This window comes from Xiphophorus couchianus, chromosome 2 (genome assembly GCF_001444195.1).
Source record: "Xiphophorus couchianus chromosome 2, X_couchianus-1.0, whole genome shotgun sequence".
Taxonomy (NCBI): Eukaryota; Metazoa; Chordata; class Actinopteri; order Cyprinodontiformes; family Poeciliidae; genus Xiphophorus; species Xiphophorus couchianus.
The window spans coordinates 31539092-31595968 of NC_040229.1; the positions used below are offsets into that span (position 1 = coordinate 31539092).

A 56877-nucleotide genomic window follows, 5' to 3' on the forward strand; every position below is an offset into this window, starting at 1 on the left:
GGAGGCTCACAGTTGGCTGTTTGAGTCACACGAAGTTTCTGGATGCTTTAGGCCGTGATTTGTATGAAAGCCTGGGACACACAGTTTGACTCGTTAATCCTCGGAGTCATTCATTGCGCACCATTCACGCTAATCGCGGCCCATCTGGCCTGTCCGACCTCCGGTCCTCGATGACTTCAGCGTCGTTATTTACTCGCACCTGTAAAAAATGAATTTTGACATCGGCAGAAACCCATCTGCGTTGAGCAACCCTGTTTGTCCGTCTGCCATCTGTTTGCCACTGGCAGCCGGGAGAAGTGAAGGCGGCCCCGTCGTAGGGCGGCTCTTGCTGATTTTACGCATCATAAAGGCTGGACTCCCTCCCTCTTCCGTGCTGTTGCGCGCTGCTCCTCTCAGTATCTAGATCTATGTTGTAGCCTAGAACGAGCGGGCTGTGTGCGCTTCACATTACACGAGCATACGGGGTGCAAAGATTGAATTAGATTTTATTATTGTTATTTCGCCGTGGTCACTTTCCTCGGGGCTTTTTTTCTCCTCTGTTTGGATACCTCTGACTTAGGCATTGGATATGTGCACAAAGGATGATGAAAACCCCTTTCCTCATCGTAGAAGTAAAATAAAATAGGCTTTCGCGCACACTGGATTTACCTCTTGCCGTTCCATATGAAGAAGTCAAAAGTAAGTTGATTTGTACTTTTGTTTTGTTTGTTTTTTTTCATATGGAGGGAGTGTGTGTGGTTGCAAGAAGCTGCATGGAGGAAATAAGCAATTCACGTAGCGGCGGATATAAACGGCATACGATCCGGTTGCAAGAATGCCGTTCTCCGTTGAACACGTTTCCTTTCCGCTCACCGGATTCTGAAACAGTTCACTTCAATCAGAGTGAGCTGACTGGCTCGCTGAGTGGACGGGATAAAGCCGAGGAAGGGATCAAACCGCCTTGGTTGACTTTAACAGAAGTCTTATTAGGCTGCTGGGCTGTCATGTGGAGGCAAAGTGGCAAACCTCGTTTATTTACTTGGTTTTTCCTCTAAGCATGCAGACTAAACTCTCTTCCCGTTTCACTTGTAGACCGGAATGATCCCTGTCAGTTTATTTGCGCCAGTCGGAAACATCTAAGTACTATTTGCGCCCCGGGTCGCCACCCTGCCCAAGAGTCCTGCTCCTGAATTCACACGTCTGAAACATAATACGTTGTTGAGGCGTGTTTTTGTTTGTTTGTTTGTTTGTTTGTTTTTTCCAGTGCAAATTGATTCGTCACGTATCCCGCTCCCCAGGTTCAAAACACAGGGACGCGAAGACCTGAAACTAATATGCGTCTTTTCTCTCCTCCCGGGGTTGGTGCGCAGCGGCGCCTCCGCGTTTCCCTCAACCCGCTTCTGTTACCCCGGGGGGGTTGGAGGAGTTACGGGTTGACAGGCGACAGAAGCGGTGACACCTTCATGTTTGTGGCTGGACTCAAACATGCGCAAGCTTTGTATTTATTATTATTATTATTATTATTATTATTATTATTATTATTATTATTATGTCAAAGGCATTTTAAGAAAAGTAATAAATATATAACTTTTTTCAAGTGCAGGCAAAGAAGATAAATCGCCATGTTTAATGTAACTTGTATCTGTTTTCACGTTTTAGATCTATTTTTAAAAAAAAAAAAACTGCGTAAACTTTCCATCGTCAGCGCCTCGTGTTTACTGGAGTAATGCAGTTGAAAAATTCCCACTGGAAGCCAAACTAAAACCAGACTTTCGGCTGCCAGGCCGAGCGCACTAAATCCCATTAATCAGATTTTCTTCTTTTCTTTTCTTGTTTTTTTTTTTGTTTGTTTTGAAAAAAAACAAAAAAAAAACTATTTTAAAGGACGTCGAGCTCGTTGCTGCAGGCAGAGAGGAGCGTACTGTGTGAGTGCAGAAAGGGGATGAGGGAAAGTGTTGTGAAGGAATCCCTGCTGCTGGTGTTACGTTCCAGCTCTCACTTTATGATTTGCGTTGCGGGTCAGGCGTTATCTGTGTGAGAGCGGACGGACGGACACCTTTCATCCGGGATTTATGCGCCCATAAAGGCCTGGGGAAACAATCAATCAATCTCCATCAACCTTAGTATACAGTAAACACATTTACTAGACTTGTATGTCAAGTCTCTCATGAAATGATGCCCGGACTCCTACTGTTCTCAGGTCTGTGGATGGTAATCTAAGTCCAAATCCAAGTCCTGTTATTTATGTGCTTTGGGCCCGCGTTGCCACAGGTGCCTGGGACGGGACCACTTCACACCTTCACAGAACATTTGGCACCAGTAGGGAGCGCCAGTTTCCTGAAGCCTGCGGCCAGACTGGGATTTTTTAAAATTATTTATTTATTTAGTTATGTTTTTGGGTTGTGAACGGCTTGCAAAGACATATCACGTCTGTGGGGCCCGGAGCCGCCAGCAAAAGGTTTTCAGACAGATGGGTGGCTGGATTTGAAAAGATAAAATAAAATACGATAAATCTATCTCAGGAGTTTAATTATGTTGATGGGGGTGGAGGCAATGTGTGAATGAGAGGTCATGAATACGGCGCATATGAATGCTACAATTTTAAAATAGTAAAAAGTCTTAAAACCGTATTTTAATGAAGTTGCAGACGTTAATTTCTCCTCATCTACTTTTTTTTCTGGAAAAAAGAAAACCATCCTGTGTCTTAATGTAATTTTTCTTTTTAAAACATAAGCCAAATCACTTTCACTGTTTTGATTTCTGAGGAGAAAATCAAATTACTACAGCATGCATGGACCACTGTACTGATTGCTTCTATAGCGTCTGACATATTTCCTTCCCTTTCTTAGATTTTTATTTTATATTTTTTTAAAAAAGAGCTGCATTCTTGTGTATCAAAACAGACTTGACACATATTCAAACTATCTACGTAAATTTCAGGATTTGGAAAGTCTCGGGTAAATGATGTTCCTCAGTTTACATAGGACACCTGAAATTGTGAACCAGAATGAAATAGTAATCACTCAGTTCAGTGCTTTAAGTGATGCAGGCTGTTCAGCTTCACCCCTCGGCGTAATGAGACTGTTTTGTTTTTATGTCAGTCTTCGTTCCCCCATCAGTACGTGTTCTACAGCCCCTCGCCAACCACATTGAGGAAAAAACTAAATAAAATCGTACATCCTCATCGAACGCTCCACTCCCACGCAGGGCAACTCCTACGGCCGTGAAAACTCAAAACGTCCCGTTTGGGTGAATCCAGCCCACCTTTACTGTCCTCCAGCTCATGATCTGTCGTCAGAACAACTGACATATTTTCAGACGAGGGGTCTAGATAACGTCGGCTTGGTGCTGAGAAGAATAACATTTCACAAAAGGAAACCCTAACAGTAATGATCCTTAACTTATCACTGCGTTATGTGTTTAAGGAGCTTTTATTTTATTGCTTTCTTTCTTTTTGCTCACATTAACACCATGTGCTTTGATTTTACCGAAAGTGGCTCCATGACTCTTTGAATTTGTCTGGTGTGGATTTGTTTGAGAACTGACGCAATAAAACTATTGATCTATAAATCGATTTACAGATCATCCATGTTTCTGTCCCATATTTGTTTGACATTGGGGCCAGTATCACTTAACTAATATATTAACATTTTCTATATACATTTTTGTTACCATAAATCTTAACAGAAATGTCTAAGTTGTTGCTGTTGAAAAGGAAACATTTTCTCCATCAGAAAAAAACCCACATTGTGGCATAAAACACAGGGTCTTTCTGCTCGAATCCTGTCAAAGAACACCGTATAAATAAAATCTGAAACGTGTATCTATATCTTTCTATTATGGATGTGCATCTTCAGTTTCAGTTACGGCACGCCTTTAGACTCATGCCACCATTATCAGTGTTTTAGACAGGGACACCAGCTTTTGCATGGATCATAACAAAATGGGCTTACATATGAAATCAGTCAATTGTAGGTGTATGGATACTAGGAAACATTACCTAGCAGACAATAGGGATGGGTTAAAAACTTACACTTGTATTCAGATTCATTAAAAATGATTTTTGTGGATCAAATGTTTGACGTGCTCAGGCTATGTCGCTCATAGGTGGTAGAAATTGGATTGGCAGAGTGAGTTTACATACAAACAGAGTTTCTCAAAACTGTTTTTTTTTTTTTAGCAAAAAAATAAAAAACAGTAAAGCACAATAGAAATGTGTTTTGACGGTTTTCAATATCAGCCATTAGAATGACTAAAATTCAACTCAAGCATGTAGCAATCACGGTTACATTCCAACAACTTTAACTACTTTGTTTCAGTGTCAAATTCAACCAAATCATTTTGGTTTTTAATTTAAAACGGTGGTTAAAACAACTGTTATTGAAATGTGTCTAATAGAGAATGGTAATGCTAATAAAAAAATTAAAATCTTCATTTAGGTTGTCTTTTTTTATGTCCTACCTGGGCATTTGGATTCCTTTTTGTGTGCTTTACTGGGTAATTGTGAGATTGTTGCGAATTTTTTCCTAAAAATGGTCAAAAACAATGAGTTTATGTCGGTGCTACTCCTGTCTGCAGGTGACAGTAGCTCTTACTTTTACTAGACTGCTGACTCAGTCCGTGATCGATGTGGCGGGTAAGAAAAAGTTTGATGTCATACGCAAATCTGTATCATTCTGTTCTCCACGAGAGTGGAGGAGCATTCTTTTTTACACTTTGCTATATGGTACCTTTGGTATGGGTTATTGGGGGGGAAAAACATTGTAAAATCCCTTGCAGATATTGCTAATGTAGTGCCACAAAATCTGTGATTTTGTTTGCAAAGAAATCAGAAAACAATTACGAAACCCTGGAGGGACTGACTGGGCTTTAAGAAGCTTCAAAACGGCTTTGGTTTGGCGAGAGGCAAAAGAAAGTTCTGGAAATGACTTGATATTTCTCCAACATGTGTCTGGTTAGAAAGAGTGGCTTGCTTTTTTCCTCCTTAACAGAAAACCAAATTCAGCTGTTTGCGAAGTCAACGGTTTAAACACTAAATTTGTCACTCTTCCTAAAGCAGCGCTATGAGAGTACGAGCAGCTGACGTGTAAAAGCAGCTGACTGCAAGCTCTGCACTAGCAGATATCCTGACTTCTGAACAAGCTAATATTGCTTATTAGACTTATAGTATTACACAGCAGTGATTCAAAAGCACAAATGGCCAGACTCTTAAAAAACTGTAAATCGTCAAACTCTGCTGCTCACGCAATCCGGGGTTCAGTTTACCTCTTCTTTATTGTGGCGGCCCCCTGGCCTGCTAAGAAAAAAAAAACTCTTAACATCAGGATCTTTGAAGAAAACATCACTCTTATACTATGCAGTGGGAAATGTACATGCTTGCTTTGGACATGCAGATCAAAAGGGCCAAGGAGGGAAGAGAAGGAGAAACATGGAGCGCTGCGTCATTGGATCTATGCGGCCACACCTTTCTGGAAGCACGCAGACGGCTGGGCACCGCAGCAAATGCAGCAATGATGTGCTCGAGTCGCACCTACTGCTAATCATATGTGAGCGAATTTGCTACATCGCTAATCAGATTAGCATAACGGCACGAAACGGCACAGCGGGAGCTGGAGGGTCTCGGTGCCGTGGGTTTAAAAGTCTAGTCCCTTCAGCTGGATCCCCATGACTTTAAGCGTGTCCCATCCGAGTCAGGCTCCTTCCTTCCCCGTTGCTGGTTAATTATCTCAGTGAACATCAGAGATGATTTATGGTCCTGGAGCCAAGTCTGGAGCCAATAAATGACCCCAGGACACTGGCAATTCCTGTTGTTCTCTTGTTGTGAAGCAACAATAAAAGAGGGCATGCCAGGGAGGAGTGTTAATTAATCAGATTTTTCTCACTACTCCCGTCTCTAAACCAGCTAAAATATAACCCTCATGTTTTTTGTTTTGTGGTTTTTTTTTTCGCCCTGTGGATAATTAGATCCATCTCCGTTACTCGATCGAGTGTCATATGTCCTCGTACTGGAATCAAAACCTTAAGACTGGTTTTATTGTGCTGGAAAAACAACAGTTTGATTTTGAGGAGACTTTTGATTTCAGACAGCGAAACAACCAGAGACTTCTGCCGACACATCTGTAACTCCCATGGCTCTGTGTGAAATACTCAAGCTATGATAACCTTGAATACAAATAGTTTTAAGGTGTTTATGCAAAAATGTACAAGAAAAGTCTAAAATAATCGGATAGGTTTTATTCAAAACAGAACAGCAGCAATCATTATAGTTGGAACACATTTTTATGCGAGAGTTCTTTAGTTATATAATATGTAGAATTAAGCAAACATGCTGACTAAAAATACAATGCACTAAATATGAAGTACATTAGAGTACAGTATTTCACCTCTTTTGTTTAGTTCTATAAAAAGCAACAAAAAAAAACCCTGGAGGTGAACCAAGAGCCTGCAGCCAGCTGGTTAATTGACATACCACTCACAGTTTGCCAACTTCCGTCTGAAAACAGCATTACCTCAACAGGAATGATGGCTGGTGCTCCTTTCATTTGTTGCAACCAGAAATATCTGTAACCATGTGCAAGACGCAAAAGTATTTGAGACTTCCTCCAGTCAGTTCACCACAGTGCGCAGAGGTCTGGGAGGGGCAAATCAAAAGCCAAGCCACTTGGACCTCATGGGTAAGAAGGCCCCCCTGTTATTTTCAGTTCTGGTGAACGATCACACTTCAGTCAGTGACATTCAGCTGACACTGCAGCGACAATGGGATGATTTGTACTCTGGTTATTCTGAGAAAACTTAGAAGAAAAGAGACAACAAGAAAGGGTCAAGGGATTTCTCACCTGGATATCAATGCAGTTACATTGTCCTAATTGATTCAAAATGAAGCTCTTCACTCAATTCCTTCAAAATAAAGCTTTGTTGTTGTTAATCTCCTACTCATGGTCTGACCCATGACTTATAGTATCCGTTAAGTGATTGGCGTCACCCTCTGAATGAGGGTATCATCGTGCACACAGGTCGAAAATCTGTCCATGTGACCGTCCACAGAGAGTACCAACACATCGTAGTGCGAAGGGTACAGATGATAAAATCAGCGACGATGTAGTCGAGTGGACCACAGAGTAGACTGAAGGGTAAGGCTCAGGTCTTGCTCTGTCCCACATGCAACTGTACTCTGGCATCTCATTAAAAGAACTCCAAACCGGGCATGCCGTGGTGGCGTAGCGGTTAGCGCGACCCGCATTTGGAGGCCTTGAGTCCTCGACGCGGCCGTCGCGGGTTCAACTCCAGGACCTGAGGATATTTGCCGGATGTCTTCCCCGTTTCCTGTCAGCCCACTGTCATATGAGGGACACTAGAGCCCACAAAAGACCCCCTGGAGGGGTAAAAAAAAAAAAAAAAGAACTTCAAACCTTTGGGAGATTGAAAATGTTAGTGTTTGTGGAACCCTAAGTTTTTAAAACCTTGGTACACCTTGGTACCGGTAACTAAAACATGCCTCGCATAGTTATCGCAAAACTGGAAATTGCCAAGCCAGATCATTGACCTTCTACTAGGACTGTAGAAGAGTGACTGGACACGACAGGCTGCTTACAAACCTTAACACATCAATGCCACGCTAATGACCAGTCAATGCAAAAATGAATCCAATGGGGTGCTCCTGCAGAGCTGAGTTGCCATAAGATCTGATTGGTCGTCTCTCTCATCAGTCTCTTACATTGGCTGATCATTTGATCACTGATCAAGTATCAAGCTTGTTTCGACTCCATTACTCTAAAAAGAAGAGCAACACTGTAAAGCATGTTGAGTTAAAAGTCCTGCAGAAGTTTGATTGACTGAATCTTTTTCATTCTCATCCTCATCCAGTGTCTGGTTGTTTCAACTTCCTTTTCAATTTGTAACATAATTTTGAGCCCCAAAAAAAAAATCAAGCAGAAAATAAGAAAAATAAAATAATGAAATGTAAGGACGGCAAACAATTTTTTTCTAGATGTTGGGGAAGAGAAAGCCCACTGTCTGATGACAATAATAAACAGATGCAAGGAAAAAGTCAGACATCTCTGCTGTTTGCCAGCGATATCTGCGTGGTGTGAAGCTTTGTTGGGTTCTCTCCTGTCTGAAATGTAAAACCAGCGCGATCGCCTCTTGAACTCATGTACCAAAGTGTATCAGATGACCTGGTGGGTGTTTTCCTTTCACATATGAGACGAAGGAAGATGGTGTAGGGCTACATGTTAAAGTACTACTCTACTCATGTAAAGCTGTAGATTACTTGTTTAATAGTATTGGGAATTTACTATTACTAGATTTGAGTTATCGTCTTGGCAACAGGCACAGTCCTTTATGATCTGTGTGGATGGAAAGATTAGTGCCGGAAATCAGGGCAGTTATGGAGATTCAGAGCAGCACCAGACCCCAGATGACAGATCTGTTGTTAGAGTGAGAGTGGGAGGTTGATGGAAGGTCTGGGAGACGATTTTGAAGTCGTTGCCATTATTTTCTCAGGGCCAGCAACAATTTGACTTAAACAATTTAAAAACATTATTGCTTTGGAACACTCGGGAAGAAAAACTCTACAGAGTGTAGTTTCTCAGACAAGATGTTCTGGCTTCGTTCTGTTTTCTGTCACAGCGAGTGAAATATGTCTGGGTTGGGGGTGATGATCTACAAGTCACTGTGAGAACTTTGGAAGAGCTGCTGGCTCTTCACGCTGTTTTCTAATGTTTAATAGACTTAAATGGTTACGGATTGCTTTTGATTAATGAACAACAACTGTTGCTGCGCTAAAAGCGAATGCAGACTGTCATTATTAACGGAAGTGGTGATTTGTTTCCTCAACTTGTTAAGGAACAAAACTGCACTGATGCAAAGTGCAGAAAACATTGAAGTGTGTGTTTTTTTTTTTTTAGCCTGTTTTGATTGTTTACAGTTGGGGACATCAGATTCTTCAGAGCAGCTCCAACATCTGTCTTCACAGGGCATCGAGTTTAACCCAGTTACAGATTTTTATACAATGCTTGGCCTTTAGCCCAGGGCACTACTGTGTTAGTGGGTGGTCAAAACAAAGAAAAAAAAAATAATATCTGACAGTTCCTCCTCAAACAAGTTCTCTGTTACTTATTAGTACATCTAGTCAACAAGGAGTGCACCGCTTTCCATTTCAAGCGAGTGCAAAATGTGCAATTGCGGTGTTTCCATTAAATGAAGGCAATTAAAGTAATTTAAAAATCACGCCGCGTCATCGTCCTTCAACTACTTCCTGTAGTCTAATTCCCTGTAGTAAGAGCCAGTAACAGCTAGTTGTTGGTCATTTGGCTCATAAAGTGTTTCCTTTGCAATTTTGCTAATTATAACTATTTCAATATGGTCAAAAAAAAAATACCTCAACTCAACTTTTCAGCAGAAAACAAGTTTCCATTAAGCTAATTTACGTTCAAAATGTCAAACTGAGCAGTTATATGGTGGATGAAAACACAGCTGGTTGGAACGTGTTATTGTTATACATCATGGTTGTCTAATGATGTTATGTTATTTCACTTCGACTTAATGAACGTTGTTACTGTTACTTCAAGTTAAATCTAAAACATCAGCCTGATGAAGCCTAAACTGAATTACTTTAAACTGAACAATTGCAGCTTTGTAAAATCTTTACTCCATTTGAACATTTTATAAAAATATTTTTTCAATGCTTTTCTCTTTTTTTTTGGTGCAAAAAAATGTGCAAATATCTGAACCGAGTCTAAACTGCCGCAAATTGTAAACACAATTTGGATTTGGGAAACGACTGACACTTCAACTTTTTTTATTGCATGGATCAAATTAGAAATGCAAAAATCTCACTGCGCTGTGCAAAAGGAGGTTTCCGTGAAACCAGCGGCCTTATATCCATTTTGAGACATCCTGACAAATTCCAAAGCCGTGTCTAGTGAATAAAATTTGGAATCTGGACATAAAGAATAAAGAAAACCTCATGACTGACAAAACTGATGCTAACATCCCCATCGAGACCAAAATCTATCTACTTCAAACATCGTTTTATGAATTAGTAGGGAAGCTTTGGGGGGATTTAGACTGATGCTGATGATAGCTGTGGAAAGGAATGCATGATTTATCTCCTTGTTTCTCGAACGCTGAATAATCTTATTCAAACCAGACAGAGTGTGTACTGTGCTGGTCCGTTCAGGGAATCAGCTCTGTGAAACTGACAAGCTGCCTTAAGTGATGTGATTACCAGAAGCCTGGTGCCTGTCAGGCGTGAAGGACGGCTAAGACATTTTTACAAGCTAGGACTCATCCTGCGTACGTGCTCTCCACCTCTGTGAAGTCCGAGTGTGCGTCTGACTCTGAGCAGGCTGCCGGAGGCTGCAGTCCCCCCATGATCAGTTTTGCCTTCGAGACTGGAAAGGCAAAAATCCACTGGAGCCACAAGTCAGAATTTGTTAGCTGTTGCATGAAAGTCATTTCTGCTTTTAAATGAGTCTTGGGCAGTTTCTATTATCTCTTTTTACGGATACGTTCTTCTGCCTATTGAAAGTCTGGATGCTGCATGTCATCATCTACGCTTGTCTCAATCTAAAGTTGTCTTGATGTGAAAAGGTACGGTATGGTTTGGCTTCTGCGTTTTTATAAATTAAATTTTAAAAAGTAATGAATCCGAAACCGTTTGGTGTGGAACACCTCAATATAAATTTGAATTGTCCAGTTACTTTATAATTGAACAGGTTTGACTGAATGCCTTACAGATTCCTTAGAAAGCAGAGAAATAGTCATTTAAAGCTACAGCATGTAACTTTTATATAAAAAATATATTTTTTACATACTTGGTGAGACTATGTCGTTACAGTATGGTGTGAGACAGATGATCTGGGGGAAAAAAATTTGAAGTCCTCTGCTTCCTCCTATTTAGAAACAACCAATCAGATCCAGGAGGCGGGTCTTAGCGCTGTCAATCACTCTGGCATGCACCTTCTCATCCACTCAGGTCCCTCCACTTTTCACAGATTATCTGAGACAGTTTTGTCAAATATGTAACAAAGATGCATACTGTAACTTTAAATATTAGTTGCACCCTGGGTAAAAAGCCATGCAAAAAAAAAAATAAAAATTAAAATGCTACTGATTTGTGGGGCTCAGGAAACTTTTCTAAATAACACGCATGGTTTTTATTTGTCAGGTTGACACTGCTTTGAGCCTGACATGCAGTATAGCAAATTAAACCTGCTCTCTGTGGTTTCAGTGCCTGTCAATTGCAATTTATTTCTGGATTAATGAATCAGCATCACTTCCAAGCATCTTTCAGCAGCAGAGAAACTTTTTGCCGAAATGTATGTGAAAGAAAATATCACCTGAAGTTTGCCGACGACAGCTTTGTAACTTCACGCCCAAATTAACAGCCTCAGGCTCCATTCATAGGAGACTGTTGGCCGAGGACAAAAAGACCCCCCAAAAAACAAAACAGTCTTCTTCTCATTATCATAAGACAACAGGATTAAAAATCAAAACATTACATTTTTACCTCTGCAACAACAGCAGATTTAATACATCTTAAACTAACGACAAGTGCATCTCATTTACTTTATGACAAAATTTTTTTGCTCTCGCAATTTTCTGCCAGTTGAACCGATGGAGGCATAAAGGAATCTGTTTTGTCTGCTGGTTGGAACAAGCTGGAAATGTAACACCGGGGCCAGCTTGAAGGATTTAAAACACCACTAATTAGAAAAAAAAAAAAAAAAAAACAGATGAAATTCCAACTTTTTATGCAGTCAGATGTTAGGTGCGAAAATATTTATTCAATATTTACGCTTTTTTTCCCCACGTCACACGAGTCGTGTGATCAACAACCAGACGTCACGACAAAGAAGACGACAGGAAGTGGTCGAGGACGATGGCGCCTCTTTTAATGACTTATCGCGTGACCAAACTTATTCGCGCGAGATTTTAATTGCGCTCATTGGAAACACAAAAATTGAAGAATGTTTTTTTTTTTTTGACAGCGGAATGTCAAAGAAGTTTTGCTCACATTTGTAGTGGAAAGTAAGACCAGTTCATCAAGTCTCGACTTGCTAAAGATGGCGTAAACCAGAAACCAAAACGGTCCACCCCGTTTCTCATTCTGTGTGTTCTGCTCTCCCTGTGTGTTCCTTGACACAATTATAGCAGCAAGCCGTTGAATGAGTCAGGATGTAGATTCTTTGCCTCCACTTTACTTTGGTGACCCAAGTACACGTGTAACATGGAGTAAACTGTGGCACATAAATAAAAAATAAAAAAATGTGTTGAATTTATTAGCATTAGAAAAAAGTTAAACACAGAATATTATAAAGCTATGAACCAAAACGAATCAACATGAACCCAGAAGCGCTGTGCAGCTATCAAATTCCACGTTTGCTTCACGCATCCTTAACGAATAACATATTAAATGAAATCTACTCAAGAATATAGAATGAAAACTTACAGACGGTGATGCTGTTGGCACAAAAGAAAAGCTGATGCACCTCTTCGCTAAAACTAAACGAAGTGGCTGATTTCCTGTCCCGTCCCTGACATGACCTTCAAAAGAAAAGACTCAATGTATTGTCACAAAATTAACACTAAAAACCTATTTTACAACTAATTAAAGGGCAGAACACTGTGGGTGACACTTTCTCTTTCTGGCCCCCTTAAGCCCATTGCAGTCAGACATGTGTTGTTCAGTAGTGCTGCTTTTTTTCCTCTCTGAGTCAACAGAGTGGGCCACATGACAGTAAATTAGGTTTCAACTATGCTAATATTGAAAAAAAAAAACCCTGCAGATTGTGATCATAAACCAGCCGTGCGAGTCTGAGGATGAATCAGATGGTGTCAACGGTTTTCAGTTGCTATTTCGCTCCCCAAAGGGAACGTACCTTGGTGTCAAAAGGGGAAGTCTTAATGATCTCTCGGGTTAGACAAGAAAGGATTTCAGCTGAGCCGTCAGGTGAGAACTTGTCAAGGTGAAATCTTGGCAGGCGATCTGTGCGAGAGGGAATCTGATGGTGAGCAGTTTCACAACTCTCTCTCTTCCTCGTTGGCCAAGACAAATTCCCACTGCGGCAGTTCAGTGCATATTAACCAGATCGGTCCTGTCCCCCTGTTTGTTGACACAGTAACTATTGCGCCTATGTAAAGGGACTGTAAGAGGATCATAAAACACTAAGACACGTTTCCGTTCCAAGGAAAACAAGGCAGAGAGCGTGCTATCATCAAAAAGTTCATCGTAATCCTCCCTCTGTCATGTTTTGCTCCCTCAGCCTTGAGATGAGATTTCCTGCTGGAAGCCAGCGGGACAATAGCATCGCAGTCACGGCGTCCGTAGTTCAAGTCAACATGTACATCGAACATGCAGCCATTTATTTAAGTGAATTTATGGATGGCCTTACACAAAGGCTAGATTGTGAATCCAGATTTGTGTCACACAGTGTTTATGAAAAATGGCTTCTCTGTAGCAGAAATAAAAAAAATAACATAAGATAAAGAAGGAACTAAAGTTCTACCTCAACTGGGGAAAACTCAGATATATTGTTCTTCAGTATGTCAACCTGTAAACATGCTCAAAATTCTTTTAAAAGGAAAAAAAAATTAATAGCAGAGCGTCGTTCTGAATCAGGCTGTGAAAGATAACAAACAAAAAAATAAATAAATACATGGAACACATTTGGATTTTCTTTTCCACTTTGTTTTCTTAGTTGTGTTTCCATCATCAAACCAAGAATAGATGGAGGTTCAGTTTCATCAGACACTTGAGAGGTCTTTTTTTTTTTTTTTTGTCCCGTTCTTCTCGGCAACATGTGCTTTGAATTTTCAAGCAGTAAAACAAACCAAAAAAAAAAAGCTTCTTGTTTTCCGAACATACTTAGAGATGGCCTAGAGAGAGGTTACATGCCAAGGCTACATTAGAATATGTCAAATTTGACATGTATTCTATAATTTTGTTTTCTTATTTTTGATTTAATCAGCAGAAGCCAAAGTTCCTCATTGCACATCCAATAACTCATAACTGACTCTGTGTTTATATACTGCTGCCTTTCTAATGGCTGAATTAAAGAATTTATGCCACATGTCTTACGTTTGAATATGAGCTTTTATGTATGTTCTGCACTCTACAAATATAGTCCTTATGGAAAAAGGACTTAAAGAAAGTCATTGTTAATGCTGCAGAATATTACATTTATAAAATCAAATGTTTCTTACGTATTTTTGAATGAGGCACACAATCCATGAAAAGATCGACCTCCTACCAGTGCGTCTATTGGTGACCAGCTGCAACCAATCAGAGCCAGGAGGCGGGTCTTGGCACTGTCAGTCATCCTCGTGTATTCGATGCTAAATGTGCTAATGGTGGAGAAACAACGTGCCGTTACATGAAAACCATTTATCTGCTGTTATCAGTTGCTGTGCTAACTACAGTGCAGCAGAGAGAATTGGGGAAAGGAAATACAAGGGGATGAGCAGCACCACACGGAGAGTGACTGACAGCGCTAAGACCCTCCTCTGATTGGCTTTTTCTAGTTCGCACTGGGCAAAAGTAGAGGGGCTCTGTTTTCTTCACAGATTATAAACTGTCATAACATGGTGGAAGTTTCAACAAATAGAAAACAATATTTTTTTTTTCTATAAAAGTTACATGCTGCAGCTTTAAAAGAAATACTTCAAAAGCCCCATGCAGTGTTTGCCTTGGGGTCTTGCTGTCAGATGAAACCAAAATGAAACTTTTTTGGGCTTCATTCACAATGCTAACATGCACACCGCCCTGAACATGTGCTGGGAGCCTGGTGCTGACTCGCGTTCCCTCTGCTGCCATAGAGAATCTGGTAAAAGACGCCAGAGATAAGATCGTCTGACGACCTGAGAAGGGGCGGAGCCTCAACTTCCAGCAAGATAACGTCTCTGCACGCAGAGACAATAGAATGATTTTTGATAAAATCGTGTGTTAGAAAGTCCAGTTCTGAATCCAATGAAGTACGTGGCAAGACTTCAAAAAAAAAAGAAAAGAACTGCTGTTCACGGATTCTCTCCAACCCATCTGCAACAAAAGAACCGGGACAAACTGCAGTCAGAGCTTTCAATGCTGCAAGGCAGTAAATAGAACTGCTAGCTGCAGTACCTATGAAAAGGTACTGGTCCCTGTGCTGTTAAAGATATTTCTTCAAAAGTTGTTTAAAGGCGTTATTTCCATACGAGGCAGGTTTTGTGAGCTCCACAGAAGTTCCAGGCTTCTGAATCGTTTTTTTTTTTTTTTTTTTTTTGTCTTTTCCTGTTTGCTTAGCAGCACTCAAATGTGTCCTTTTGGCACTAAAAACGCTAATCACTAATCTACACCAGATCTCTGACACACGGACATCATTAAACTAAATGGACATGTTTAGTACATCCTGATCCTTGGAATAATTTGTTCAACACACTGCAGTCAATCTCCTAGCTACTCGTGATGAAACTTCGTCTCGTTACGCACCGTTCCCTGTTCTTCACTACAGTTTACGCTGAGCTACAAACGCAGCAAAGCAAATTATTTTCACGTTAGATTAGATGAGCCATATCTCTAAACGACGCCTCATTAGCTGGAGTTATGTGTGACAGCTTGCGCGTTGTTGCCGTGGTGAACTGATTGATCTCAGCAGCCTCGTTGTGTTCCTGTGGTGGTAATACATTTTTTCAGCAGGGTGGAAAGTGCGGGCGGCTTCCGGGATGCCAGCGGAAGGAATTTGTCTAATCAGTTTTTTTGTGTTTTTTTTTGTGTTTTTTTGTATTTTTCATCATATTGACTCATGCGTATGCTGTTCCTCAGCGGAGGAGAGCAGGCGGTAACTCTCTCCGTGTTAGGTTTGAACCCTGCGCACACTTTTTAATTTCTTTATTAGTCCATGTTTGTGTTAAATGATCCATTTTAGAAGTCAGCATCTTCCATGGCAGCCACAATGGTCATACTATCTCATTTTTATCTGATCAAAAATTAGATCAAACTTGATCAATCAGATCAAACTTCCCCCTCATCCCGAGCAAGGGGAAGTTTTATTGCTTCCCCCTCGATTCACAGCTTGTTAACTTTGTCGTGAAAGTTCATTGACTACAAGGTGGCTGTTAATCATTAGTGTGGAGAGCAAGAACTCTGCCAAAAAAGATGTGATTGGTATCTGAGCTTGGACTTGATTTTATACCTTTTTTTTGGTTCAGTCAAACTGATTAGGTAGTAAATATTTGTGTCGTATTATTACAGATAATGCGTTCCTCCAATTACCCTTTCATACTGGTATTTCCTTCCTGTTCAATGACCAGTAAAGTATGCTCACCTAGCGATGCATTCAACAGGGTAGAATGTGCAACTTTATCACCAGATGAACCAGGCTGACTCTTGGGACATGTGAAGAAAGTCCACCACATTAGCACAACACCTCCCGGGGTTACATGCGCACCATTGACAGAGCTCATGCGTCGCAGCAATGATTCACTAATCACATTATTTGATGTAACCTAGGGACGCACTGATCCAACTTTTACCACTTCCAACACCAGTACAGGCTGATACCGGGCCGATGCAGAGAAACAGAACTGAGTCGACTTAAATTGTTTCTTTTCTTAAACACAGATATAAATGTACTGAATTGCAGCATTCTATTTTTCGGTGTGCGCCTAAACACACCGACAGCTTCACAAGCTTGGTGAAACACGTGAAAACAACTCGTTTGTTCAGTCAGTGCAATTCAGAGTAGGATAGCCAATGTGAAATAAATAATAAAGAAACTGAAATTGACAAAAAACAATAAGTTGACTACGTTGGTCAAACGTAAAGAAAAAACCGCAACTAATCTTCTTACAAATGGTTGAAAAAGTGAAATTAGGAATTCTAAAGATAATGTAAAATGAATAATAAACACAATCATTATTGTGTTTATTATTCCCTGTGGATGCCTGGGTTCTCTCTGGGTACTCCATCTTCCCCCCAAAGACTTACTCATTTATGGATGGAGCACATGAAAAGATAAAGACAACGACCCAACAGAAAATTATGGGATTTGCCAAAGTATAGGTGCCCAAGCTTTGCTTGATTTTTGTCAAGCTTATAGAAGTACAACAATAGCGCCTGGTGTTTGTTGACTCATTTAAAGATTAGTTTTGATGCATTCAGTGAATAGATGAAACAATAAGGTTTTTTTTTCCAGTCAGGCCATATCAAAGAGAAATTTGCAAATTCTGACTTAAGTCTATCAGTCTCTAACTTTTGAAAGGTTCGTTATTTACCTCCCGAGGATATGACAAGATAACCTGACTAGTCCTGTTTCAGGTTGCCCCTGACATGCCTCAGGTCTCTGTCCTATCACCTAGCTGCTGATTGTGTTAATGTGGCTCCTCTAAGTGCACCTCATGCAGACAGCATTAGGACCAAAGTGAATTTTCTTGGCTGCTAACTCAATTTCTACACAAACTAAGTGATCTAGAGTCGCTAGGGTTTATTTTTTTTCTATCATTTTCTTTGACATGCCTTTGCAGTCTCTAGCATGCAAATAGAGACTGCATGCTTTTGCTGTTTAACCGCTGAAAGGATGTGTTAGATAAGAAGTTTTGTTCCATTGTGCGGCTTATTCAGTAACACGTTAAATATTGACTGTGATTCTGACAGATTCTGACAGTATTTTCCAAGGGAATCAACTTCTTAAGCATGTTATGTCAGAGAGAGAGGCAAGATGAAAGAAAAACATCACCTCCACTCAGAATCCCAGCTGCCCGGTGTCATAGCCAGGATCGGCTCCGGGACAGCTGGACAACAATGGCAGCTTGGTTTTTTTTGCGGCACTAATCCTCATTATGAAACATGGGAAGTGAGGTCTCGCAGCAAAATTCTCAATATTGATGTGAGCAGAAGATTAAGATAAAAAACATCCCTCTCTCTGACAAAGCGGTGGACTAAAGCCATGTGAGGGCCTGCGCCTCACATTTATCAGATTATGCGGAGAGGGCCGTGAGGCCGGCGGTCTGGAGAGCCTCGTTCAGCTCAATGGCACCTCAACTTCAAAGTGGCGGTGAAAAACGAGATGAGGACCCTCGTCCTCCGCATCGGAGATGTCGGGCGTCGCGCGGCAACGCCTCCACAACTCCAATTTGTCTCGCTATGATGGATGGGCGTTCTCACGGAGGGGTACATCTGGATCGGACAATATGTTGTTTGTGTGACAACAGAAGTTGCTGAATTGGCTTTATCCTCTTAAAGGGAACATCTTGGGCCAGTGTGAGCGTTCTGTTTGGGGATATAGGCGTGTTTTTGATTAACAGGAGTAACAGGATGTTGGGGAGATACCGGCAAAGCCAGTGACGACAAGTCAAAGCGATTTTCTCACCAAAGCCCCGCCTGTAGCTTGATGTGTTTGGCATGGGCTTTGTTTGCAGGCCACGAGTGTCTTTTGGAGCTTTTAGAAGGAAACGCTGTTTGTTTTAGGTGGTTATAATTTAACCAAGATGTTTTCCCATCTCCTTCCTTGTTGAGCCAAGCTAGAGCTCACAGTAAGACAAGGTTTTCTCAGTGTGCTGTCAGCACAGTAGACTGCATCGAGACATTACAAACTATCCAATTTAGCTGCGTGGGAGACAAACGGCTGATATTTTATCCAAACAACTCCAATTTCATAGTCACAGCAAGAACGGGGGAGATTAGATGTTGCAGTTGTTTGTCCTTTCAGAAGGACGTCCTTTAAACTCACGAAAGCAAAGTTGTGAGACTTTCGAGAAATGTCTTGCATATTTCAAAATATTCACAGGCCGTTAACTTCACAGACATGCTTAGAAAACATAACATCACATAAGTCCCTTAGGGGTTCCAACGCCGTCTGTAAAGTGTGGAATCAATTTTCAGAGATTAGAAGTCTGACAAAAAAAAAAAAATCTGGTATGGCAAACATGTTTGACTTTCCCCACTTTTCACAAAGTCTCAGTATTATTATGTAAAATTGACTTTTTTGAACTTTACGTCATGCTCTAATGTTATTCCCTCCACTTCAACCTACCTGGAATTTTGCTTTGATTCTGTCAAGGATGTTAGAGAAATCCTTTCATCTCCCGTGGCAACCATTCAGCTGTGCAAAACGCCTGGATGGATCTAGCTTCGCCTTCGAGGACGAGGCTCCTCCACGGAGCTGAAGTTTCCAAGCTTCTTACAGAGCAGCGATTCCCCGTTTCACTCCTCCACTCAGCTCCTTCAGACTAGCCAGCAGCAATAATCGACCACCGGGCAGAACTGCACATGTGCTCCTCATACAAACGACTTCTCACTGCAACGCTGGTGAAAACTTTATTTAAAGGTTAATAGAGAAGAAATGTTGTGATGACTTCCTGAAGGCAACGTTTCAGAAAGAGCAGGAGTTTCTTAAAGAGACAAAGGCCTGATTTCAAGGCATTAGATAACAAAGTAAAAATATTTGATGTATGTAGCATTTTTCTTAAACAACCAAAGATTTAATTAAATCTGGACATGAGGCAAACGGCTCAACAGTTGCATTTGGCTTGTCCTTCAAGAAATCTGAGTTGAGAAAAACGACTTGTGACAAATAGTCATGAGAATACTTTTGTTTTTTTTGACCTGGTAAATCTCATTATGTAGCCAAATATTACAGCTGTCCTGAAGAACTTACAGATTTTTCTGTCTGAACGAGCAGGACTAGGATGAATTAGGATTAGGAAATCCTAAATTAATGTCCAATTTCAAAGCATTAAAATACAGTCAAGATTCCTTTAAGTCCTATTTTATATGGGCAACATTTTTATAGCACTGCTAATGTCACCACTACTCTCTAAGATTAGGATTTTAAGATTGAGCTTTTCTTCGAGTGTAGATGAAAGACCCTGCATTAATGCTCAGAAGTAATTTTAACATCAGCAAAGAAAATAAATAAAGCTACCAAGGATGAAAAAGTGTAAATATTTGAATATCCGATAACTCACTCCGGCTTTATCAAGTTTTCGTTAAAGATATCGATATAATCGTCAGCGGCAGGCATTAAGTTTTTTGATGAGTAGATTTTATACTCAAATGATCAGGATGCTTTAAAATGTTCATATAAACTATTGGAATAAATCTTGAATTTGCAGGAACCCTGATTTGTGTTTTTGGTTTTGCTTTGTTTTGATTGTTAAGAACAAAGTACTTCAAAGCAATAGCAGAAGTTGAATGTTTGGTAGTTTTATGGCCACCGAACCACACATAGGAGGAGGTTTTATGGCTTCTTTTTATGTTTCTGTACCATGCGCAGTGAAAATGTATATTTTCTTTTAAATGTTGAGCTTTGCACAGAATCTAAGTCATGTATATGCCATGTTTTCCTGAGCAACTCCAAGCCCTGCATTGCTTGGCTGCGGCCCATCGTAAGCAAAGTTGCCCTTTGAACTGCTCTAACATCTAACAGACATTAGCTTTATCTGTTAGCCTAATGTGGCTTTTATGTTGCTGTAACAACTGCCGTCCCCAGAAGATTAAAAACAGTGACGGTGGTACATTTTCATACACTCATCATGGGCATCGATGCTAGCAGATATGGAGACTTTAATTTTTCAGGGTAATGTGACTACAACAGCAATGGTTTGAAAAAGAAATTTTGGGGCTCAGATTGGAATTTATTGTGGATTTTCTTTGATGCTCACAAGTTTCGAGTTCAGGCTCAAATACATGCAGCCCCACCAATGTTTGGCTAAAGGTTCCTCTGTGTTTTAGCCATAACACATTGAGGGTTTTGATTTTGCATCACATTTGACTCTTATTCTCTGCATAATTGCAATTCATTTAAATTAGTTGGTTTATCTGTTCCCAACATTTTCAAAATGGTTGAAATCAACGCTTTGGAAAGATCATGTTGTTCTGTTGGAACACCTGGTTATGTTTATATTTCAACCATTCAACTGTTCATTTTAGGTGAAGCTGAGTGGAATGTGTGGAGCAGTAATATTGATTCAAAGCATATATATGCTTTGAATCCACACGTGGGGATATATATATATATACAATGTATATATATATATAAAACATATATATATATATATATGTGTATATATATATATAAAACACTTTATTTGACTGGTTGTGAATAATTCTGTCATGACACCGTCATAAACATGTCATAACACCTGTCATGAACATGAGTAAGTCTTCATGAATATTTATGACTCTTGTCATAAAGTGTCATTCGGTAAATAATGACACTTTTAATACAAAGTTGACATTATTCAAAATGTCTTTGTTATGACAACTTGACATTAACCAAGAAATCTTGATCTGACATAAATTTGTTATAAAAGTATTACTGATTAAACTTTAGCTTTAATAACATAAAGCTACATAATTTTTAAAGTTTATTTTATATATATATATATATATATATATATATATATATATATATATATGTGCTTCTCCATGATGCCATTTACAACCGTTCTTAGGAGCGCAGCAGATGCGCAGTTACAGCGAGTGTTTGCTCATTGCTGCTGCCGCTAGTCTAGAGGAGCACTCTGCGGGGAGGGACTTCGGCCGGGGACAGAAGCTCCAAGGCAACGCTTTGGGTAAATAGGCGGAGCTTCACATGAGCAGCTGCTATGGCACCCCTGAATGGTTGCCATGGAAAATTCAAGGATTTCTCAAGCGTGCATGAATGAGTCAAAGCAACACTCTGTGTGTATTTGATGAGAGAATGACATTACAGCTTCATGCACAGCTCAAAAAAGTCAGATTTGCATAATATTATGTAAGATAAGATTTGCATGGAACATAATAACTCTGCTGTTAATGCTTATGTCGGAAAGATCAGCAGAAACCCTCAATGTTGGTGTTTTACTCAGAGCTAATTAGTTTTGATTTGGGTTTTTGTTTGATTTTTATATATATACTGGATAAATACTTGAGAAGCAAGAACTCTGGAAGTTTGAAGTGCAACAAAAACATGTGGCTGAATTGTCAAGACATAAGCATAATTGCAGCAAGATGTTCTTCTCTGTAACTTAGCAATAAAGGCTAAGCTCAAGATGTACATATGAATATTATTATGTTTTCTCCCTCTGGGATTAATAAAACATCATTCACTTGTGGTAAATTTGAATATATACTTTATTAAACATCTGTCCTTCATGACTCCAATGACTTCTGTCATCAGTTTCCTTTATCCGGAATCATTGACATCTGTTATATTTTGGACGAACACACACACACAAAAAAAAATGGTATAAATAAATATGCAACACTCTCAATCCAGTGTCATTTAATAAAACTGAATAAGATATGGATTTCAAATGTTCCATCAAAGTAAAGGAAGAAGTAGTTCAATGCAGCCCTTGTGACTCGAACATTCAGACCCCAAATGTTTTGGGATAACATTTGGGGTCTGATATGCTCAGTGAGCTGCTTTCAAATCTGAGCAACCTCTCTGTTGCCATGGCAACTGTTGGGAAAGTTATAGATGTGACTACGTAAATGTTAGAAGTGCTGCTATTAATGTCTTGGCAGCTTTATGGCCACCGAACCACACATAGGAGGAGGTTTAATGGCTTCTTTTTATGTTTCTGTACCATGCGCAGTGAAAATGTATATTTTCTTTTAAATGTTGAGCTTTGCACAGAATCTAAGTCATGTATATGCCATGTTTGCCTGAGCAACTCCAAGCCCTGCATTGCTTGGCTGCGGCCCATCGTAAGCAAAGTTGCCCTTTGAACTGCTCTAACATCTAACAGACATTAGCTTTATCTGTTAGCCTAATGTGGCTTTTATGTTGCTGTAACAACTGCCGTCCCCAGAAGATTAAAAACAGTGACGGTGGTACATTTTCATACACTCATCATGGGTGAGAGTTTTAGCTGACTTTGAGGCTTTTAAAATTTTAACTCAATGGCAATGATTCAAAAACACAAAACGTGGGGCTCAGAAAGGAGTTTAGTGGGGACTTTTTGTTTAATACCCACACGAGAAAAGCTATGATTTTCGGCTGAATATTATTTTTAATGCATACTGGTAGTAAAGTTATAGATATGAACTACATAAATGTTAGAAAAGCGCCCAAAGACAAGGAGACATTATGGTCGCACAGCATCTAGGCTAACCTGCATTGCTTTAAGCTGCGACGGTTCACAACACAAAAATAATCCAGAATCTATGTTCCTCTATTGACCAAAAAAAAAAAAGAAAATCAAGTGAAATTTTATTAAAAAACAAATCTGTGACAGTATGAATGGAGTAATTGATGTAGATACTATATAGAAAATGTAAATCCAGTCATTTTAGTCCTCTTGGTCTCAACATGGGAGAGGTGAATATATACACTGCTGGTTATGGGAAAGCATGGCTGTCTTCACAGAGAGTGAACTTACGGATTCTTCTTGTTGTGGTCAAATTGCTCTGATTGTCAGACTTCACCTCCAACACTAAACGGTATTAGAAATAGTGCCAAATGGAACCAAAATGATGCCGATGTCTTTGTTGGCACAATAGCGATATGAATATATATTTATAAGTACTTTTTAGAAAGTCAAATAGTGGAAGTCAAACAGTTACAGGCTGGAGCTGAGTGTTGAGTTTAAACAGTAGAAGTCAGATCCGGTTTCTTTTATTTGCTTTATCCCAACTCCAGTCTTTGAGTGCACAGCAAATAAAACCTTTTTTTTAATGCGTTGCATTGAAGTTTTACTTTGAAAGAGACCCTGTCGGCTGCTGCAACTCACAGTGCTTCATGTTCTGCCTAATGTATGAAGCAGGAAAAGCATTGAACTAAATTACAGCATTGTTTTGTCAAAACATTCCACTGGAGCGCCATTTAGACTACTAAAGAATTATCAACAGGTCATATCAAAATAGAGAATAAGCAAGAATTGACTCGTTATTGACTTGTCATTTAATTTAACTAGTAATCTTTCTCCCATTAGCAAGCAAGAATGTGCAGTAAGTTAAAGCATGTACTATGCTACAGTCTTTTAACTGTTCATACCAAACAGCTAACCGTATCCGGGGCATCATAACTACAATCACAGTGACACCTCACCAGCTGACCACTGTATTAAAGGGGAAGTATTAGGTCAAATCTGATTTTTTTTAGCTTTACATGATGCTATAATGTTATTCCCTCAACAAGAACACAACGTGTGGTGTTGCTTTCATTCTTTCGTGCATGTTTTAGAGACTCCTTTATCTCCATGGCAACCATTCAGCTGTGCAAAAACGCCTGGTTGCTCCCCCTCTGAGCTTCGGTTTCCAAGCGTCGGCCTCACAGAGCAGCCCTCTCTGCAACTCCCCCTCTCCGCTCCTTCAGACTAGCCAGCAGCAATTAGCAAACACCTGGTGAGACTGTGCATCTGATGAGCTCATTATAGGAGCTACTTGTCAGTGGAACGCTGCTAAAAACGTTACTACAGGGCTAATAGAGGAGCCATATTGTGATGACTTCCTGAACGCGACGTTTCAGAAAGAGCAGGAGTTTTATAAAGAGACAGAGGGCCAATTTCAAGGCGTTAAATTACAAAGTAAAAATATTTGATTTATGTAGCTTTTTTTTTTTTACAACTGTTGGTAACATAGTAAGGAAAACACCTAATACTGCCCTTATAAAGGAACTTATAGCACATTTTACATAATGAATATAATGTTAAAAGATATTAGTCAAATAGAGAACTTAAATTTCAGGCTTAAGGCTAAATTTGAATCCCCAACCTTTAGCAACACAGTGTTACAGACAGATATAATTTCACTTGGATGTGAGGCGTAAGGTTCAACTGTTCCCTTTGGCTTAATTGTCAAAGAATTTGAGATTTTGAGTTGAGAAAAATGGCTTAAGGCAAATAGTTATATTACTTTAGCTTCTTATCCTGATAAATCTCATTATGTAGCAGGATGTTACAGATGTACTTAAAGATAAAGTTTTTTTCTGTCAAACTAAATTTCAAGAGTGCGCTGTCATGAATATGACCAGTGAGTGAATGCAGGGTATTACTGATGAAATGTGCTGTTATCCTTCTGCCATTTCACTTACACTGAGCTTTCAGGCATACACACGTCAGTGATTTTAATGAAGTATCATGTATCGTAATGGAGACACTCTGTCAGCAAATGTTTCTTCCTAAATGGCCCGGATCAGTGTCAGGAACAAAAATAATATATAAATCCTGATTGTCGCAGCGGTGGGTCTGATGTTTATACAGAGTCGGGGAAAATCCAAGAACACGAACACTGTTGTAGCAGTATGTATCAACAAAGTGTTAAATCCTGTCAAGAATCTGTCAGCGACTCACGGACAGGAATGGATTTTCCCCGAGGACAGATCGACCTCAAAGCAAAGAAACAAATAATTACGCTTTATCCAAATCTGGGAACCCTGCCACTGGGGAATCCTTTCCTCTTTTTTTTTCTGCTCCAAGATTTATACCCCATTTACTATATAATCAGATTTTATTGGCTTTGACAGCAGAAGAACATGTTACATCTTCTAATGTTTATACCATGATGTAGGAAAGCATTGGCTAATGCCCTTTCCAGACTCTCACTAAGTGGGATCATCAAAACATTTACTTTCCTTCTGTTTCACTCGACCATCAGTAGTGCTTCACAGACAGATACGTTCTTCTTGGAAAGCGCGAGCCTGCGCTAAATAATTACGAAACATAATCCGGTGCTCTGCTCCTCGGGGCCTGTCAGCTCACCAAATTTTTACGAACATGTGTTTCTGACAGCCACTTCATGACTTGTCAGCACCAGGAGGTGTGAGGAGAATTGAACCTCGGGCTTGTAGTCAGCACAGCTCCTTTAATGCGACTGTTTGTTTCTTTTTCCTCCAGCCTGCTGCTGCGTTCGCATGCTGGGAATCTGTCTCTTAAAACCCCAAGGAGCGGCGGCGGCCGATACCGCTGTCATTCCTCACCTTTCATGTCAGATCCCGCTGCGAAGCCAGGTGATTTCGCTCGGCTTTATTTGCTCTTGCAAAAAAAAAAAAAGCCACGGGGATCACCATTAGCTCAAGAAGAATAATAAGAGATTCTCTGCTAACAACTCACATCTGACCTTCTTCCAGCGGTTTGAGCCTCAGGCTAACTGAGCCGATTGACTCGATTTGTGAAAGACACGCCACTGATATTTTGTAGATGTTGGAAGATCTATTCAGGTTGTCTTCGGATGGGTGATTGTGGTTCCAGTTGTACGATCAAATTGCTTCAAAACAGTTGCGCAATGTGATTTTAAGCGGTGTGTGTAGTCCTGTGAAGAAGTGTTGGCGTGCTAACAAACGTCTTCTGCTTCTGCCTTGGTTTTTGTCACGCTCACTGTACATGTTTCAGATCATCAAACATGTTTTAGTGTTGGGCAAAGGAAACATGAGTACAAATAAAATTCAACTTTCAAACAAACAATTGATTCAATCAATCAATCAAGTTTATTTGTATGGCACATTTCAGCTTTACATTATGAAAATATAAATCCACTGTACAGTCACCATTTGTTAAACCAGCAGCAGATTTTGCATGAATTTTGTCAAATGCAATCATCAAAACACATCAAATATGTTTGTCAGTGTTCTAGTTATTAGGGGTCTCAAGCAGCTCTTGAGACCCCTAATTCAGTTTAACAAGTTTGTTTTGTAGTCTTGATTTAGAGGAAGTCAGTGTTTCAGCTATTTTGCAGTTTTCTGAAAGTTTCCTTGAAGGGAAAAAAATAATAATTGTTTTCCTTAAACCCAGTAGTTGTGCCAATCTGTTCCTCGAGTTTTGGCAGTAAATGCCATATACCCTTCTCGAAAATTGTGGAACAACTCTGGTTCCCTTTGTTTCGCAGAACAGTTTGAAAGCAGTTCCACTGGTGGGTTTTTTTGAGCAGGAATTGTTTACTCCCATAATTTCTCCGAGTTTATTTTCCAGCTGTTTGGAATGAGCGTCTGCGCCCTTTGAAGTCAATTTTTTTTTTAAACAACCGTTGCAAATAAAACCTCCTGCGTTAGCTACTCATTCCAGTGTGGTGTGGCAGTGGCAGTCAGCCTCGGTGCTTTTTCTAAAACAAAGAGAAAATAGCAGAAATGAGGTTTTATTAGGACAAAACAATTTTGTGCATTCAGTCAGTTTGGAAATTATGTTTTTTCCCAGGGTTGTTGTTTTGATCATTATCTTTTTCTTTTTGCCATTTGTGAGCACACCAACTCACAAATGGCAGCTTTGCATAACTCAGACTGGAGGAGGAGGTTGATCATGTTTGGTCAAGTGACAGTTATGGCGATGCAGCAAAGGATTATGGGATGTTTATCTGAAACAAAGAAGCAGTGGTTGTCAAAAGAATACTGAAATATAAATAAAATATTTCAACATGAATGTAAATGTTGGTTATTTGCCATAACATCAATATATATTGGATATTTATATCAGCTCAAATTGTCATGTGGTTAAAATGATTTAGTTTCAAGCGATCTATTAAACACATTAAGTTAAGACACATAACAGCAAAGGATATCAATGGTCGCACCAACAACAATCTTAAACCATCCTCATATTTTGTCTGATATCATAAGTGTGAAAATGAGTGTTTAATCAAACTTTAATCTTGTTGTAATTGTTTGAGTCTCTTATTTTGAAGTAAGAAAGGAAGTAGTTCTTGTGTTTCCCTGTGTCGACAGACAGGAAACTGTGCTGTCCGTACTGGCAGCACAGTTTCCTATATTACTTTATTCTTTCCCCTGTGAAAACATAAAGCGGTCTCATTTCCAGTGCTTTTATTTTTTTTGGCGTAAGAAGAACGAAATGCACCGACTGCTGATTCTATAAAATCTTTGCTCCATTTTTGGAAAATACATGAATGAAGATTTAAAGTCTATTTTCCAAAACACCTGTAAAATCTCATCACTCAATGTAGAAAAACAATCCGTCATAAGGCGAGTTGGGATAATGAGTATCGGTTTAAGAGGGCAGGAAAATGTGGAATTGGTTATTTACATGGAACGTGTTCAGAAAGGGAAACATCTAAACAATGTAGGACATTGCAGCACTGGAGTCCCTCAAACCTGGATTGCCTGTGAAGCAGCTGCCAGTGTCCTAGTCGGTTAGAACAGTGAGTGAAGAGTCTCATGGGTGTACTAGTTAACTTTACTAGCACTTGAAGGACCTTGATGTGGGTCTCAGTGTGTGTTTGCATGTAGCAAGCTGCTTTTCTTGGGTTACTTCCCAGTACGTGTGGCATGTTTTTGACATATCTGTGTAGACGGACACCACATATATAAATGAAGCAAACGTTTCCAACATCGGACTAATGGGATTTCCGTCATCTTAAGCAGACTCCCAGTAGAACCCTCACTGAACTCTCTCTGATGGCATTGCTGTCTCATGAGGTGTTTTTTTAATCTGGAGACATTACACTGTCAAATACTTCATTAATTCTGGAGAACAAAAAGGTCTCCAGTGTTTGGTTTATAAGAGACTGAGTCGTTTTGTTGTAGCTGAAGGTTCGGTGTCAATCGATGAAAAAAATCAGTCATGGTTCCAAAAAAACCAGGACATAAGACGCCTCACTGAGAACATACCATTCTGTCAGGATATACAGAACAGACCAAAAGTTTGGACACACTTTCTAATTGAATTCAATGAGAAGGTGTGTCCAAACTTTTAGTCTGTACTGTACAAAAGAATATGTTGTTTGAATTTCATGTACTGAATTGTTTTTTGTAAAGTGCCTTGTGAATTGATGCTGTCAAATAAATTGAATTGAATTTAAGTTAAGTTGACTTCACCAGCAGGCATAAGTAACATTGGTTGGATTCAACCTGTGTTTTTCTTGAATGCGTTGCAAAGACTTCCCAGGTCTGCTTAATGTTGTCTTGCAATATTTTTTTTTTACTTATGTCATCAAATTCTTCCACTCTTATTTGCTAATGAAATGCCTCTAGTAAGTGATGTTGGATAATAGTTCAGTTTGGCCTGAACAATGCCTGGTCTCCCTGTGCACCAAACTCTGTACAATCAACTTGGCGGTGAACTTTTTTTTTTTCACCATAAAGAGCAAAATGACTTCGCCCATTTGTTTCCCAGGCTTCCCACCCATAACACTCACATCCACTCATCTCCGTCTGTCGATTTGAATGGATAAGCTGGAGCTGAGGTGAAAGCCTCTGCACCCCATCTGCCTTTTACATGATGCCTTTCCTTCAGCCTTTCCTGCTCTTGATGGAGCATTGTTTCTTTCCTTTCCTGTTTTGGTTGGGCCTGACAAACATATAGAAAGAGCCGCCAATCTGGGAGCCCCAGTTTGCGTGTAACATTCTAAAGCTTTTGTTCTCTTGGTTCTAGATTTTCCTCGTGAGAACCAAAGAGACAGCATGATCAGAAAATCTTTATGCAGATAAAGATAAACGGCGCTGCGCCTGTTGAAGCCTGGTTCTGTGGATAAGTCAGCAAGGAACTCTTAATTCCACTCTCTTTAGAACACCTTAAAGCTGTATTTGCCATGGAGCTGGTTGCCATTCAAGGTTGCCGAACTATCTCGGGCAAGGCGCTGACTGGCCCTGATCTATATTAAGAGGACAACTGCAGGTCCGTTGCATAATATTGTTGAATTGGCGCTGACATCAGAAAAGAGGTCAGCCAACGGCGGCTTTCTGCTGGTGAGGCCTTAAAGTATCAGCCGGTTGACCTGTTTACATTTCCTGGCCTTGCTAACGGGGAGTCGCTCCTTGAAACATCTTCAGAGCCTTTCCTTCCACAAAACAATATCAAATCCTAAAAATATAGCTCTGTTTAAATATATCCGTGCTATCTGTAGTCTTTTGTCGCTCTGTGCCTCCCATTCATTGTCATTCGGAACGTCAGCCTACAACCAAAGCAGAAATCTCACAATGAGAACGTCATTGATTGTTAAAGGCTCCACAGGATGGCTTTAAATAGACCCTCTGTAAGATTTATTTTTTTGTTTCTTTTGTCGTCTGAGGAATCCACAAGCAGCTATTTGAGAATAATTTCTCACATGTCAGTCAAGGTAACAAGCAAAAGCAGGTCAATTAAAATGACAGATTGTGTTAGAAGTGAACAAAGATTTTCCAATTCGATCGAAGTTATACCGAATAAATTTACACTTCTGAGTTGTTGTTGTTTTTTTTTTTAGTGTTTTATTGTTTTGTTTTGTTTTAAATTGTCACAATTTCCCAATTTGGACGTGTTATTTCTGTTATCTAATCCCAAAGAGGAAGCCAGTAGATATTTGAGCGATTTCAAATATGACACTTGTTTTCGTGAGGAGATGAAGGACTCCTCTCTGACCCTGGTTACACAGAGGAAAACCTGCTGATACGCTTGTTTGGTTTAAAAAAAAAGTAGTGCAAAAGTTTGGGGGGAACGAGGAGTTAGCTAATGTTGTGTTGATAAGAACAAAGTAATATTTTTAGTAGAATTTTTTTAATTATTTATTTATTGTGGAAGCACTAGTTGTCCTGCAACTAATGATTGTTAATAAAGATAATTATATTTGAGTAGACAGGTGTGCCCTAATTTCAAATGAAAAAATTGCTTGTGTTTTCAAAAAAATAAAAAAAAGTCTCTGAAACACCGACGTCATCACAGTGTGTGACAGATGGAAGAATAATTTTTAAAAATTAACAAAGGTCCTCAAGAATAACCTGCAGATGTTGCTCAATTATTAACTGTTATCTGGTCATAATGACACTGGATGTGGTTCAACTGATTGCCAATTGTTATCTCTCTTGATTCAGAGTTGGATAGACGTCTGTGTCCATTTCCTGCTGTTCATGACGCTTGGGGTACATTCAGCTGCAACTGGAAAAGTGGTCAATGATATTGACAGAAGAGTCCCTGATTTGGTAAGATTTTGAAATGAAGCCGTTTAGGCAACATTTCTAATGATGAATTAGATACTGTGGGTGTTTTCGGTACATAAAGTCACACTAACCATGTCCTGCTTTAGATCAGTCAAGACATTATGTCCATTTAGTAAATACCAGAATAATGAAGAATAGAAGTTTAAGTAGATGTCCTTGGTGTTAGGTAGAATGGTCTGTAGTTATTGCCTCAGACTCTTCATAATAGTTTGTTGGAATTCTTTTTGGCAGAACTAGTACAACTGAGTCATTCTGCAGTCTGCTCTACTGGCTACTGCAAAGCATTAACGTTGTTGTCTGCTTTCTATCTGATTTAGAAGACCAGGTTGTACATTTTCTATTTGGGAGAGACATTGGTGCCCAAGTTTTAATTTTCTGGCAGAAATCTGGAAATGTTGCTTTAATATTTCCATGTAAACGTCTTCCTTCATGATGCTCTTTGTTTTGTTAAACATCTTTTGCTTGTCCAACAATGTCTGACGAGGAAGCAGTGTGTTTGGTACTAACCCTAAAACATAACTAACCCTAAAACAGGAAATGTTTAGTTTTATTTTATGCCAGTCAGCGGAAAATAAGTGTCAATGTAAACCTTTGGATTATGGATGTCTTCAATAAAGCACAAAAATGTTTTTACTTTTGCTACTTTTGTTTCAACAGAGACAAAATATTCCAAAAGATTACAAAATCCCCATCAAGTTCATTCCCAAAGAAACGGTAAGTCGTCTTCCTCTCTCCCTGTGTTAATTTTTAATAAATAAATAAATAAAAAATTACTGACAATATGGCTTATCAATAAATCAATCAATCAATCAAGTTTATTTGTATAGCACATTTCAGCAACAAGGCAGTTCAAAGTGCTTTGAATCATAAAAACACAAAAGTGAAAAGTTAAAAAAAAAAAAAACGTCAATTGAGGAACCAGGAACAAACTTTACATTATGATGAGTGTCGTCATTAAAATGATCAATTTACATCAAATATATTGATAAATGATCCATTTATTACAGTTCAAAAGTAACAGGTGGATTTTTAAGATGAAAGAAACTCAGTGTTTTGGCTGTTTCGCAGTTCTCCAGATGTTTATTCCAGATTTGTGGTGCATAGAAGCTGAATGCTGCTTCCCCATATTTGGTTCTGGTTCTGGGGATGCAGAGCAGAACCAGAAGATCTGAGCTTTCTGGAAAGTTGATACAATGCCAATCTTTGTTGTAGCAATGTACGTAACACTTTATTTGACTGGTTGTGAATAATTCTGTCATGACACCGTCATAAACATGTCACAACAGCTGTCATCAACATGAGTAAGTCTTCATGAATTTTTATGACTCTTGTCATAAAGTGTCATTCGGTAAATCATGACACTTTTAATACAAAGTTGACATTATTCAAAATGTCTTTGTTATGACAACTTGACATTAACCAAGAAATCATGATCTGACATAAATTTGTTATAAAAGTATTACTGATTAAACTTAAAAAAATTATGTAGCTTTGTTATTAAAGCTAAAGTTTAATAACCCAGGTCATACTGTTATGCCTGAATGTGTCCATTTCTTTAAGTGATACCAGCTGCCCTGAGATGACTTTTATCACTAAAACTGTTGCATATTTTTCACAGACTTTCTGTTTTTTTCTTTTTTGTTGTTGTTTCTGTGTTTCTCCATCCAGGGCGACATGTGTTGGGCAAAGTTAAACCTTTACTACTTGGAGGAGAGCTTGAAGGATTTATCTGAAAAGTTTGGAAACATTTCATCTAATAAGCTCAACATACAAATACTCATCCAATTCATTGAAGAGAAGCGGATAGGAATCAGTAATATGGCGAGTTCCCAAAATTCATTATAATGGCTTTGCTGATGATCTAGAAGACTTTACAGTAGAGTGTGATTGTATCTGCTTATCACTTATGACTAATTGCTGGCGCCTCCGTTCTCATCCTTACAGAATCCACAAATGTTAGAGTTTGAGTGCCACTACAGAGTGGATAAGTGGGAAACAGGCAAATACTTTAACTTTGTCGAGGAGGTGTGTAACACCGCAGACAGAGAAAGACCTGAAGAGGAATGTGATCCACCTCCCTGTCCCACCACACCGATACCAACAGGTACCGTCGGCTTAATTCTTCTTGTCTTTAGAGGAAAGAAAATGTGACTTAGATGTGAACCTTAGTAAGAACCAATCAACAAATATTCTGCAGGAAAAACTTAGTGAAGTCTTTAAAGTTATGTGTGATGAACTACAGCATGTGGGTTTAGGTTTGGAGACAGTTCGACTAACATACAGAACGTTGAACTTTATTTATGATTTGCTGAGAAAGACAGAAAGAAGGAAAGGAAGAAAGAAAGATTTACATTTTCAAAAACCTGTTTATTCACTCAGTAGTGATCTATATAACATATTCATGACAACTCATTCATAAATGAAAGTTCAGAATTATGAACAATTCTAAAATTAACAGAACACCTTGGTAGTCCCAGATATTTTGAAAAACATCCGGCTCAGTCATTTTGAACTAATATTGCGCTGGTCACACTCCTGAAGAGCTGTGCACAATCAGCATTTCGTTCCAAATTAAGTTTATATTTTCTACTCAAATAAAACGAAAACTGTGGAAAAAGAATTCAACAACTGTCAGGTTTTTCTTTTACTTCTTCTTTCTTCTGTCACATGAAAAACCATAAATGAAGCTGTTCTGTGAAACGTTCTCCGAGTCCCTGAGTGGTGTAAATAAACCCACTGTCCTAAAAACCAGAAAGAAAGAAGCTGCCTTTCTAGTGAGCATAAACAGAAGTTTCAGTTTGTTTTCCCAAAAGTGAGATTTTCATAGCCATATGACATGTTTCTGCTGGATTTTGTGCAATGCGTGTAAACTACAATGCTTGAATCGAACTGCTTGTTTGTGAACCTCAGAGGGTTATCTTGATTCAGACTGTTGCCGAATTTAAACTCTCTCCTACGTGGCCAATGCTTTAGTGTGTGGCTGATCCTCTTCAATAGCTGAATGGTGGCCTAAATTCTTGTACAACAAAGAGCAGACTGTTTTCTTTTTGGCCTGAGGGGGTCCCAGCACATGTAAATCCTTTATCCTATGGACTGAGGAAAAAAACAGAGAAGACGATCTCATGTACAGATATAAGTTTCAAAAGTTCACAAAAGTTTTTTTGTTTTTTTAAAATCTATCCACAATGGCTCTAGTACGCCGCTGTACACCTCCTTACTGCAGACTATGAGCAGATCATAACAATTTCATTTAAATCTGAATTTGTCAGCGACTAGCATGCATTCAGTTCCAAGACAAGAAGGTGCAACATATTAGAGGTCAAGACAAAACACATTTTTCACAATATTGTGGGAAAAATGACAAATCCAAAAATTATTTAGAGAAAGGAATCTGTGAAAGTTGCAAAATACCCCTGTTCATATCGACTTCTCCATCTGTTTTGGTTTTTATATTTGTTTAATTGTGAGACAGTCCTAAGGGAATATATCCTTTTCAGGTTAGACCACCCAAAACTTTCAATTGACTACCTCAACATATTTCCACTTAACTGAAATAAAAAGTAGCCATCCCATTAGTTACTTAGGTTTAATTAAGTAGGAGCAGAAAATAATATTTGGTGAAAATGCTACTGAAGTACTGAGTAACTGACCAAATTACCTGATTTAATATTTTAAAATAATGTCAGCTTATAGACTTATATATCAGCAAATTCTGATACTAAAATGAAGGAAAAAAAGTTACTCAAATAAATGTTACTACTAGAAACTAGTTACTACATGCATAAAGCTTGAGCAACTTATTAAATTGAATGGTATGAAACTACAGCTGTTAACTCATTAATGGGCTTTATCGCCACCTATTGTTTGGGTGGGTTCACAAAAGTAAACTCTGTGTGAATTTCTTTTTTGTACACGCCTTTGGGTTGCTTGCTGCACAAAGACCAACAACCCACCCAAAACGGACCCCTTTTGGGTCCTGGCCCGCCGATTGAGAGAACCTGCCGTACAAAATGCTTTCATATCAAAAACGGTTCACAACAAATTGACAAAGTGTACACACTGGCTGAAAATCTTTGAGATCTCGCCGGAACCACTGAAGGAAACGCTCCGTTTCCACCGTCTCCGAAGCTAATCTCCAAATCCTGACCAGCAGCAAACCATGCTCCTGCTCTGCTTCCGATTGTGAAACTGCTGCCACCTGGTATGGACCATTGTGAGCGAGCTGTATTTAGGGCAGATCTCTTGTGGCTTTTTAGGAGAAGCTTTTAATCTGCCACCATTATTTCCACACAAGAACTCAGCAAGATAAAAACTCAGGACTGGCCTCAGTGCTCAGAATGCCCATTGAGACACGGCTGAGTCACAGGACTAAGGGAAGATGTCCCAAGGTAGCGCGGTGTTTAAAAGGAAGAAAAGGGCTGAAACCTGATTGTATACGTGTTGATTACAGAGCAATCTTCCAATCTTTCCAAAGCACTTTTCTTTTTTTTTTTTTTGCCGCCAGATCAGATGTTTTTGTGTGTTGTTTGGGAAGGGAAGGAGGGGTAAAAAGAGTACCTCTGAAGTGACTATTTAGCGCCTAACAATGAATGTTTTCATCATCAGACAGCTATGCTTCACTCCATCGGTCTTTTGTCTTCAGTTTTTGTCACTGTCTCCTAACTCCCTTTTTTTATCTTCTTGTTTTCAGTTCAGTCCACGTCAGGCCATGACATGTCATACAATATCGCTACTAAAGACATAACACGCTCATCAGGTAAAGTCTCTTAACAACCTTTTGATAGACCAACGTTTTCTTCATGAACTTACTCTTGGCCCATGATTTTGTCCAACTGTAGGAACAAAAATGACTCAAGGTTTTATCTCAGAAAACAGCCCAGATTGGGATTAAGTGCTTTTGGGATAGTTTGGTAGGTCATTTAGGTTAGCTTTTAGCTTTTAGCTTTTAGAAAGGTGCTCAAAGTTCCTCAGTGGTTGGGTATATGTTCCATATTTTAGTAACATCTGTGTTACGCAAAATTTTTTCAGTTTTTTTTTCACATCATCAGCAGCAATTCTCCTATTCAAACATCTCCTCCACACATTCCAGTCATGCTTGCAGACTGAGCTTATTAAGACTCTTTTAATGGTGAGCATTTGCTCTGAATTGGGAGGGATTTTGCTCACATATCAGAATGTAACCACTGTGAGGGAGTTGATTTGACATGTATTTGTTGTGTAAATATTGCCTTGTTTTCTTCACACGATCCCCCTTTAGCCTTTCTTCTGGCTGTGGGTGAATAGAAAGTCTGTGGTAGCTAAGTTCAGTTCAAGTTGTTTCCGTGGCACTTGGAGGGATTTTGTAATGTCACAAAGGTATGGCTGGTTTCTGTGGTCATCAGAAAATGTAAGAATCTGGAAGAGATAAAGATTTGAGAGAGATATTGTCAATTTGGGAAAATCTAAGAAACTAGTTAAGTCCCATTGGAGGTGAATTCATCTTCGTCACTGCAGACAAAGCATTTGCATAACATAGCATGAGATTAAGCAACATAATCGTTGGGTTACTGCTATAACTTTTGATTGTCGCTTGCTAAAAATCAAATGCAGTGTTGTCTTTATATTCTATAAACTGCATGGCATCTTTTTCACCTACATACAAACAAAATGCATAGCAGCCTGGATTAGCAAGAGATCAAATTAAATTTGGTTTCATGACTATGGAACCTCTGGAGATGATGATGCAAAGAAGGATTCTTCATAAAATCAAGGAAAATTATAGACAACCCTGACTTATCCTCTTCATGAGACTGTCTTGGGAAGGCAGAGTATCTTCAGTCAGAGGCTTCTACAGGTTTACTGCAATACAGAGGGCTACGAGAGACCTTTGATGCCAGCAGCCATCACCATGTACAATAACTCTTAAAAAAATTAATGAGTTACAACAACATTTAACTTCCCTTTGGGGTTAATACAGTACTTTTGAATTTGAGTATCAGATGCCTTGATCTATGCCTTATAATAAAACCCAAGGCCGAAATGCAATAGTATGTTGGATGAATAGCATGATACATACATGCACAGTTTCAACTTCTTATGTTTGTCTGTTGGGAGTTTTGTTACGTCCTACATTTTTGCTCAGAAAAGATGTTTGTGGAAACCTGTAAAAAAAAACACAAAATAAACAAGATAAATTAATGTTGTTTATAAGAAGTTAAATGAAAACCAAAGACTCGTCTTTACCTCTATTGTCAGGTGAACTGTACATGTTGGACTACTGAAAATATCCCTTAGTCATCCACGAGTGTTTTAGTTGAACATCAACAAAAAACCCTGTTGCTTACAATAAAGCTTACAGCGGTAGTTAGCTTGAAAAATCTGCTCTACCAGGCCGCAAGAACGAGACCAAAACCGATGACGAAACGACATGATAAAACAACAGCGCCTCAGTTAACTCCTTCGTAGGCCAAGGTGTTAACTTGGCCTACGAAGTTAACACCTTGGCTAAACAAGAAAGTACCATTCAGGTTCCAGCTACTTACTTACGTAAGTTATGGATCTGCTGCAGACTGGTTGGTTCCAGATACCACATCACACCAGATGTCTAACGGTGGTCCTACATCAACAGTTTGAGCTGATTTTTGCTGGAACAGAAGGAACTTTTTGACAATTTCACACAGGGCGATTGTACAATAAAAAAAGGCACTACTTGATTTCTTTTACCTACTGTATGTCAAATCCAGTATTGGCTAGAGGCAAAAGATTTAACAATGCTTTAAAGAATTACGACCTGTTATTAAGAATTTTATGAGTTTTCTTTTCTTTCTGTTTTTCCATCCCAGGTTCTTCGCCAAGTCCCCTTCGCCAGGTGGTAGAGAAAAGCCTTTTCTCCTTACTGTTTGTCCCACTGCTGGCCCTAATCTTCCTGCTTGTGTGGAAGGTGAGCTAACGTTTAACCCCTGACACGAGGTCATAAAACTTCACGAGTTGTTCCAGAGACAATATCTGTCTCTCAGAGGGTTTTATGGTGATGTCGGAAGATACTCACTCCTTTTTTCCACAGCATTTATTATAACCGTCAGCAGCCTTTCAACTTTCTGCCGACACTGAAGAGTCTAGTGAGCGTTTGGCACATTATTATTATTATAATTCTTTTAACCCTTTGCAGGTCAGGTCAAGAAGGAACGTAGAGCATCCTCGGTCAAATCGTGGAGAAGAAGAAGGCTTTACAGAACCACATCTGATGGCACCTCGGCAGGACGGTGAAACGTCAGAAAAGTAAGCTGCTTCTGTTGCTGCTTCTAGCCGTTTTCCACAGCTTGTGCATCTTGCAAATGGATGCAATTAGCAACATAATTGTTATTTGTGTTCTTTTTGTATTTTGCCTAATCTCTTGTCATCAATGATGTGAGGTCTGGACTCAGTTATTCTAACTTCTGAGGATAGAAAAATCTGCAGTGAACAAGAAAGAAGTGGAAACACAAACCACAAAGTCATATAACTTGATAAGTGGCAGGTGTGCTCTTAAATGAGCGACACGCAGTGTAAAAACTGTGAAGTGGTAGTGTTTTTGAAAGAATTGGGACTTTGTCCAAAGGCAGGGTTACTATACAGTTACACTGTGAAAGGTCATGGAATTTCAAATCATAAAAACAACAATTCATCTGGACCGCAGTGCCTCAGCTGTTTGAGCTTTGAAAATTTGTATTGAGTCAAGTAAAGGTGGGGAAGTCACCTTTACCTGACTTCCCCACCTGAATCCCCACAGTAAGCAGCGTAATATACTGTCAGTATAAAATGGTAAGATATGTCAGAGGTATGTAGGGTACCAAAACTGAGTAGTTTTTATATTGTGTTTTCTTCCATTTAATTAAATAATACACTAGCTTTAGAATTTCCTATTCATTTTAAACAGAAAAACAGTATGTCAATAACATTAAAAATGCAAATGCAAATGCTTGACCTGTCAGGTTGAACTACAGTCTTCAATAAACTCATATCTTGCTTCTGCCGTCAATGTTTAATCCAGCAGGAAAACACTTTTGCCGAAGCGGGAAGCTAGCGTTAGCTTGTCTGAACTTTGTTTTTATATGACTTGTTCATGATTCAGCTCATAGCATCGTTCAGTGCAGTTGCAGTTAAGGGTGTGCCAAACAAAACTTTCAGAAAGACACTCAACACTCGATTTTGGATGTTGTAGAACTAAATAGGATGGAGCTGCACTAAGGGAAGCGCTCCATAGCGGCTCCTACAGACTAGTGCCAGCAGCCATTAGCAAACAACTGGTGGGAATGCAGGACTGCTGAGCTTATTATGCAAACTGCAGCACCGCTAAGAACTGTTGGAAGTGACATGGAGGAACTCTGTTGTGGTGGCGTGTTGGAAAGGGTTGGAGGTTTTCAAAGAGACTGAGGCCTATTTCAAGGCATCAGATTCAGCCATGATGTGAAGTCAACATTTTTAAAATGTATTTTTGGTATATACAGCATTTTCATACCATCTGAAGGTAACATAGTTATTAGGTTAGATCCCCTAAAGAAGAAATCTCAGGTGAGGACCATATTTGTGGTTACTTTTCAAGTCTTAAATGAATTAAAAGATTAATTAAATCGTGAGTTAGCAGCAGTGTAAGGAAGGATGAAATCAAATGTCTTAAAAGACACGTTGAGGATATTAAGGTAGAATAGAATAGATTCTCTGTATTCTGCACCAATTCCCATTCCTACCAGGCGTTTCTCTCCATTTAACAGAAGCATATGTTAAACCCCAATTTTTGTCACTTTAATTACAAAACAAATATTCCTACTAGATTTCACACTATGGTAACGGTCTGATGGAAAACTGTTACTGGTTTTAAAACAAAAACCTTTTTTAATCAGTGATAAACGCCAATCCCTGTTTCTGGTCCACTCTGCTGCTCACTTTGTACCTCTTAAATACAGCTCTGGAAAAAAATAAGAGACCACTTAAACTGATTGGTTCTCTGATTTTACTTTTTATATTTATATGTTTGAGCCAAGTGAACATTGTTCTTTTATTATGTGAACTACTGACAGCACGTCTCCAAAATTACAAACATTTAGTACTTATTAACAGAAAAAGAGTGATGGTCTAAATAACGAAAAGAACACAGCGCTTGCTTTGAGACTCCAAATGATGCAAAGAAAACAAGTTCACATTCGTTTAGAAAGAACAATATTAATGTTTTAACTCAGGAAGAGTTCAGAAACCAATATTTGGTGGAACAACTCTGAGGCTTTCAATGAGGCTCAGTGCAGTGGACGCTTTATTTTTTTTCCAGAGCTGTACAATAATCTCTTCTTTTCCTTACCCTCAATACTAGCACCAGTTAAGTAGTACTACTCTTTGAAACAATGTAATTAATGATAAATTGCGAACATTCAAACACCAGACTCGCCGTTGCTCAGTCTGTGGGTTCAGAATTGTGGCAGATTTCCTTTCTCACACCGTGCTGTGCATGGCTTGGCTCTGTATGCAAGCCAAACTCTTCCAGCAGGGAAATGAAAACAGTGTCATTTGAAATTCAAGGCTGCGGCTTCTCCAGTAAATCTGCCATGGACAGTCACAAGGAAGCATCGCTCGCAGACCGCAAGCGAATGTGAATCACTAGAGACCAGCGCGTGACGCACAGAACGGTGAAATTACAATATGTCTAATTTTCAAAGAGGAAATGGGCCGCGTTTAGATGAAGTTAGCAATTTATCCATTTACATTATGGCACATTAAAGTCTTCTTTGTTGTTTTACGTACAGTGGTCACACCGCTTTCACACGATGAGGGTTAAAGCATTCAATGGAGCAGTGGACACTCTGCCCACTGCCATCACCATCTGCAGAAACACTTTAATGAAAGTTGCGTAAGCTGAATACAGTGGAGCAAATGATTTTTAAACGGAGTTTCATGCACAGTGCCTGGCTAACGCATGCACAACTCTTAAGCGTCTTTACGTTTGCAACCTCAGTCCTCACTGCTTTTAATGGGATTTCATGTGATAAACTGACAAAGCACCACACCTCTGTGACGTGGAAGCAAAATGATGCAGTGTGATATTTAGTTTATAAATAAAAACCATTAAAAAATGGTACTTGACATGACTTTTAACGCAATCTTTTCAAAACTGCTCCAGCTCATCTATGTGGCCTGTGCAACGTGTCTCTAAGCAGCAATCTTCAAGTCTCCAAATTCTCAGTTAGACTTTAACTTGTTCGTTCTAACACAATGAATATTCGCTGAGCTGGTCATTCTGTTGTTGCTCAAAACGTTTATCTAGTGTTGTCCTGTATAAGGCAAACCTTCTCCAAAGTCTCAAGTCGTTTCCAGCCTCCATTGGTTCCGTTCATCTTTTTATGAGGTTTTTTTTGTTGTTGTTTGTTTTCTGTGCTTTTTTCGCAGTTTCTACAGTGGCTTTCTTTTGATTCTTCCATAAAGTTAACATTTTTTGGGTGCTAATCAAATTCTACTTGCTAATCTGGTGACTTATGAGGGCAATTCGCTTGATGATTTTATCAGAGTAAAAGAGGCTGAAGATCTTTTAAAAGTCCCGTGCAGTTTTTGTTTTATTTTCTGTTTCACGACTGCACATGAATTTGTGTTGCTTACGCACCAACAACGAAAAAAAAAATCCAATAACATTCATGAAGGTTTTTGGTTCTAACACGACAAAATGTCAGAGATTTAACAGCGAGATGATTTGCCTGGACGCCGTCTAACATTCGCCCTGCTGTCCTTTTTCCAGAAATGCGCTGAACCTCCCCGCAGAAGTGTAACGCTCTGCAAATTAGAGTGCGCCAGCAAATTTGGTGAGTTTTTATATTTATTTAAACGTTTTGTCCTACATTAAAGCTCGGAAAAGGAAAGAAATTGACCTCCTGTACTTCTCTAATGCCTTTCTCCACATTCTCCTCCCCAGGGCTGTGCTCTTCTCTCTCTCTCTCTTTTTTTTTTTTTCATCTGTTGGTGTTCAAAGGTGAAAGACAAACACGAACCTGCACACCACAGTGAGACTGCAGAGGTTGAGAGGCCTGTTTTGACTGCGCTCCAGATTAACGGTGGCAAACGTTGACTGCGAGTTTTGTCGGGTTCAATCAAACCTGACGCTGTTTTTTGTTTTGTTTTGCTTTTTTATAAGACAATTCATCCCTGTGCTTTTTGAAAAGGACTAAAGATTTTAGCCGATAACCTTTACCCATCCAAGCCCTAGACGCTCCCGGCTCCAAGCTATCTCTGCATCTTCGACCCTCTGGTTAAAACTTTGCATATTTATCGACTTCTTTTTTTTCCCCTCCAGGTTGCCATGTTTGCTTGTTTTTTTTATTTTTTCCCTACTTCTTTTTTGTTTTTTCCGCCTGCTTTTCAGTCGTCAAAGAACAAAGACGGTGTGACTGATGCCGGCAATATCTTGTTTGTACTGGGGCATGAATTTCTACCTCTGGTAACGCTTCATGTTAACCACATCCTCAACAGCTCCCCCACTTTTTTTTGTATCCTAAAAAGTGTCTGAGGTTCTCCAAAGAATAGCAGTGCTGAGTGTGGCTGGCCCCAAAGTTTAGTCACAGTAGTCTGGCTTGTGTATGTTCCCAAGAAGAAGAAGAAGAAGAAGAAGAAGAAGAAGAAGAAGGGGGGAGTGGAGGGTATGATGTATTTATTTATTGGTGGTTGGCACTCAGTGGCTACTGTTCCAGAGCTGAAAGATTTTGTTTAAGTGCACCTTTTACTCATGGGTCACATTTAAAAAGTAAAAAAAAATAAATCTCTTTACCAACATATTGTAAAGCTGAACACATTATCTTCTGGAGCAAATTATGCTGTCTATTTCAATGTAGTTGGTATATATATATATATACATACAGTATATACATACATATGTGTGTGTGTATATATATATATATATATATATATACATACATACAGTATATACATACATATGTGTGTGTGTATATATATATATACATACAGTATATACATACATATGTGTGTGTGTATATATATATATATACATACAGTATATACATACATATGTGTGTGTGTATATATATATATATATATACATACAGTATATACATACATATGTGTGTATATATATGTATATATATATATATATATATACATACAGTATATACATACATATGTGTGTGTGTATATATATATATACATACAGTATATACATACATATGTGTGTATATATATGTATATATATATATATATATACATATATATGACTTGAGCCACTTTGAATGTGTGAATTATTACATGGAGATAAAACGTATTAAAAGTATGCTGCTTTGACTAACCCCCCATGTACGCTGTTCAGAACTGCTAATCCATAAACTGGGATGGATCCACGTTGTTTTCAGATTGTAAAGTTTAGTCACACAGTCAGAAGCTGCGGTTTCCATTCCAAATGTGCGCAAATCTTTGTGGCTATTCTGCTGATGTTGGGGGGAAAAATAAAACACACACACACACACACACAAATTTCGCAATTGCTGTGTTTCCGTCAAGTAAGGAATTAAAAGAGAATCGTACGGGAATAAATTTGTTTGCGCGATAAGTCATTAAAAGCCCTGGTCAAACAGTTACATGAGATGCATTCAGAATTCAGGCACGGCGCTAGCGCTCAACATGAATCGGCCAATCAGAGGAGACGTGGGCGTCTGATTCAGGCGTTAGAGTGACATGCCCCGCCCACTCGGAGCGGCTACGTTTGCAGCATTTTGGAGAAATTGTAGTTGGTGATTTTACAGAAAAGTTATGGATTGAACACTTTGGAATGAAACTCAACTTTTTATGAACTATGACGCTATGAGAGCTCTGATGGAATCAGCCGGACATTGTCTGATAAAGTCGCAGTAATATCCGCCTGTTCCCATTGCAGTTTTTGTGAAATACATCTATTTGGAAACGGACAAAAAAAAAAAGATCATCTCATCCTAGAGCAAAAATCATTTGATCTTAATTGGAGCATTTCCATTCGGCTAATTTATTTTCCTATTTTCAATTGAAGGAATTGAAGGAATGAAGGAACAGGATTCAAAGCCAGTGACGGCAGCAGCTGTCGTTCCTTAGTAAACATTAGTTAGTTTTGGCCTTTTATTTCTTTACACATCCTACATATATGCTTTGCAAGGCCCAGCCTGTTACCAGGGAGACCTTCGATGGCCATTTTCATCTGAATGAGAAAAAAGTAAAAGAGGTTAAAAAAAAAATCTAAAGTCCTCTTTTAAAATTCATAATCCGTAAACCAGCAGATTAAATCTTTAAATGTTTGGTATAATTTCTCCTTATCTGTATTACTGATGAAGCTCAGCACAAAATACAGCCTGAGGTATGTGTGCAGACCGACGGTGCTGTTTAGGCGTCAATTATCAGGTTTCCTTTTAGAAAGCAGATTGTGGGGGAACATATGATCACACATTGGTGTTATTGGTGTCATTAGTTAGGAAAAAGAAGGCATATCCAAGCCATTTGCTGGATTTGCAGGAAGTAAGCGCTATTGTTCCCAGATTTTCCAGGAAAATGTCTAACAACGTTTTAGTCACACCACCCTGTTTGAAATGGACAGTTAAAAAAGTTTTAAAGAGAAGTTATAAGGAGGTTATGAGCAGTTAATATCTTACCTGCAATAGAAAACTGTCTTCATCTATAATAGATGCAGATCACTTAGATCTGACCTCAAAAAGAGTGAAGCGGTTTACGCGAGTTCAAGGAACCTTTAGGCTCTTGTCTCATTTGAAAAATGTAAAGCATTCACAGTAAAAGTTACTGGCATAAAAGTGGAGTTAAATGCTTTTTGCAATAAATCACTGCCAGTTTTATTTTAATCAACAAAAAAAAGTAATAGTTAACTCTAACTAGTCCAGGCTCCTACTGGACTGGTCGGCATAAATTTCTTTTCTGGTTTACAGTAAATGTATCAACCGCTTCTAACATAAAATAACTCCTCCAACCTAAAGACGCCACGCAATACCTGCAGAAACAAACTTCTTTTTTTCTTTTGTTGTATTTTTACTTTTTGTTTTCAACGAACAAACTATAATGTAATACTGGAAGTAATAACCTTCAGCTTCACCTAAACTGTCTAAAACTGCAGAAGGAAATGTGTCGTTTTTCAAATGCTTTTTGCAATGAAACCTGTTTACCGTTGCCCTCGACGAGCTCAATAACGCGGAAAAAGTTGGTAGTAAACTACATGCAAGGGGGGCTTCCATGTTTTACTTGGCTACCTGTTTACGTCTGTAAAGATTCTTCGTGTTACGCCACATTTGCTACATTTATTTGAACAACGTGGTGTGACGTTGCAGCGATCCCTTTTAGTGGCAAAGCATGTGGCAACGGTGGAGTGCAACCGCTGTCGTGTGACAGGAATCTCCCCCAGCTGTCCGGGTGAAGTGATGGGCGACGAGCCTGCTGCAGCTTTCTCTGTGAAGCAGTTCTGCTTTGGCATCTCAAACAAACTCGCCGTAACCGTTATCCGACCCTGGAGACTTTCTGCTCTGACCAGCAGAAGCGTTGTTGCTTGAATAATTGTAAACCCTTAGAGAACCTGCCAGGCTTCAAAAGATAAAATTAATGGTGAACACTAAGCTTATCCCAGAGAAATGACGTGCAAACTAAAATTTCCATTTTTTTTTTTTTTTGCCTTAAAACACTGTCCACGGTAGTGCACTGTGACCTCATACCTATATTAAATAGCTGCAAAAGTTTTGAGGTCTTCACGGTTAACCTTTGTACTGTGTGCCCACAGTTATCTGAAATTAGCAGGGACGCTTCTGCACTTCCTGTCTCCATGAGCAAGGAGCTTCCCTCTGCGGTCGGCATCGGATGATAAAACTACTTCAGATCCGACGAAACGTGACGGTTATGAAAGAAAAAGAAAAAAAGAGGCTGGACCTAACAAGAACCACGTAGGTCAGTAAGAAAGCAGAGCGGAACGTGATTACAATGCAAGTAGGAAGTTAGGAATGAGAACAGGACACGCTGGTTGTGACCTTTGCAGTTAGACAACCGGCTGAGGGGACGCTAGAATCTGCTGCTGGTTCTAGTGGATATTTCACATCATCATCATCATCATCATCATCATCATATTTGTGGTCTTATATTGTTCTATTTCCACTCTTGTTTGCGTGCCTTGTTTGATTAGCGTATTGGACTTGTGTGTTTGTAAAAAAAAAAAAAAAAAAGACTCTGCAGCCTATCTGTGCATTCCTGTAGTAGCGGAAACATCGTCCGAGGTCAGTCACCTCTGTTACGAGAGAGGTCAGTCAGCTCGACCTGGAGCCATTCATAAATTGGTACTTGTGTTTGTTTTTTCTTCTTTTCTTTTCTTTTCTGGCAAAGTAGTTCTTTTACATCAGCAGAAGGAATCTACAGTGGTTGTGACATTTCTTTCCGCGTCAGCTTGTTTAACCTTCGCAAACGTTAGTAGCCATTTCAGCCGGCAACTGCTTGTTTCCTGTGTAATTGGAGCTATATACTGGGAATTTTTCTTATAGAAGACAAGAGTATATTGTGCGAGTTCGATTGTGTGTCTTACAGAAGAAAAGGTATACCACATTGGTGTTCGTATGTTTCTGATGAGCTCGTATTAGCTGGAACTTCCTCGGTGTGGTAAAAAGTATTGTTTATTGTGTTAAACTGCAAAATAATAACATTACGGCTAAAAAAATGAATAAGTAAATAAAAATGCAGTTTTAATAAAAAAAAAAAAAAGAGTGGTAACACGTGCCATAATCTTTATGGCTATGTCTTTGTCTCACAATATACTGATATTTCACGAAGGAATGTCAGAAATTAGCGGTGAAGGACTGAGATTTTTATATATTTAAAGATGGATTTGTAAACAATATTGGAGTAATATATCTATGACAGTTTAGACCAGTGACTTTCTCCTCCGTACTTTTCTACATCACTAAATAAACATTAAGTCATCTGTCATGCCATGCAGTTTCTTTGACTATTTCCAGAGATATAGGCTAGTCTGGCCACAAACTAACAAACAAGGCATCCAGTTGCTTTTTTTTTTTTTTAATATGTAGGCTACATGAACTTAAGAGCTGTAACGGGTCTAAGCTGTGAACGAGTAAAAAAAAAAGAATAACACGGTCTCCCATTTTCCTGTCTACGTCGAAGCCAGAGACTGTTGGTGTGTCTGATGCAAAGCGAAGCAGAGTTGACGTGCATTAGTCGAGAGCATGACTGCCCTTAAACACTGCTCCCTTGTGTGTTGTTCTGTTTGGCAATAAGAGAGGAGACCTGCATCCTGAACAGTGCTTTTGGGCACGAGCGATCCAATTCAACCCATCGCAGTGGGCGAACCAAGCGGCTCTGGGCAGGAAATAAGTCTGGGTGCCAAAAAAAGAGCAAATGTAATTATAGCCCGGCTGATATTCGGGGCATAAAACAAACAAACAAACAAAAAAGAAAAAGAAAAAAAAGCACAAAAAGCACAAATAAATGACAAAAAAAAACATTAAAATGTCTACTGTATTCTGTATTTTTGTATAAATGTAAACAAGCATATATGAATTATGAATAAAGTACATGTATCCAAATGATATTTACTGGTTTGTGTCTGTTTTTTTTTTTTTTTTGCTTGTTTGTTTGTTTTTTAATCTTCGCTTTTGAATACGGTTTAGGTGGGTTGTTTAATTTTGGGCTGATTTTCACAACATTTGGCAGGTTTTTGGAAAGATTTCAGAGGAAAATTCTTTTAAAATGGTTGTCATTGTGACAAAACGTTTAATAAAATGCTCTTACTCATTCATTCATTTTCTCTTCACCCTTGGTCCCTAATGGGGTCGGGAGGGTTGCCGGTGCCCATCTCCAGCTATGTTCCGGGCGAGAGGCGGGGTACACCCTGGACAGGTCGCCAGTCTGTCGCAGGGCAACACAGAGACATACAGGACAAACAACCATGCACACACACACTCACACCTAGGAAGAATTTAGATAGACCAATTAACCTAACAGTCATGTTTTTGGACTGTGGGAGGAAGCCGGAGTACCCGGAGAGAACCCACGCATGCACAGGGAGAACATGCAAACTCCATGCAGAAAGACCCCGGGCCGGGAATCGAACTCAGGACCTATATACTGTATATACTGTATATATATATATATCAACTTTTCCAGAGTTGATCCAACTCTGGAAAAGAATTAAAAGACGACATAAAGTGATCGGTTTCTCTGATTTTACTCTCTGTAGATATATATTTGAGCAAAATGACCATTGTTCTTTTATTGTATGAACTACTGACAACATGTCTCCAAACAAAAATTTTGTATTTATTAGCAGAAAATGAGAAATGGTTAAAATAACGAAAAAAGACACAGTGCTTTCAGATCTCAAATAATGCAAAGAAAAGAAGTTCACATTCATTTAGAAACAACAACACTAATGTTTTAACTCAGAAAGAGTTCAGAAACCAATATTTGGTGGAATAACCAAGAGGTTTTCAACGGGTTCAGTGCAGTGATCTCTTCATTTTTTTCCAGAGCTGTACATATGTACATGTATAAAAAACCCAACACGCTGATGGGGTTTTGAGCTGGAAACTGTCAAGTATTTACAAAAAAAGCATGCTTACCTGCTGTCCAGCTCATGTCTGATAATATGCCACATTATCTAATTGAAAAGTACAGCATAGTTAACACAATACTTTTTAAAATATAGATTATTTTGATTGGCATTTACATTTTAGCATCAGATGCTTGCTCTAAATACGCTCAGCACATTCTTTTTGAATATGCATTTAAGCTAGTTTAAATTAATAGTTTAAATAAAACCTTTAAAGTCAGTGTTTAATTAGTAACAAGAGACTTCAAAATAGTTCAGTCTACCTCACACTGTAAAATAAGTCACTGTAGAATTTACAGTAACTTGCTGGCAGCAGGGTTGCCAGCGAGTTACTGTAATTTTTACAGTACAGAAATTACAGTAACTTTACAGTAGCCTTACTGTAATTCTATTACAGTTTTACTGTGATTTTATTATAGTTTTTCCTGTAATTTTTATTGCTATATTACTGTAATTTGATCTGTGTTACTGTTATTTCTTTTAAATAGCACAGTAATTATATAACATGACTACTGTGATTTCATCACATTTTTGTCATAATAAAATTACAGTAGTCCTGTAGTAGAATTGTCATTTTACAGTAGTTCATGAAACTGCATACTTTGCTAGCTTTTAAAAGTTTAAATGTGAACTTGCAACTTCATTTACCAAACTCTCAAAAAATGTTTTATTTTTCTAATTTAAAAAATATACACGTATATTTTAAAATCACTTGATTTTATTGTCAATTTAAATCTGACAAACTGAAGCAAAACAAAATATAGTATTTTGCAACAGCAATATTTGCTTGTTACACAGAAGTCAAAGTATTGCAACCAAAGTGAAAAACACTATGATCTTAAAACATAACTGATACATTTACAATCATGGTAATATGACATTGAATACATGTAATTAAATAATCTTTACTAAAACAAAAGTACCCAAATGTCAAAGTTTCCAAACTGCATTTATGTCCGTTAAAGACAGACAGGATGAAAAGGAAAGATTTAGTGGACAGACACTCTCTCTGACCTTCCTTCATTGTAGCTGTCCTCCTGTCTGTCTATTAGAAATGGACAGGACAGATACAGAGAGACAGGCAGAGAAAAAGACAGACAGGGAGACAGATGGAGTGAGAGAACTGATTGTGTGTAAATGTGTAATTTTACCATTTTAAAAGTTCCACTGGTTCATGAAGGAGGAGAATGGAGACATGTGGGTTCACTGCTGTGTTTTGCATAAGTCGTTCTGTTGGTTTTGATGTCACTTTTCTGTTTGCAGCTTTTGTTCTTGTTTCTGGGTTGAAGCCTATGAATCGCCTAGAAACAGATGGGAGACAGTTTAAAATGACCCTTTTGCTTTTAAGTACATATTACATTTTTAGATTAGATGCCTGTGAACTACCAAATATGTTTTGTAAAGGCATTACTGAAATAGTTCTCACAGTTCTCACCTATGAAACAATACTCTAAGTGTCAAAAAGCGCTGCTGGACCCGCTTGTGCCCTTGATGCTGTTTCCTGAAAAATAACAATGTTCAGTGACATTAGTTTTAATTTTAACTTAATACTCAGGTACACAGAAACATTTCCATAGACAGATACATTCTGATGTCCTATCCATATATTGTGTTTGCAGACAGAGACACCTTCTGTACCTTCATCTGTAGACCTAAGGATGGAAATACAATAAGATGGCAACATCTCACTATGTTTACCATCCATTAGTCTATGGACAGAAGGATGGAAGTTACAGTGAGACACAGACAATTGGAGTATCTGGGGCGGTGAGAGGTGAGGGGTCGGTCTTGTCACCTCCCATAAGATGCCGCCCTGGGCGGTTGCCTGTGTTGCCCATAGCAGAATCTGGCTGATTAATCACAATGCCTAACTTTGTAAGCTTGAAATATAAATATGCTCACAGCTGTGCAAACCCCTCTTGCTGCACGCCAACAATTTCAAATCCAAGCAATTATCTTGCATTTGTACTCTCCCATACTCAACAGCAACTAAGAGAAATTTACTCCATTACACATGCATACAAGTGGTAACAAACTTGTTCAGGAGCCAACTGATAGATAAGATCTATTTTATTAGATCTATTTTAATTTCTACTTCTTGGATGCCCCACCCTTTTATGATACCATGAAGCCCATATCAAACATGCACATTCTGAAAAAATTTTTTGTTGTCTCAAACCAACCTTGTCTGAAGATTCTTAGTTTTCCAGGTTTTTATATTCAGGAAGGTTTATAGAAACTCAGTTTGTTTTAAACGTTGGTTTAGAAATGTTCCTCTACATTCATTTCCTGTGATGAAGTGACACCATATTGTCCTCATCCAGCCAGTGAAGACAGGTGTAATTTGTGCACGTGAAATTCCGGGCTAGTAAACTAGATGTGCACAACGTTGGTTAAAGACCCAACACAAGAAAGTTGAAACTGTTCAACTCTTGTTGCTGTCTGCAGTTGCGGAAAAAGTATTTTGCTGTTGGTATCTCCCCGTGTGTAAGGCGCTGCTGTGAACTAGATAACCCTCCGCGGGAGAGAGGCTCTGATGTCAAAATAGATGGTTCGATTGATCTGCGTTATGTAATATTAACGCATTAAAATGTTCTGGTTAATCGCGTGCGCTAACGCGTTAACGTTGACAGCAGTGGCGATTCTAGACCAGTTTTAGGGTTGCTTTAGCCTAAAATCCTATTCAGCACCCTTGAATAGGATTGCCACCCATCCCGTAAAAAACGGACTCGTCCTATATTTGGCCATTAAATGTGTGTCTCGTATTTAACCGATGACTGTCCGATAGACACGCCTATCATGCACACATCAACACTAAGTTTAACAATTAGTGATGTGTTGGTCTTTGAAGTGAACGATTGGAAGAGGTCTTGTGCGCTATTCGGTTCCCCTGCGAAAATCTGTTCCCCCTGTGTCGGGAGCGCGCATTACAGCCGGAGAGGCGGATCTGACCATTTTCACGGCGCTTCTGATCGATTTCTCGGTAAAAACAACTCAGTTAATCATGTCAAGCTTGTAACATTTAGTTTAATCGGCAGCTATTGTTTACAAAATTGTAAAAATAATTAAATAAACGAGGTCTTTTTACGCTGTTTTGTGTTATTTTAAACGCCAAGAGAATCGGTCTTTTTCTAACTTTTGTCACTTACGCCTGACAGAAATAAAAGTCAGTCAACACTTAGTGTGTATTTATAATTTTTCATTGCTGATATAAGACGATTGCTGAAAGCATGGCATAATTATTAAGACTTCCTGAAAAGACGAAAGCGTGGACTTTCTGGTAAATCCCGTTCTAATGTAAAATATGACAGATTACTGTAGTAAGGGCATTTTTAGTATACTGCAGGCTATCACACATAACAATTTTTGAGAATTTGGCAACAGTTGCCCTTTATTCCCAAACGTTATGGGGGGAGGAGAGTAGAGAATGAATATTTCAGCTGCCTGAAATAATCTGTTCCCCTCCATAACATGGGAACAAATTAATTCACCAACAAGGCCTTAACTCTGTTTATTCCTCTTATCATCAACAATAAATCCTGTGAATTTGGTAACATTTGCTCTTTATTTGACAAAGTTATGAGGGGGGAACCATATATTTCAGCTGCCTGAAATAATCTGTTCCCCTCCATAACATGGGAACAAATTAATTCACCAACAAGGCCTTAACTCTGTTTATTCCTCTTATCATCAACAATAAATCCTGTGAATTTGGTAACATTTGCTCTTTATTTGACAAAGTTATGAGGGGGGAACCATATATTTCAGCTGCCTGAAATAATCTGTTCCCCTCCATAACATGGGAACAAATTAATTCACCAACAAGGCCTTAACTCTGTTTATTCCTCTTATCATCAACAATAAATCCTGTGAATTTGGTAACATTTGCTCTTTATTTGACAAAGTTATGAGGGGCCTTGGGATTTAAACTTTTTTCCATAGCTGCCTTATATCAAAGTCTTGTAAGTATAAATATCAAACAGTTTTCAAAATGTAATTTATTAACCTTTAAACAACATACATAAACAAGCACACCACAGCAATCTCAGGAACAAAGGCAACTAAGGCAAACACGCAAAGCAGTGATATGTTTTTTCAGTTGGTGGGCTTCCCACACATGCATGATGGAACCACCTCAGACACACGTCACACTGGATCTAGGAAAGAAACCAAAAATATCAGGTTTTTTTTAGAAAAATATGTCTTTACAATTACAATATATAATCAATCATTTTAGATTCCTTTATATTCCAACTGTTGGAGGATCATATCATAGCTTGTTTACGCAAGATAAGATTAGATAAAACTTGTCCTCTTCATTTAGTTTACTAACACTAAGTCTTTGAATAATTCTAAAAACTTTCCTACCCAGTTCACATCCGTGTCACTTTCCATCTCTCCACAGAAGTGACACAAGTCTTTTAGGTCCTCTGTTAACAACAAAAGTATAAAAACACACACACACGATTATACATGTACAATCGTGACCGTATATATGTGTGTTTGTGTGTGTATAAAACTATTACACAGGATGTGCTAAGCACCAACACAGTCATTTATGAAAAAAATATAGAAGATGAAATGATTGTACTTATTAATTTGTAGACAAACAATTTCCTTAAATAAATGTTTTCAGAGTCCATGTTAATGTATTAAGTTTTGCTAAGTACAGATGTTTTAGCCAAACATACAAATAATAGTAATCATGATAACAATTGTCATAAACACTCAAAATAAGAATATTAATGTTATCCTCACCACTGTTAAGGATTAGTCTCACAGCAATTTCCAACCTCATGCTGTGGACCGCCTCTCTGGAAACAGGAAAATCCACAACCTCTTTTGACAGGATTTTTTCTGCAAACTGAAATGAACAGCTTCATTTAATGTCTTTAAATTTAAGTAACAAAGTAAGTAATTCACTGTACATGTCTCAAAATATATATCAAAATCCTAAAGTCATACACTGTGTGACAATATGTCCGCACCTTCAGTGAAAATACACCACATGATGAGCTATCCTGTTGTTTTGGATGCTTGACTGTGTCACATGTCCAACGTGAGACATTGCACCCCTTCTTCCTCATAAATGCCCTGTAAATATAGATATATTAATAAGAACAACTTTATTTGATTTTCATACTTGAGTTAAAGTTAAATTTTTAACCATACCTTGTGATTTGCAAGCATTTCTGGATGTCTTGTTTTGATTCCCCCAGTGGATTCAAGAACAAAGACTTTTTGTCTTGTGGGTAGATCACCTAGAAAGTGGGCATTCGACAGTTTTCATGTGGTTTTTGTCTATGAGATAAGTATGATATAGATTGTTTTTAGAGTATAAAAACATTTATTACCACTAAAGTCCAGTGGTGGTGTTGATTGTTGATTCCCAGAATTATTTCATAATTCATTGGGTTCATCTGTGAATAATAAAAAAAAACATAGATTTTTTCATATCAAGAACAAAATATGTTTAGTAACACACACACATAGCACTGAGATTATACTTTTTTATAGGTGATACAGAAAAATCTGTAAAATCATATAAAAGTCAAAACATTTTCTTTTCATCGATTCAAAAATACTAATAACACATGGAAGAGTAACACAGAAGCACAGTGGAATGTGTAAGATCTACCTTTTTTAATCTAGGACTTTTTCCCTGCCACATTGCTGTCATTGCAAATGAATCTATGAACACAGCCTGTCCTGTGTTCTTGCTGTTGTATTCCTTCACGATGACGGCCAGAAATGCATTAATAGACTGCAAATGTATTACAAGAAAAAAGATTAGTTAAATACTGTAACAGCTGTGATATTTGAAAACAATGTAGTCATTGTACCTACCCGACTCTCCAGTTCCATGTCAGGACCAATTTTATTCATGTCAAAGTAAAACAACTTATATGCATTCACTTTTGACAGAAGGACAAAGACGTTTTTTCCAGTAAAAGCATCATGCACATCTGATGATGAGGATGGGGTGAGGAGTGGAAAACAAATAAAAAGTTAAAGATTAGTTTCATTGTCATGACACCCATTTCATTTAATTTTACAAAACATTTGATATGTTATCCATATTATGCAAATCATATGATTGGAGTCTGAGGAAGTATTAACTTCACTGATTCATACAGCTATTTTTTACATAGGAATTAATAATAAAGCAAGCAGTTTGTTGCACTGACTGACTGAAATTATTCCTTTCATTAAAACAAGACGAAAGCATATTAGTACAAAGACAGACATTTTTTGTGAATTTAAAATAAAATTTACATTTCTCTGCTAGAGATTTTCTCTGGGTAGCAGATGATGGAGCAGGGGGAGATGATGCTGGAGCAGGGGGAGATGATGCTGGAGCAGAGGGAGGTGATGCTGGAGCAGAGGGAGGTGATGCTGGAGCAGAGGGAGGTGATGCTGGAGCAGAGAGGGGTGATGCTGGAGCAGAGGGGGGTGATGCTGGAGCAGAGGGGGGTGATGCTGGATCATAAGGCGGTAGTGCTGCATCAGCCAGGGATTGAGCAAAATTTATTTTGCTTCCTTGATTTTTTAAACAATGTGGCAGTCGGGGACTCTCTTTAATGCAGATTTTCAGATGGTCAGTGTTTATCTTCCGGAATATCACACCATTATCATCTTGAATATCTGCATTTTTGCCTTGGATACTGATGACTGTATAGGGTCCGAGAAAACCAGCATCCAATTTCCCACCTTTTCTCTGCTGACTGCGTATGTTCTGCCTCCACACTCGGTCACCAGGTTTAAACACAGTGCCAAGGTGTTGTGCTCTGCCCTTTGCTTTCTCCTGTTTTTTGGAAACACTGTCGCTGACAATGCTCCTCAGGCTTTCTTGTATTTTGACGTCCTCTGCCAACTCCTCCACTCCAACGATGTCCTCCACAGCACCGTCAATCTTTAAACACAAAATTAATATTTCAAGTGTCAGTTCAAATCTGTCATTTAGAAAGCATACACTCATCATATTTATGGCATGCTACAGTGAGATATCACAATATATTCTGGAAAAGAGTATACTGACAATGTCTCTTGAAATGGTTTACACAATTTTCACATTTATAGAAAAAATTCTGAAAACCTTTTCAGAATAAAGTCCTTTGTGAATGATGCACTTAAAGTAGATGCTTTACATAAATTCATGACCTCACTGAAATTTAATTCAGATGCAAAGTCTTCCTGACTATGCAAGAAAACATAAAATGTTTTTGAAGAAACTCAAGTGGTAACTGAAAAATATAATTTTTTTACTTAAATACAATACCATGAAATGGAAAGATTGACCATAACCCTACCATGTAATGTTCAGGGACTTCCGAGGGATAACGTGCCTCTCTTCCGAACATGAGGAAGTTTGGGGAATACTGTGTAGTTAATTTGTTTTTTGGTGCGTATCCCAAACATCACAGCATCCAAATACTCATCCCAGGTGTGTGGATGGCCATCCACAACCTTACTCAGAGCTCTAAAATACATGAAAAGTGTAAGATGTCACACATAACACGTGATTTCTTACAATTAGCCTTATTTTGTAAGTAGTTTAGCAAATACACGTCTTGTTTTGTGATCTTTCTTTGAAAATGTATAGATTAGAGATAGTACTCACCTTTGAATGGTCCCATTCATTTTTTCAACCAACCCATTTGTTTGGGGATGGTATGGGGAACACAGACTTCGTTTGATATTGAGAATTTTGCACACTTCTTGGTTTATCTGAAAATTTATAAACAATTAGCTCTGACAAAATAGACTGCATATTTAAACAACATATCGAACAAAATAGTGTGAAGGAGGACATTCATTGTGTTAAATTTCTCTAAGAGATTCAAAATAAATACTTACAGAATTTACAAATTCTCGTCCTTGGTCTGTCAAAATCCTTTTGGGGGCTTCAAACTGATGCACAAACTTAATTATGCATTCCGTAACTTCAGGTGCTGATTTACTCTTTAGTGGATATGCCTGTGGCCACTTCGTAAAATAGTCAATCATGACACAAATATACTTGTGTCCAGATTTTGTTTCGGCCAGTTTTCCAATGAGGTCCATCCCAATTAATTCAAAGGGATGGGTAACCTTAAATGAAAGATTTAATAGATTAATAAATAAATAAAAATAGAACAGGAAAATCTTTGAAAGCAGTATATCCATCCATCCATTCATTTTCCTCCGCTTTATCCGGGGTCGTGTCGCGGGGGTAGCAGCTTCATAAGCAGTATTTTGTCAAGCTAAAATAATATGTTCTCAGTATATTGTAAAATGTTTAGAATAATAAAAATACATTCCTTAATTTTATACATCAACTTGTTCAAAATGTAGGCCCTTTGTGAGAACATGGACAAAGCAGGAGAACCAACCACTGCACTGCTGCACACTACCATGTAGTCTCACTAAAACTGTTTCTTTTTACTATGAATTACTTTACCTTTATGGGAGTATACACTGATGGCTGTTTCAGTGCTGGGGCACTGGCCTGACAGGATGAGC

At 38.7% G+C, this 56877-nt stretch overlaps 2 protein-coding genes and 2 long non-coding RNA genes across 5 annotated transcripts in view; 1 reads left to right on the plus strand and 3 right to left on the minus strand.

Annotated features, from left to right (window-relative positions):
• The first annotated feature begins 358 nt into the window (after window positions 1-358).
• kitlga (kit ligand a) lies at window positions 359-42563 on the plus strand. The gene is made up of 11 exons (XM_028036131.1): window positions 359-678; window positions 30675-30782; window positions 31458-31514; window positions 32469-32621; window positions 32745-32904; window positions 33910-33924; window positions 35491-35556; window positions 37622-37719; window positions 37948-38057; window positions 41536-41599; window positions 41710-42563. Exons 1-10 carry the CDS (start codon window positions 664-666, stop codon window positions 41564-41566), a joined length of 813 nt encoding a protein of 270 aa, XP_027891932.1. The 5' UTR covers window positions 359-663; the 3' UTR covers window positions 41567-41599; window positions 41710-42563.
• A 6865-nt stretch (window positions 42564-49428) lies between these two features.
• Window positions 49429-51104, minus strand: LOC114161482 (uncharacterized). Its single transcript, XR_003599030.1, has 2 exons — window positions 49811-51104; window positions 49429-49676 (listed from the first exon to the last, which is right to left on the minus strand). It is a non-coding gene; the product is annotated as an uncharacterized LOC114161482 (long non-coding RNA).
• A 1150-nt stretch (window positions 51105-52254) lies between these two features.
• On the minus strand, window positions 52255-55710 carry LOC114151961 (lysine-specific demethylase 5B-like). 2 transcript variants are annotated; one of them, XM_028029535.1, is made up of 8 exons: window positions 54652-55599; window positions 54014-54341; window positions 53730-53795; window positions 53548-53636; window positions 53364-53469; window positions 53134-53239; window positions 52744-52805; window positions 52255-52532 (listed from the first exon to the last, which is right to left on the minus strand). In XM_028029535.1, exons 2-8 carry the CDS (start codon window positions 54053-54055, stop codon window positions 52437-52439), a joined length of 567 nt encoding a protein of 188 aa, XP_027885336.1. In that variant the 5' UTR covers window positions 54056-54341; window positions 54652-55599; the 3' UTR covers window positions 52255-52436. The 2 variants fall into 2 exon arrangements, 1 of the variants encoding a protein (XP_027885336.1); XR_003597048.1 differs by adding an exon at window positions 55686-55710 and having other exon boundaries at window positions 52255-53239; window positions 54652-55288.
• A 60-nt stretch (window positions 55711-55770) lies between these two features.
• Window positions 55771-56877, minus strand: part of LOC114152670 (uncharacterized) — a 2662-nt gene continuing 1555 nt past the window's right edge. The window contains exons 2-5 of the long non-coding RNA XR_003597201.1: window positions 56816-56877; window positions 56233-56466; window positions 55997-56103; window positions 55771-55855 (exon numbers count right to left, since the gene is read on the minus strand). The exon at window positions 56816-56877 is cut by the window's right edge and continues 10 nt beyond it. This is a non-coding gene — a long non-coding RNA (uncharacterized LOC114152670). The remainder of the gene's footprint in view (window positions 55856-55996; window positions 56104-56232; window positions 56467-56815) is intronic.

Coding starts and splice junctions, on each gene's coding strand:
- LOC114151961 (XM_028029535.1), bottom strand. CDS start 54,055: ATGACAGCAATGTGGCAGGGAAAAAGTCCTAGATTAAAAAAG. Junction 53,796..54,013: donor AAAGTCCTAGATTAAAAAAG/GTAGATCTTACA, acceptor TATTATTCACAG/ATGAACCCAATGAATTATGA. Junction 52,806..53,133: donor GAGACTAATCCTTAACAGTG/GTGAGGATAACA, acceptor TGTTGTTAACAG/AGGACCTAAAAGACTTGTGT.
- kitlga (XM_028036131.1), top strand. Junction 30,783..31,457: donor ACAGAAGAGTCCCTGATTTG/GTAAGATTTTGA, acceptor TTGTTTCAACAG/AGACAAAATATTCCAAAAGA. Junction 38,058..41,535: donor GACGGTGAAACGTCAGAAAA/GTAAGCTGCTTC, acceptor TCCTTTTTCCAG/AAATGCGCTGAACCTCCCCG.